The sequence below is a fragment of the Esox lucius genome, chromosome 5 (assembly GCF_011004845.1).
Source record: "Esox lucius isolate fEsoLuc1 chromosome 5, fEsoLuc1.pri, whole genome shotgun sequence".
NCBI lineage: Eukaryota > Metazoa > Chordata > Actinopteri > Esociformes > Esocidae > Esox > Esox lucius.
In genome coordinates this window covers 31,076,725-31,148,521 of record NC_047573.1, presented here as the reverse complement: position 1 = coordinate 31,148,521, position 71,797 = coordinate 31,076,725, and the positions used below count along the sequence as shown (strand labels likewise).

At 39.3% G+C, this 71,797-nt stretch overlaps 4 protein-coding genes across 16 annotated transcripts in view; 1 reads left to right on the top strand and 3 right to left on the bottom strand.

Annotated features, from left to right (window-relative positions):
- The window catches only part of acsl5 (acyl-CoA synthetase long chain family member 5), a 35,448-nt gene extending 823 nt beyond the window's left edge, over positions 1-34,625 (top strand). For 2 of the 5 annotated variants that reach the window (XM_010864065.4, XM_020046272.2), the window contains exons 2-21: positions 1,358-1,516; positions 2,660-2,768; positions 2,974-3,038; positions 3,225-3,326; positions 8,042-8,141; positions 8,481-8,659; positions 13,690-13,722; positions 13,822-13,873; positions 13,975-14,048; positions 14,276-14,353; positions 14,669-14,803; positions 14,983-15,117; positions 15,264-15,359; positions 15,874-15,946; positions 18,609-18,697; positions 19,623-19,739; positions 29,076-29,219; positions 29,335-29,436; positions 30,495-30,566; positions 34,065-34,625. In XM_010864065.4, coding sequence (XP_010862367.2) covers positions 1,361-1,516; positions 2,660-2,768; positions 2,974-3,038; positions 3,225-3,326; positions 8,042-8,141; positions 8,481-8,659; positions 13,690-13,722; positions 13,822-13,873; positions 13,975-14,048; positions 14,276-14,353; positions 14,669-14,803; positions 14,983-15,117; positions 15,264-15,359; positions 15,874-15,946; positions 18,609-18,697; positions 19,623-19,739; positions 29,076-29,219; positions 29,335-29,436; positions 30,495-30,566; positions 34,065-34,202 — 2,049 coding nt within the window. In that variant the 5' untranslated portion in view covers positions 1,358-1,360 and the 3' untranslated portion in view covers positions 34,203-34,625. Of the gene's footprint in view, positions 1-1,352; positions 1,517-2,659; positions 2,769-2,973; positions 3,039-3,224; positions 3,327-8,041; positions 8,142-8,480; positions 8,660-13,689; positions 13,723-13,821; positions 13,874-13,974; positions 14,049-14,275; positions 14,354-14,668; positions 14,804-14,982; positions 15,118-15,263; positions 15,360-15,873; positions 15,947-18,608; positions 18,698-19,622; positions 19,740-29,075; positions 29,220-29,334; positions 29,437-30,494; positions 30,567-34,064 lie in introns of all 5 variants that reach the window. The other 3 variants (XM_010864063.3, XM_020046273.2, XM_013133727.2) reach the window with 2 other exon arrangements.
- Positions 34,626-42,433: 7,808 nt separating this feature from the next.
- Positions 42,434-52,462, bottom strand: zdhhc6 (zinc finger DHHC-type palmitoyltransferase 6). Of its 3 annotated transcripts, none has more exons than XM_020046942.2 (11): positions 52,445-52,462; positions 51,045-51,596; positions 50,476-50,567; positions 50,108-50,267; positions 49,422-49,580; positions 49,160-49,213; positions 48,298-48,465; positions 46,762-46,803; positions 45,371-45,519; positions 43,959-44,005; positions 42,434-43,224 (listed from the first exon to the last, which is right to left on the bottom strand). In XM_020046942.2, the coding sequence occupies exons 2-11, from the start codon at positions 51,309-51,311 to the stop codon at positions 43,106-43,108; spliced, it is 1,257 nt and encodes a 418-aa protein (XP_019902501.1). In that variant the 5' UTR covers positions 51,312-51,596; positions 52,445-52,462; the 3' UTR covers positions 42,434-43,105. The 3 variants fall into 3 exon arrangements, with proteins under 3 accessions (XP_019902501.1, XP_010862363.1, XP_010862364.1); XM_010864061.4 differs by lacking the exon at positions 52,445-52,462 and adding an exon at positions 52,314-52,435; XM_010864062.4 differs by lacking the exon at positions 52,445-52,462 and having other exon boundaries at positions 45,371-45,516; positions 51,045-52,435.
- Positions 52,463-53,554: 1,092 nt separating this feature from the next.
- LOC105005853 (protein FAM171A2) lies at positions 53,555-64,813 on the bottom strand. The gene is made up of 8 exons (XM_010864059.4): positions 64,556-64,813; positions 62,697-62,924; positions 62,267-62,359; positions 61,326-61,484; positions 60,311-60,490; positions 59,622-59,735; positions 58,495-58,624; positions 53,555-58,254 (listed from the first exon to the last, which is right to left on the bottom strand). The coding sequence occupies exons 1-8, from the start codon at positions 64,650-64,652 to the stop codon at positions 56,778-56,780; spliced, it is 2,478 nt and encodes an 825-aa protein (XP_010862361.2). The 5' UTR covers positions 64,653-64,813; the 3' UTR covers positions 53,555-56,777.
- Positions 64,814-69,735: 4,922 nt separating this feature from the next.
- LOC105005857 (basement membrane-specific heparan sulfate proteoglycan core protein-like) overlaps positions 69,736-71,797 on the bottom strand; it is a 9,210-nt gene continuing 7,148 nt past the window's right edge. For 6 of the 7 annotated variants that reach the window (XM_010864066.5, XM_029119706.2, XM_029119703.2 and 3 more), the window contains 3 exons: positions 71,748-71,797; positions 71,564-71,638; positions 69,736-70,371 (listed from right to left, as the gene is read on the bottom strand). The exon at positions 71,748-71,797 is cut by the window's right edge and continues 13 nt beyond it. In XM_010864066.5, the coding sequence (XP_010862368.4) occupies positions 70,310-70,371; positions 71,564-71,638; positions 71,748-71,797 (187 nt within the window). In that variant the 3' untranslated portion in view covers positions 69,736-70,309. The remainder of the gene's footprint in view (positions 70,372-71,563; positions 71,639-71,747) is intronic. The other variant, XM_029119704.2, reaches the window with a different exon arrangement.

Genomic DNA, 71,797 nt, shown 5'->3' with positions numbered 1-71,797 from the left:
TTTGGTCTATGAGTGTTTCATAAAACGTTTGAGAGCTAAATCTAGCTCCTAAATCTGGGAAAAGTTAGGAATAGAAAAGAGGACTCCTAAGTCACTAAGACCAAATCACAAACAATCCTAAAAGGGCTGCTGCCAGGAATCCACCTTGTAATCAGGTCCACATTTTAGAAACATTTCAGTGACACTAGATTTGTATTTAATATCTTTATTTCAATATGACTCCTAGACCTCCTAGTGATAAGATTACATGTTTTGAGAATACAGACCCTGATCTGTAGGATCATTAACACGTGCTGAAATAACTAAAAAATTTTAATAAGCAAGTCTTAGTTGCACATAAGCTTCATTTATAGCCACAGGCACAGCATTATGGTTTTGTTTACAGCCGTTGGCAAAACTTCACCGAAATCATCACTTTGTCCAGTGAACCAAGAAGAATGTTTCGGTTTTGATGTTGATAATTCTTTAGGATACTCTCACTTGGTAAATAATTCATGATGTGGTCAAATTGGTGACTTTTAGATTTCATACAAAAGGATATATAATATTTATTATACACCTACGGTACATTCACATTTTTTATATTAAAACCTCTCTTCTGAACCCCAAAATAATTTTATCCACATGATGACTTAGCCTATTCCTTTGTCTCATATTTCAGAACAGTGGAAATACAAAAAAATTGCAGACTCCAACACACTGTCCACATTGAATGAAATCTGACTGAGGCAATTCAAAACTAGGGATGATTAGTTGGCCATTATAATATGAGGACTAGATTGGATTTATCCCAGACTCAAGGTTTAACATCCCTGCTCTTAAAAGAAGTACCATGAGTATTATGGCAGGTGTCATATATTTATGAGTCTTTAAGGACAAACCTCCCAAGTGCCCTTGAATTTCTGACTTTGGACTGTAGATGACAATGTGGTCTTATCAACGTGTTTTACAGTTCCCCATGCTGACATGTCAGAGGACCAATCAGTCAGCATACTTTCATTTATTTGTCATTCTTTTTTTGTTTTGCTGAAAATACTCAAATAAAGATTATAGACACACAGATATGCACACATACGCAAACACACACGCAAGTTCACTTAAACACACTTAGTCAAATATATATTAATTAATCTAGGTAAAAAGACAATTGACAAAGTAGTCACTAATGAGGCAATAATCTGGAGGGAGCACATTTATGTTAATACATGATATATGTATACAGTATGTAGCATTCACACAACCAAAGTCAGATTTGAAAGAAATTACTTTACATTACAAATAGTACATTCTGTTCTGTTGTTTGGCAGTATGAATTTGATGCGCTGTTTACATCACTTCCTATTTCTGGTCAGATTAGAAAATGGACTTCCTCCTCAATTTCCTGTTCAGCCCACTGCCCACCTCAGCCATTGTCTTCTTGTTTGCTCTGATGGGGGCTGTATTGGCATACCTAAACACCAGGCCAAAACCACTCACCATACATGCTGACCTCAACTGTCAGACTGTAGGAGTCAAGGTAAGGACACTTTCTGTCTGAATTACATATTGAACCCTTACCTCTTACTTACCTCTATGTTTCAATAATTTTATGGAAGCCAGATTGGAAATTGTTAACCATATAAACATTTCATATAATTAAAAGTTGTTAAAAGTACATTAGGTGTGTGGAGAGTGATTGTGCATCAAAAGTAATCTAACAGTTCTCCATACATTTTATTTTTAAAACACATATTTATTATATTTCATAAGATATAATCAAATATTTAATGCTGAGTGTGCATGAGTGTGCAAGTCACACCTCTTACTGTTTCAAGTCCCCCTCTTTCCATACTGGTTTCAGGGCTTCCCTTTTTCCCGGTCTCCTGCCAATTAAGCACACCATTTGTCCATTGTCAATTATGTTATCTGCTTAAGTTTATTGGTTGCTTGGGTTCATTGTCTAGTCTTGTTTTTGAATGCGATGTGACACTGCGGAGCTCAGCTCTCTTCAGTTCATGTCTGTTTTGGTTGGTTATGAATCTCTCTTTTTCTTAATTATTAAACCTTTTTTGCATTTACATCCAAGTCTCCTGAGTATTCTCTCAGTCATATTGTTACAGAGCAAAGATGTGGTCACGTTGAAGAATCAAAACTATAAATGTATTTAGATTGTTTAGCATTTTTTGAATTAATGTGTGATTCTAAGTGTTATTTCATAGTTTTGGTTTCTTCACTGTTATCTTACAATGTGGAAAATTATAAAGATGAAGAAATACTCTTGAATGCATAGGTGTGTCCAAACCTATGATTAGTACTGTATATATTGTTTGTATATTGTATATACACAAAATATATATATTTTTTCCAATGAAAAACTGATTTATCCCTGCCCTGTGGTGTCAAAAGTCCATTCAAATGATTAAAGATAAATAAAAACTGCTACTCCTGCCAATGCATTTTTGCTGGATAAATATTGAATAATGCTGACAGCATTACATTTGCTCAGTGCATCATGAAATTCCAACCCGGTCTCAGGGGGCATATGTAAACTATTTTGCATAAATCTTTGACGGACAAATTCGTAAGATATATTACGTTATGTCTGATAACGTTAGAGTAAAGGTCGAAACAATCCAATTTCAGCTCTCCTCTTTGCTTTTCAATGTGCCCTCATATACAGGATGGCGCAAGGAAGAGTGTCCTGCAGGAAGATGACAACCTGGTGTCGTATTACAATGATGACGCCAGAACACTGTACGAAGTCTTTCAGAGGGGACTACAAGTGTCAGGTCAACCACTTTTAACATACAATACATCTAAATTCTGCAATAACAATAAAATAGTGGTTTTGTTCATCTTGGTTCCTGCTACTGGTTGTTAGTTAATAAGAGGTTTCTTATTCCAGTTGTTCTTGTTCACATCTGACTGAGCATGGCCAAGTCTCAGTTTGTGAGTTGATGATATGAGGCAATAACACCCATGTCATCCTGACAGGTAATGGACCATGTCTAGGCTACAGGAAAACAGGGAAACCATATCAGTGGCTAAAATACAAACAGGTATGAGACCAACAATGTTCTTAACAAAAAGGATTAAGCAAATTACTTTTTGTAAGTGGCCTCTTCAGGCATAGAACTTTTGTTGAATAAACGGGTCACTAGTTCTTTATGGACTTGATCGAGCTCTGCATGTACAGAGATTCTAAATTCCTTGACCTTAGATCTTTGGTGTGTCTTCTGCTTCAGGTGTCGGACAGAGCTAAGCACCTTGGGTCAGGACTAATCCACAGAGGCCTAAAGCCAAAACCTGATACCTTCATTGGTATTTTTGCTCAGAACAGACCAGAGGTGAGACATTAATTCCAGATTGAGTACATTTAACATTTCACAGTCATTTTGATGCATATTGCAGTCACAGTTATTTTATGGAGATTGAACAGTGCCACTATATTTGTGAATACTGCCACGATATTTGTATTCACAGCGTGCAGTCCACAAAGGTGAACTATGATCCTTAAATTCACAGAATACTACTGACAAATGCTAATTATGTCAGTAAAAATATAGCATGAAATTCACACATGAGCCATAATCCGTAAATACACACCAACTCACAAATGCATATCCTAAAATGCAAAACAAAATGCAAATTTAATTCACTATCAACAAACAAACACTGCTTTACTTGCATTTGTAAATCAATATTTGTATTAATACAAAAACATTTGCAGTTAAGCACTTTCACATTGAAGCACTTTACACTCAGCTAATTCTTTCAGGGTCAATTTCAGCCAACTTTGAGAATGTCAAAATGTTAGCAAGTGAATTTCCACTGTTAGTCCGCTACTATTAATCAATCAAACAATCAAATGTTTTGTAAAGCCATTTTTACATCAGCAGTTGTCACTAAGTGCTTTTCCAAAAGACCCAGCCTGAATCCCCAAAGTGCAAAAAACAAGTGTTGAATTTCAGTGGCTAGGAAAAACTCCCTAAGAACGGCTGAAATGTAGTAAGAAACCTAGCAAGGAACCAGGCTCAGAGGGGTGACCAGTCCTGAGATACCAGGACACTGGCCAGAGCTGGTCAGGGCAGTAGAAGGGCATCAACCCAGCAGCAGAACCAGTATCTTCTCCTTTGTGCGATTATGAACAGGAGGAGCACTTCCAGGGCCCTACAAAATGACCTCCAGCAGGCAGCAGAAATAGACTCCATGAGGGTGGCATGAGGGCCTGACATCCTCTATTGGGACCTTGGCTCACAGCCCAGCTCCATGGAGCTCGATTGGCAATTGCCAGAGAACACCAGAATTGGCCGGTCCGCAATTGGTGCCCCGTTCACTTCACATATGAGAGCAGGTTAACACTGAACACGTGACAGATGTGAAAATGCTTCATTACAAATCTTTCTGTATTCATTCAGATTTATACAAATATTGGTTTACAAACACAAATCAAGCAAGATTTCCTAGTGGTTACGGAATTACATACAGTTGTGCTCATAAGTTTGCATACCCTGGCAGAAATTGTGAAATTTTTGCATTGATTTTGAAAATATGACTGATCTTGCAAATCTTTTTTATTTTATTTAAGGATATTGATCATATGAAACCATTTATTATCACATAGTTTTTTGGCTCCTTTTTAAATAATTATGATAGCAGAAATCACCCAAATGGCCCTGATAAAAATTTTACATACCCTTGAATGTTTGGCCTTGCTACAGACACACAAGGTGACACACACAGGTGTTAATGGCGATTAAAGGTGAATTTCCCACATCTGTGGCTTTTTGTAACTGCAATTAGTGTCTGTGTATAAATAGTCAATGAGTCTCTTAGCTCTCAGGAGGATGCACTGAGCAGGCTAGATAGTGAGCCATGGGGAGCAGAAAAGAACTGTCAAAAGACCTGCGTAACAATGTAATGGAACTATATATAGATGGAAAAGGATATGAAAATATATCCAAAGCCATGCAAATGCCAGTCAGTACTGTTCAATCACTTATTAAGAAGTGGAAAATTCAGGGATCTCTTGACACCAAGCCAAGCCAAGGCCAAAACTGCCAGAAGAATTGTTTGGGATACAAAGAAAACCCCACAGGTAACCTCAGGAGAAATTCAGGTTGCTCTGGAAGAAGACAGTGTGGTTGTTTCAAGGAGCACAATATGATGATACTTTAACAAAAATGAGCTGCATGGTCAGGCTGCCAGAAAGAAGCATTTACTGAACCAATGCCACAAAAAAGCCTCACAGCTTCAGGTAACCTGTAATGTGGAGTGAGTGTGGAGTGTAATGTGGTCACAACCATAAGCGCTATGTTTGGAGTGGGGTCAACAAGGCCTATAGTGAACAGAATACCATCCCCACTGTGAAGTATGGTGGTGGCTCATTGATGTTTTGGGGGTGTGTGAGCTCTAAAGGCACAGGGAATCTTGTGATAATTGATGGCAAGATGAATGCAGCATGTTATCAGAAAATATTGGCAGACAATTTGCATTGTTCTGCACAAAAGCTGCGCCAATGGGATACTTTTGGACTTTCCAGCATGACAATGACCCTAAGCACAAGGCCAAGTTGACCCTCCAGTGGTTACAGCAGAAAAAGTTGAAGGTTCTGGAGTGGCCTCACAGTCTCCTGTCCTTTATACCATTGAGCCACTCTGGGGAGATCTCAAACGTGTGGTTCATGCAGGACGACCAAAGACTTTGCATTACCTGGAGGCATTTTGCCAAGATGAATGGGCAGCTATACCACCTGCAAGAATTCAAGGCCTCAAAGACAACTATTACAAAAGACTGCACGCTGTCATTGATGCTAAAGAGAGCAATACACAGTATTAAGAACTAAGGGTAAACAGACTTTTGAACAGGGGTCAGTTAATTTTTTTCTTTGTTGCAAGGTTTTGTTTTATGGTTGTGTTATTCTGTTATTACCTACAGATGAATGTGAATCCCATAAGAAATAAAAGACATATTTTTCCTGCTCGCTCATGTTTTCTTAACAAATGGTACATATATTACTAATATATTTACCAAGTTTTGAGCATAACTGTATGTGCATCATTTGTTTTCATTATGATACAGCCTGCAAGTTGGATGCAGTGTATTTCATGCTGTGTCTTTACTCATCAGTGAATTTACAGATCATGGTTTACCTTTGTGGATTTTATGCTGTGAATTCATTTTACACAGTATTCACAAACATAGTAGCACTTTTCCATCTCCATAGTTATTCAGATGTTTAATAAAGTAGAACAATATAGCATTGGTTGGCAGTCATGTGCACAGGTAAGGTTCAAACTGTGCTGAGCACATGCCCCTTTGCTAAATAGTGCTCTTTCCAGTTGACGTGCATCACGCACAGCGATGGAGATGCATCGTCTCTCTTTGTTACGTACTTCGCGCACTCTGACAAAGCGTCCGTCCATGTGAACAGACCACTCTGCAAATTGTTTCAGTTACAGCACATGCCTCTCGAAAGGTCTGTACGGCGCTGTACATTGGTTTGTTTGAAAATATAATTTTAACCCTTTATGCATAGCCCAATTGGCCTTTAAATATAAATTATTTGACAGTTCATTAGAAATCATGAGGCTTAACACAGTGGTGTACATCAGGCTTGCAAGTCACAATGTGTTGTCATGCGAAGTGATGCGTAAATCATCATATTGGAATCCAGGTAAATTTAGGATTAACACGAGGTATTATCTGTACATGCAACCTTCATTAATAAAGATCTTTAGAATGCAATACTTAATCATGTAAACTGGAACCACCATCTCAGTAATGGGTGAAAGACATTCAACTTCTTACATGCATTTGCTAACCTGTTTTTCAATTTGTATATACAATTAAGCGACCTGTCAATTTACGTGCAAAAATGAAAATATTTATAAAAAACAGAAAAGGACCCAAGCAAACTTGTTCAAATGGGATCATTAAATGGGATAATTGTTGTTTTCCTCACTGGACTCGAACCCGGATCTCCCACATGAGAGGCTGTGTCCTTACATCATGGTGCAAAACATTTACCCAGTATCGGTATAGCATCTCGACATTAGATAGCTTTATCGTGGATTTATATCACGCCAAGTTTGAATATTTCACTAGACACCATTAGGCATTGTGTTAAACTGACTAACGTTTATTAGGTTCACCTCCACCACAAATAGCATCTATAAAATATATAGCTTTCGCTACTGGCCGTTTTAACTGCTTATTAGCCAGTAATAGGCTTGCTACTTGGAATAGTCATAAGAATTGAGAAATTGCTAGTGTGACTGAAGATAAACTATACACTGCCAAAGATATTTCATTTCATGGCACAAAAACATTCGTTTTTCATTCATTTGTGAATTACATTGATACAATAACTATCAATACAGGTGACAATAACTGACTTTTTCATCAAGTGAAAAGACGGAAGAACCATAGAAACCCCTACCCTTTTACTTCCCAATTGGTTTTGATCTAGCCTATATTACCCCAAAAAGAATGCACGGATGCGTACTTCGAAAATCCACCAGAAATAGTCGCAATATAACCGTAAACAGTTTTAGTTTAGGCTTACTATAACATAGCTACTGAGGGTTGTATCCAGCTAAGTTTTTTTTAATCCAGAACAAATCCTAATGCATAATTGTTTTTATTGTGACGAGATTTGAACGTGTGATCTCTTGATTGCAGGTCCATGTCTCTATGGTATTTAACACTCAGTCAGTCAGTCAGTCAGAGACATTTGCTCTTCTTGGCTGGCTCCACTTACGTGGTATGGCAAAAATGATATATATATATAATATTTTTTATGTGTAGAATCCTTCTTGCTTTCCAAAATGGTTCTAAGGATTTGAATGGTTTTAGTACTTTTAAGTTGCCTTACATACAATACTTGTTTCCAAAAAAAAATATCAACATCAAAACAATTCTTGGTAAAAACGTATCTCTCCGCGAAGTACCCATTTTTTCTAAGAGGGTATTCTAAGAGTCAGACTCAAAAAAATTGTTGATTCACTGAAAATTGATCCAGTAACACTAATAATTACTCTCTGCTTGTTCCTTGGTCCAGTGGATTATCAGTGAGCAGGCCTGCTACACCTATTCCATGGTGGTGGTGCCCCTGTATGACACCCTGGGACCTGAGTCACTGACGTTCATTATTAAGAGAGGTAATTGGGCCTGCTTCTCCATGTACTTCACTTCATTAACAGTGTTAATAAGGCCAGGTTTAGGCCCGTTGTTCCCTTGGTGTTTCATAAGGCTTGATGCAGTGTCCACTATGTTTGACCTTTACTAATCTTATTTTTCTTCTCTCTTTTTTTACTCTACCTTACCTAACTGCTAGTAGAGAGCAAACCTCCATATAACATTTAAAAGGCTCACATAATGAAATGATTAATTGTCAATCTCATTTTGTTAATTTGGCAAAACCAGATGCATGGACCTGTTGCAAGACTGTATGAATACAATATCTGAGCTGCCACATTTGAAACTGTTTGTGGTTTTAGCGGATATCTCCACAGTGCTGTGTGACAAACAGAACAAAGCTGAGATATTGCTGGAAAACTGTGAAAAAGGGGAGACACCAGGGCTTAAAACCATCATTCTCATGGATGCCTTCGATACTGAGCTGATTGCCCGGGGCAAAAAGTGTAATGTGGACATCCTGTCCCTGCAAGAAGTGGAGGTACTGTTCTATATGTTCCATAGAGAAATGAATAAGAGAATAAGCATTTCAAATAAAATAAAAACTAAATTTTGCATAACCAACAGAAGTATACTGACATCAAATTGTGTTCATTGTGAACTAAATAGTTGCTGAGCCAAAACAACAGTATGCACTGCAATCTATGCTTCAAAGATTTCTCTTCATATAAAAGCCAGTTGCTTGCGAAGAGTTCCCCAAAGGTTTATGCTTAGTCCAAATGTATTTTTTAATGAGGTCCCAAGTGTAAAAGGTCAAAAAAGTTTTGTGATAATTGTTACTGAAATCCAATTATGTTCTGTTTGATAATTTATTTTAAAACACAGAAAATAATAAAAAATATTTTAAGTTGACATTGGTTTATGTTGGGAAATATTTGTAAGAAAAATTTCAACCATAAATATGTTGCTGTTATAAGTATTCAGCCCTTTGCGCTGTGGAAGCTCACAGTTTACACAGATTAAAGAAATTGCCCTGATGAGGACACCTTAACATTCAGGTGAGCTACGCACCTCGACAAACAATAGGTAGGAGGGGTGCTCAACAACCGTGACAGAAAATTGACAAAAATACTTGCCGTGGAAAACTACCCAGAAGGCCTAGTACAAGGCAAGGAGTAATTTGGAGCACTCTACAAAATATGGAGGAATCAATCTCTGTGACGATCCTTTAATCCATAAAAGTGTAAATATAAACAAAACTGACTGAAGTTTCTACGTCACTTTTGTTTATATTTATAGTATTACCTTACCATTGACCTCCAGTTGTGAACCATTAAATGTTTGTGATAAAACCCCACTCTTAAAGCATTCAACAGATGTTAGAGTTGAAATTCAAAACATAATGTGTTTTCAAAATTCAAAGCACAACATGTGTTATAAACCTAACATTGCCCATACTACAACACACACACCATCCCAACAATGAAGTTTCATTCCTTGGGGATGTTTGTCATTAGCAGGGACTGGGAATCTTGTTAAAACTGAAAGATGGTGCAAAACTGGGAAAACTGCAAGAGAACTTGCCTGCACATATGCTTCACCAAAGGTTTGTTTTAGCCAGGTGCAATAAAGGCCTGATAGGTGCTCCAGAGATAGTTGTTCTCCGGGGATTCTTCAATCTCAAAACAGAAACTCTGTCCGATTGCTCAGTTGAGTCGGGCGGCCAGCACTAGGCATAAAATGTAAAGATGGTGGGAAATACAGAGAAATTGTGCAACAGTATGTGCCTTTCGAAATCATGTCCAATCAATGGAATTCACCAAAGGGGGTCTTCAATCAAGTTGTCCAAACATCTCAAGGAGGATCAATAGAAACAGGAAACATACAAGCTCAATTTCTATTGTAATAGTGAATAATACTTACAGTGAGGGAACACATTATTTGATCCCCTGCTGATTTTGTTTGCCCACTGACAAAAAATGAGCAGTCTATAATTTTAATGGTAGGTTTATTTGAACAGTGAGAAACAGAATAACAACAAAATAACCCAGAAAAAAGCATGTCAAACATTTTGTAAATTGAATTGCATTTTAATGAGTGAAATAAGTATTTCATCCCCTCTCAATCAGAAAGATTTCTGGCTCCCAGGTGTCTTTTATACAGTGAGTGAGTAAACGCCTAAGTGAAAATGTCCAAATTGGGCCCAATTAGCCATTTTCCCTCCCGGTATCATGTGACTCGTTAGTTTTACAAGGCATCAGGTTTGAATGGGGAGCAGATGTGTTAAATTTGGTGTTATCGCTCTCACACTCCCTCATACTGCTTCCTGGAAGTTCAGCATGGCGCCTCATGGCAAAGAACTCTCTGAGGATCTGAAAAATAGAATTGTTGCTCTACATAAAGATGGTCTAGGCTCTAAGAAGATTGCCAAAACCATGAAACTGAGCTGCAGCACGGTGGCCATACAGACCATACAGCGGTTTAACAGGACAGGTTCCACTCAGAACAGGCCTCGCCATAGTCGACCAAAGAAGTTGAGTGCACATGCTCAGCATCATATCCAGAGATTGTCTTTGGGACAATCTCAGCCTGTCAGTGCCCAGACCATATACCGCACACTGCAACAAATTGGTCTGCATTGGCTGTTGTCCCAGAAGGAAGCCTCTTCTAAAGATGATGCACAAGAAAGCCCAGAAACAGTTTGCTGAAGACAAGCAGACTGAGGACATGGATTACTTGAACCATATCCTGTGGTCTGATGAGACCAAGATAACCTTATTTGGTTCAGATGGTGTCAAGCTTGTGTGGTGGCAACCAGGTGAGGACTACAAAGAGAAGTGTGTCTTGGTGGTGGGGGTGGTGGTGGGGGTGTCATGGTCTGAGGCTGCATGAGTGCTGCCGGCACCCGGGAGCTACAGTTCATTGAGGGAACCATGAATGCCAACATGTACTGTTACATACTGAAACAGAGCATGATCCCCTCCCTTCAGAGACTGAGCCGCAGGGCAGTATTCCAACATGATAACGACCCCAAACACACCTCCAAGATGACCACTGCCTTGTTAAAGAAGCTGAGGGTAATGGTGATGGACTGGACAAGCATGTCTCCAGACCTAAACCCTATTGATCTGTGGGGCATCCTCAAATGGAAGGTGAAGGAGCGCAAGGTCTCTTTTATCCACCAGCTCTGTGATGTCTCCATGGAGGAGTGGAAGAGGACTCCAGTGGCAACCTGTGAACTCTGATAAACTCCATGCCCAAGAGGGTTAAGGCAGTCCTGGAAAATAATGGTGGCCACACAAAATGTTGACACTTTGGGCACAATTTGGACATTTTCACTTAGGGGTGTACTCACTTTTGTTGCCAGCAGTTTAGACATTAATGGCTGTGTGTTGCATTATTTTGAGGGGACAGCAAATTTACACTGTTATACAAGATGTACACTCACTACTTTACATTGCAGCAAAATGTCATTTCTTCATTGTGGTCACATGATAAGATATAAAAAACGTGAGGGGTATACTCACTTTTGTGAGATACTGTATGTGCATACATGTATATGTACATGTATATACATACATGTGTATATGTACAAACCCGATTCCAAAAAAGTTGGGACACTGTACAATTGTGAACAAAAACAGAATGCAATGATGTGGAAGTTTCAAATTTCAATATTTTATTCAGAATACAACATAGATGACATATCAAATGTATCACTTTAAGGGAAAAATAAGTTGATTTTAAATTTCATGGCATCAACACTTCTCAAAAAAGTTGGGACAAGGCCATGTTTACCACTGTGTGGCATCCCCTCTTCTTTTTATAACAGACTGCAAACGTCTGGGGACTGAGGAGACAAGTTGCTCAAGTTTATCAATAGGAATGTTGCCCCATTCTTGTCCAATACAGGCTTCTAGTTGCTCAACTGTCTTAGGTCTTCTTTGTCGCACCTTCCTCTTTATGATGCGCCAAATGTTTTCTATGGGTGAAAGATCTGGACTGCAGGCTGGCCATTTCAGTAGCCGAGTCCTTCTTCTATGCAGCCATGACATTGTAATTGATGAAGTATGTGGTCTGGCATTGTCATGTTGGAAAATGCAAGGTCTGCCCTGAAAGAGACGACATCTGGTTGGGAGCATATGTTGTTCTAGAACTTGGATATAACTGTCAGCATTGATGTTGCCTTTGATGTGTAGGCTGCCCATGCCACATGCACTCATGCAACCCCATACCATCAGAGATGCAGGCTTCTGAACTGAGCGCTGATAACAACTTGGGTTGTCCTTGTCCTCTTTAGTCCAGATGACATGGTGTCCCAGTTTTCCAAAATGAACTTCAGATTTTGATTGGTCTGACCACAGAACACTTTTCCATTTTGCCACAGTCCATTTTAAATGATCCTTGGCCCAGAGAAAACGCCTGCGCTTCTGGATCCTGTTTAGATACAGCTTCTTTTTTGACCTATAGAGTTTTAGAATGCAAACGGCGAATGGCACGGTGGATTGTGTTCACCGACAATGTTTTCTGGAAGTATTCCTGAGCCCATGTTGTGATTTCCATTACAGTATCATTCCTGTATGTGATGCAGTGCCGTCTGAGGGCCCAAAGATCACGGGCATCCAGTATGGTTTTCCGGTCTTGACCCTTACGCACAGAGATTGTTCCAGATTCTCTGAATCTTTGGATGATATTATCCACTGCAGATGATGATAACTTCAAACTCTTTGCAATTTTTCTCTGAGAAACTCCTTTCTGATATTGCTCCACTATTTTTAGCTGCAGCATTGGGGGAATTGGTGATCCTCTGCCCATCTTGACTTCTGAGAGACACTGCCACTCTGAGAGGCTCTTTTTATACCCAATTGTGTTGCCAATTGACATAATAAGTTGCAAATTGGTCCTCCAGCTGTTCTTTATCTTTACATTTAACTTTTCCGGACTCTTATTGCTACCTGTCCCAACTTTTTTGGAATGTGTTGCTCTCATGAAATCCAAAATGAGCCAATATTTGGCATGACATTACAAAATGTCTCACTTTCAACCTTCAATATGTTATATATATTCTATTGTGAATTAAATATAAGTTTATGAGATTTGTGAATGATTCCATTCCTTTTTTACTCACAATTTGTACAGTGTCCCAACTTTTTTGGAATTGGGTTTGTATATACATACATTCATCTCCGGAAAAAATTAGGAGGCCACTGCACCTTTTTCTTTCCTTTCCAAAACATTGAAAAGGAAAGAAAGAATTGCAGCGTTCTATGATTTTTTTCCCGGAGCTGTATACACACACATATAATTATATCTAGGATTTTGAAATAAATGACAGTTAGTCCATGGCTCTGTCTGTGAATTTGAGGGTGGTTACACTTCATGTCCATTTCTGAGTGTTTCACCATAACAGAGGAAAAGTGACCACTAATGTCAAATAAAAACTCTAGCTGTAAACAAATTCTGGTCATGTGCATGTCAGTGGGTCTGCCCAATGAATAGCTAATGCTTTCCTCTTTTCAAACATTTACATAGATATGATAAATCAACTAAATCTAATAAATGTTTATCCAGGTGCTGGGGAAAAGCAATCTACACCAACCAGTTGTAAGTAAAGTCCGTTCTAAATGTTACTTCTATATTTTTATCTAGCAACAACTTATACAGGAACAATACAGTAAAATATATTTTATAATTCCCTTACAGCCACCAAAGCCAGAGGACCTCAGCATAATATGTTTCACCAGTGGAACTACAGGTTGACTATACTGTATTTTACTCCATACTGTCTTTTACTTGCTTGTGTGTGTGTATATGTTATCAAGTGAATACTATCCTATCATTACATATTGATTTTAGGTGACCCAAAAGGAGCCATGCTTACTCATGAGAATGTGGTCGCTGATGCAGCTGGTGTGATAAAAACCTTTGAGGTATGCATACACTCCTAGGATCTGCAATACTGACAGCGCTCAGCCTAGGCCTATGTTCAGCCATGTATAGATGTAGTCTTTACCGATTTCTTCATTTGCAGATGGAGTGGTCATTTCATGGGAGAAAGTGATAAAGAGAGAGCGAGATATTTTAATGAAAGAAAACAGAGGCAAGCATTACATGTGATTTTGGTTGTAATTATACAATCATAACCATTTCCTCACAGAGTTCCGTGGTTCCCAATATCCAGGATGTGTCCATCTCCTTCCTGCCACTGGCACACATGTTTGAGAGGGTTGTACAGGTTAGTTCAGTATGACTGCTGACTAATCTAATTCAACTAATCTTTGAATCTTAACTTTAAGAATGTCAAGCTAATATGACTGTTGAGCATGTACATATGAGACATTTAGTGGACATGAACATTACCAGATAATTACTAACAGATAATGAATAACTACTATCCAGGTTTCACCGAACATTATTAGAAGTGACATTTTTCTTAAATGTTCCACCACTTATCTCATACATTTCTCTGCTCTGGGAAAAGAGAAAAGTATGAGATAGGTTCAGTATTAAGAGTGATGGGCGCTAGTCATGACAAGTGTTGTATCCCCAGACAGTGATATACGGGGCTGGGGGCAAGGTTGGATTCTTTCAGGGAGACATCAAACTTCTACCAGATGACATGAAGAATCTGAAACCGACAATTTTCCCTGTGGTGCCGCGACTTCTGAACCGTGTGTATGACAAAGTGAGTAATTAGTCTTCTGTCCTGCTGCTGAAATTTGCATTTATATGGTGCTTAAACACTTTGTATCAACATTGTATCCATACATACCTACAACATCAGTGGTAAATTGTTAGTTCTATGACAGTTCGAAAATCCATAGACCTTTTTTCAATGTATTTCATTTACTTTCTCTGCTGTAGGTCCTAAGTGGAGCCCAAACCCCCTTCAAGAAGTGGCTGTTGAATTTAGCAATTGACAGGAAATATGCTGAAGTGAAACAGGGAATCGTCAGAAAAGACAGTATATGGGACAAGCTCATCTTCCACAAAGTTCAGGTATTGCACTCCAAATGTGAGTTGTCTTCTTTAAGGAAGTGAACATTGCTTGTGACAACTTTGCCTCAATTCCTACAAATAAACCATTCCCTGTGTGTAAAAACGCACCAGCTGAGAAAACTACCGAATATCGTGTTGCTCTGCAGGAGTCGCTGGGGGGACGAGTACGAGTGATGGTGACAGGGGCAGCACCCATTTCTCCCGCTGTTCTCAATTTCCTTCGGGCTTCTCTGGGTTGTCAGGTATTGTAGGAGTTTACCCATCCATTATCTCCCCATAGATTAACCTATCATCTACAGAACAATTTAGTTTTCCACCTTTTACATAGGGATTTGATCTAGCAATCCTTGGAATACTGGTCAAACTCTCTAATGGCTAGGCAGCTGGCTGCCCCTTTACTTATCTTCAGCAAAGGTATTTAGCACAGGCTAAGTGGTACCCAACTGTTAGTTCTGGGAGTAGGATATTCATATAACATTTAGAAAATTAAATGTTGCGTACTCTTTGCAATTAACTTTCATCAGAACCAACATTCTGACAGAAGGCTATCAAAGAGAGGAGCTGTGACTTCCATTTTTGGACATATATATTTCATCATTCAATGAAATACACACTGCACCTTAGGATCGAGCAACTGAAGTGCATGCTTTCCTCTAGAGAGCAGAGATTACAGCTTATGTATTTATCTGTCAGTGTTGTTATGACAACCAGGTCCTACAATCTCCACTAATCTCTCTATTCTGATTGGTTCTTCAGATTTTTGAAGCATATGGCCAAACAGAGTGTACTGCCGCCTGCTCCTTCACCATGCCGGGAGATGTCACCCCTGGTATGCCACAACAAATATGTACCCCTCTAAATGAAAGAGCTAGTTAACACAAGGGATATTGAAGAAGCTAACAAATTATTATAAATATTGATGTAAATGTGCATCATCATTATACAGTTAGGTCCGTAAATATTTGGACACTGACACAATTTTCATAATTTTGGCTCTGTAAGCCACTACAATGGATTTGAAATGTAACAACCAAGATGCAGTTGAAGTGAAGATTTTCAGCTTTAATTCAAGGGGTTAAAAAAAGTTTTTGGAATTGAAACCATTTTCATTTACAGTTCCCTTATTTCAGGGGCTCAAGTGTAATTGGACAAATTAACACAATCAGGTGTCTCAAGTTGTTGTTGGTTCGTGGGTCTCTCTGCCTTAAGTTTTGTCTTTAGCAAGTGAAATGTATGCTTGATCGGGTTGAGATCAGGTGATTGACTCGGCCATTGCAGAATATTTCACTTCTTTGCCTTAAAAAACTCCTGGGTTGCTTTGTTATGTTTTTGGTTATCGTCCATTTGTAAAGTGAAGTGCCGTCCAATCAACTTCGCTGAATTTGGCTGAATCTGAGCAGACATTATATCCCTATACACTTTCATCCAGCTCCTTCTGTCTTCATCATCAATAAACACTATTGACCCAGTGCTACTGGAAGAAGCCATGCATGCCCATGCAATCACACTTCCTCCACAGTGTTTTACAGATAATGGTACAAGTTGATCTTAGTTTCAACTGTCCAAATAATGCTGTTCCAGAACTGGGCTGTGTTTTTTAGATGTTTTTTGGCGAAATCTGGCCTTTCTATTCTTGAGGTTTATGAATGGTTTGCACCTTGTGGTGAACCCTCTGTATTTGATCTCATGAAGTCTTCTCTTTATGGTAGACTTGGATAATGATATACTGTATCTCACAAGTAAGTACACCCCTCACATTTTTGTAAATATCTGAGTTTATCTTGTCATATGACAATACTGAATAAATTACACTTTGCTACAATGTAAATTAGTTAGTGTACAGCTTGTATAACAGTGTAAATTGGCTGTCCCCTCAAAATAACTCAACACACAGCCATTAATGTCTTAACGGCTGGCAACAAAAGTGAGTACTGTTTTGGTAAGCATATACACTCACCTAAAGGATTATTAGCAACACCTGTTCAATTTCTTATTAATGTAATTATCTAATCAACCAATCACATGGCAGTTACAAATAGGAAAAAGAGGCTACAATTTGCACGAGCTCACCAAAATTGGACAGTTGAAGACTGGAAGAATGTTGCCTGGTCTGATGAGTCTCGATTCGGATGGTAGAGTCAGAATTTGGCGTAAACAGAATGAGAACATGGATCCATCATGCCTTGTTACCACTGTGCAGCCTGGTGGTGGTGGTGTAATGGTGTGGGGGATGTTTTCTTGGCACACTTTAGGCCCCTTATTGCCAATTGGGCATTGTTTAAATGCCACAGCCTACCTGAGCATTTTTTCTGACCATGTCCATCCCTTTATGACCACCATCTGCCCATCCTCTAAAGGCTATTTCCAGCAGGATAATGCACCATGTCACAAAGCTCGAATCACTTCAAGAACCACCATGCACAGACGTAAGCAAGTCATGGGTTTCAGCTGTTGCATTCCTTGTGTCAAGCCACTCTTGAACAAGCCACAGCGTCAGAAGCGTCTCGCCTGGGCTAAAGACAATATTCTGTGCCTCACCTCTCTTCCTTCAGCCTCTGGGACCTTGATTTCCAAAGGAAATGCAAAATTTACTTTCATCAGAGAACATAACTCAGCAGCAATCCAGTCCTTTTTGTCTTTAGCCCAGGCGAGACGCTTCTGACGCTGTGTTTTGTTCAAGAGTGGCTTGACACAAGGAATGGGACAGCTGAAACCCATGTCTTGCATACGTCTGTGCATGGTGGTTCTTGAAGCACTGACTCCAACTGCAGTCCACTCTTTGTGAATCTCCCCCACATTTTTGAATGGGTTTTGTTTCACAATCCTCTCCAGGGTGTGGTTATCACTATTGCTTGTACAATTTTTTCAACCACATCTTTTCCTTCCCTTCGTCTCTCTATTAATATGCTTTGACACAGAGTTCTGTGAACAGCCAGCCTCTTTAGCTATGACCTTTTGTGTCTTGCCCTCCTTGTGCAAGGTGTCAATGGTCGTCTTTTGGACAGCTGTCAAGTCAGCAGTCTTCCTTATGATTGTGTTGCCTACAAAACTAGACTGAGAGACTATTTAAAGGCCTTTGCAGGTGTTTTGGGTTAATTTGCTGATTAGAGTGTTGCACCAGGTGTCTTCAATATTGAACCTTTTCACAATATTCAAATTTTCTTAGATACTGAATTTCGGGTTTTCATTAGTTGTCAGTTATAATCATCAAAATTAAAAGAAATAAACACTTGAAATATATCAGTCTGTGTGGAAGGAATGTATACATTATACAAGTTTCACTTTTTGAAGGGAATTACTGAAATAAATCAACTTTTTGATGATATTCTAATTTTATGACCAGCACCTGTATATAACATATATATATATATATATATATATATATATATACTATAATGTATGTAGGAAAACAAAAAGGGCAGGGAAAACAAAAACAACCCCTCCTCTCTCTCCCATAATTCATTAAAAAAAACAGGTGTTTCTTTCCTCAGGACATGTTGGAGCTCCTGTAACGTGTAATATTGTAAAACTGGTCGACGTTGAGGAGATGAACTACTTTTCTTCCAATGGCGAAGGAGAGGTATGTGGATATAATAACTGAGCATGCTGCAAAGCATACTTCTGTCATATTGTAAAAATCCTTTAACTGTTGTTCTAAAGCATGGAATGAGTTCCTCCAGTAACTGCCATTTCCCATGCTTTTGAATTTGTCGGAAATATGCTTAGTCACAACTAGTTGGTGGGTGACCCCAAAAAAATTCACGCAGACTTGTTATTAAACCACTGTCATTCTTATTAAAGGAAGGCCTGTTAGGATTGCAGTAGATCTGCTCAATGTGTGATTGTGTATCCTTTCTACAGTATGCTTACAAGTTCTGGATTTTGGCAGTGAAGCACTTTTATTTACTTTCTTAGAGACAGATGAAAGTGTGGAAACCATGTGTCCAGTACAAAGGAAGCTTAACATATTTTGGTTCATGTATAAACATTCTGGATGGGCCTAAATGCCCGTTATTTTGGCTTTCCCAGCCAGTAAAACAGGTATTGGTGACTTTGAAATAGATGTTATAGGTTTGGCATGTGTGGCAGAAGCTTTAGTGATGAAGAATACTCAATTTCCTGTTTCACAATATTCCATGACCATCTCAGTCACCGGAATCCAACCCAAGTTAATACTTAAGGGATATTCCAGACTTAAGCAGTGCTTAATGGTAGAAAAAGCTAACAAAACACCAAATGTTGCAATTCTGACATTTATTTAATTAAAATAGACACTGCTTTTCTGTAACAAACATTTTAGGAATGTTTTGACATTTCTGGAATCAGGCAATTGTGGCAAACTTTAACTTAACAAAGCAATGAATTGGTCTCAAATGATTTGTTTATCTTATAGTAAGCACGTTGTATTTGTCCCGGTGAGGTCAAATGTTCAGTAAATTACCTAGCCTTCAGTTCAAAGCAAAGAAAAATGTTCCATATTGATACCTACTTTTCTATTCTTCCAGGTTTGCATCAAGGGTAAAAATGTGTTTGTAGGCTATCTGAAAGACCCAGAGAAGACAGCAGAGGCCTTGGACAAAGATGGCTGGCTACACACTGGAGATATTGGCAAATGGCTACCGGTGAGATTCTCATATATACACAAACAATAACCTTGGAAACATCTGAATAATTAATCACAGCATACAAACGATCTGACATCAGTTTTCATAAAAGCAACTGAGCAGTTAAATAAAACTCTGGAAAAAATTAAGAGACCACTGCACCTTTTTCTTTCCTTTCCAAAAAGGACAAAAAGGAAGGTTTTGAGTGAGGAATTAGGGTTCAAATTAAGAGACCAAGGGTTCAAATTAAGAGACCACTGCAAATTATGTATGACGACAAAACAGTTGATCATTCAACTCACAACCAGATTAGCAGTCAATGAGATGAAGTGCTTGGGTTGGGTGTTATGTCATATTGGGTGTCTCCTTCATGATGCTCATCCCTTAACCATTATCTCATGCAGGATAAAGGGCAGTGCTACATTACCAGTGGTAAATTCACTTAAATTAAATAGCTGATTCAAGATCTCACTATTTCTTAACAGGGCTAATTATTATATTCAGACCAATGTCTGTCTAAATGCAAGTGTATGAGAAAACTACACTGCACAAGTTTAAAGGTCATGAACCACAATGTAGACTTGAACTTATACAGTGGATATAAAAAGTCTACACATCCCTGTTTAAATGTTTTTGCAATGTAAAATAATGAGACAAAGATAAATAATGTCAGAACTTTTTCCACTTTTAATGTGACCTATAATGTGAACAATTCAATTGAAAAACAAACTGAAATCTTCGAGGGTGAAAAATGAAAAATAAAAACCTTACAATAACCTGGTTGCATTAGTGTGCTCCCTCTTATAACTGGGGATGTGGCTGTGTTCAGAATTAACCAATCACATTCAAACTCAGGTTAAATAGAAGTCATTACACACCTGCCATCATTTAAAGTGACTCTGATTAATCACAAATAATGTTCAGCTGTTCTAGTAGGATTTTCCTGACATTTTCTTAGTTGCATCTCAGATAAAAAGCCATGGTCCGCAGAGAGCTTCCAAAGCATTGGAGGGATCTCATTGTTTAAAGATATCAGTCAGGAGAAGGGTACATAAGAATTTCCAAAGCATTAGTTACACCATGGAACACAGTGAATACAGTCATCATCAAGTGGAGAAAATATGGCACAACAGAGACATTACCAAGAACTGGACGTCCCACCAAAATTGATGAAAAGACGAGAAGAAAACTGGTCAGGGAGGTTTCCAAGAGGCCTACAGCAACATTAAAGGAACTGCAGGAATGTCTGGCAAGTACTGGCGGTGTGCTACATGTGACAAAAATCTCCTGTATTCTTCATATGAATGGGCTATGGGGTAGGGTGGCAAGATGGAAGCCTTTTATTACAAAGAAAAACATCAAAGCCCGGCTGAAGTTTGCAAAAACAAACATCAAGTCCCCCAAAAGCACATGGGAAAATGTGTTATGGTCTGATGAAACCAAAGTTTAATTCCAAAAAGTATGTTCTGCTCAAAAACAACACTGCACATCACCTAAAGAACACCATACCCACTGTGAAGCATGGTGGTGGCAGCATCATGCTTTGGGCTGTTTTTCTTCAGTTGGAACCGGGGGCTTAGTCAGGTTGGAGGGAATTATGAACAGTTCCAAATACCAGGCAATTGTGGCACAAAACCTTCTGGTGTCTGTTAGACAGGTGAAGATGAAGAGGAAGTTCACCTTTCAGCAGGACAACGACCCAAAGCACACATCCAAATCCACAAAAGCATGGCTTCACCAGAAGATTAACGTTTTGGAATGGCCCAGCCAGAGCCCAGACCTGAATCCAATTAAACATCTGTGGGGTGATCTGAAGAGGGCTGTGCACAGGAGATGTCCTCACAATCTGACAGATTTGGAGCGCTTTTGCAAAGAAGAGTGAGAAGAGCAAATTATGCCACGTCCAGATGAGCCATGCTAATAGACTCCTACCCAAAAAGACTGAGTGCTGTATTAAAATCAAAAGGTGCTTCAACAAAGTAACTGTTTAAGGGTGTGCACACTTATGCAACCAGGTTATTGTGAGTTTTGTTTTTGTTTTTCCCTCAAAGATTTCAGTTTGTTTTTCAATTTAATTGTTCACGTAATTGGTCAAATTAATGGTGGAAAAAGTTCTGACATGATTTACCTTTTCTTATTATTTTACCTCACAAAAACCTGCCATTTTAACAGGGGTGTGTAGACTTTTTATATCCACTGTACATACACACAACTGTTGGGACAAATCCCTCTGTAAGAACATTGCATGAGACACTAGAACTCCTCACAGTTGCTACCTCTTTAATTGATGCCATTCCTTAGCTTTAGCTGTACGGTAAAATATGTATGTTGTATGTTGAGGGGTCAATGTGTATTAGTATGCTGTCAAGGCGATTATGCAGTTTAATACATCCAGAATGGTATTCGATTTTATTTCTCGTAAAATAATTTATTTATTTTATTTAATTTATTTTCCAACATAGCATAGCACTATCAATTCAAAATGTGTCATTTTTCATATATGTTTAATAGATTTTTATTTCTTTAAATTGTGTATTATTATTTTGAAGTTAAGAGATGCTAGGAACCCTCTATTGTGGCTCTAGGCTATTTTGGCTAGCTTCTTGTAGGTCTGATATTTACCTCTGCATGCTTTGATCTCACCAGATTGAGGGATGTTCATTATCTAGACAGAAAGACGGAGGAAAGAAGGGAGAATGAGTGAGAGAGAGAAGTGAGAACAAGGGCTATAATTGAGATAATTGACTCAGTCATTTTTTCGGTCCATTTTTAATTTCTCCAGGGGACTCGTTGTATAAGGACCTGTCTAAGCTTACAGTAATGAATGGAACTGCACACACACACATGCACATACACTCTAAAAGACCTTACTCTAAAAGACCTGTTAAAGGGGCATTTCACCTTAGCACTACTAAAAGTACTACTACTAAAAATTACTACTGTCAACAATGATATATCATCAAAACACAAGATCTCCTCAAAACAATCTTGTACTGATTACATTCACCTTTGTCACTGAGCCTATTTAGGTTTCTCTTTTCCTAGTGTCTTTTCTGTCTTTGTTTGGTTTTCATACCACAGTAACGTTGCTCAGTTCTCATTTCAGTTTTGTTATGTTTTAGTCCTTTTTATTAAATGTCCTCTGTTCTCCCTGGGCATGTGTCCTATCTCCATGCAACAATGTTACGGTACATGAAATATTATAAGTTTCAGAATTAATTGCAAACCTAAATTTCTCCCTCATTAACAAAATGGATAATAATAAAGAAGACAACATAGTTGTTTTTGAAACACTAACGTTGATCATGCTCATGTGATGTTATATGTCTGTAGAAATTACCAGCCAAGACAGAAAAACGCTCTTTTGTCTTTCTTTTTGTTGGTGCCACTGCCGGTAAAGCAGTCATAAGTAACTACAACAGATCTCACTGTTAACCATCACTATTGTGTTTACCTCGCTTATATACTGTGTTGCTTGAAAATATGTAAACTTGCACGGTTACATATTTCTTTGTGTTCACCATGAAATCGTTGTTCTTTTTTTATCTGACCTAACAGGTTTACATTTACCCATTCCATGTTTGTTTAAATGAAATCCTTTGTAGTAGAAAAACACAATTACAAAGGAATTAGTTCAGGTGCCAAAATAAGAGAACCCCAAGTTGCATTGGTAGGTAAGTAGGGGAAAAGATCCCCAAGAGCCAGAAGAACAATAATAAATCAGATAAATGCCAACCCAATCATATGTTATTACATGCAGCATCTCAGGTTACAGTGGAAGTGTTAACAATAAGACCAACACTGAATCATAAGAACATACATGGGAGGGTTGCTAGGAAGAAGCCTCTGCTGTCAAAAAAGGACCAAACTGACCATCTTAATTTTGCCAGAGACCACCTGGACAAATGTGGAGGTTTCTGTAAATCTGTTCTAGAGAAGTTGAGAAAATAGTTTTTTGGTCACAATCAAAATCATTGTTTGGCAAAAATCCAACACTGCTTACCAGCACAAGAACCTTATCCCAACAGCCAAGCATGATGGTCGGAATGCCAAGATCTTGGCCTATTTTTCCTCCTCTGTATCTGGTTGACACTACATAATCAAAGGGACAATGAATTGTGCGGTATACCAGGAGATTCTTGAACAGGAAGTCAGGAAATCAGGAGCTGAGGATGCTAGGACGAAAATGGGTTGTCCAACAATAGAATGCCCCAAAGCATTCAAGCAAATCTAGCAAAGAACGTCTCTTCAGGAAAAATACGATTTGTGTTTTGGATTTGCCAAATTTGATCAAATTGTGATGCTGTGGCAGGACCTAAAGCTGCCAGTACATGCCAAATGCCCTTCAAACCTCACTCAACTGGCTGAGCTCTGTAAGAAGGACTGGACAAAAATCCCTAAAAACATATGTCAGAGACCAATCAGTGGCTATAGGAGATGTTTACTCCCAGTTATCACTGCTAATGGAGAAATGTAGTTCAATATATTTTTCTTATTTTTGTGTGATTGTTTATGTGTAATATTGAAATGTTATTCATGTTAATGAGGAATAAGTAGAGGTAAGGGGCAACAGCTGAAATGTCTGCAGAGGCAGAAAAGTGTCATGTAATTCAGCCAGGTTTCCCAAATCTTTAAGCATTTGTGATGTAAATGCAACAAGTTAATACATTCTTCAAACTCCATAACCAGTGATTACCTGCTAGAAATATACAAACTGAACGTATACAAAAAGATTGCATGTTATTATAAATTATAACTCTTGTTACTGGTGTGAAGTAATTACCATTGGCAGCAATTACAGGTGTTAAATCTATAAGGGAAACATATTGATTGTTTTTGTCAACATTTCTCAATCTCAGTAAACTTCAGACTATGTCTCCAATTTTAAAGCGAGGGGGAAAAATCAATCAATCAAATTGAAAAATAAAAACCTTACAATAACCTTGTTGCATAAGTGTGCACCCTCTTTTAACTGGGGATGTGGCTGTGTTCAGAATTAACCAATCACATTCAAACTCATTTTCCTACATCTCAGAGCAAAAGCCATGGTCCACAGAGAGCTTCCAAAGCATCAGAGGGATTTCATTGTTTAAAGATATCAGTCAGGAGAAAGGTAGAAAATAATTTCCAAATCATTAGATATACCATGGAATAAAGTGAAGACAGTCATCATGAAGTGAAGATAATATGGCACAACAGAGACATTACCAAGAACTGGACATCTCTCCAAAATGGATGAAAATACAAGAAGAAAACTGGTCAGGGAGGCTTCCAAGAGACCTACAGCAACATTAAAGGAACTGCAGGAATGTCTGGCAAGTACTGGCTGTGTGCTAAATGTGACAACACTCTCCTGTATACTTCCAAGCTGGTCTCAGGCACCTACGTAGACTATTTAACGAGAATCCATGGCACCCGATTTCGTATGATATGTGACGTTACGTTACATTACAACGCGCCACTAAAACGTATGATAAATTATATAATTATTAAAACGTAACATATCTTATAAACGCTATTACAACGTATCAAATGTTACGAGCGCTATTAAAACGTAAAATAACATACGCATGCCAGACAAACGTATGATATTTACGAACGCTAAGAAAGACGATTTTTTAACAAAATGTATGACCTGTGTTTGTAACCAGTAACGTTTGGATGAGAAGGCAAACCCACAGGCCATACCCACAGCCCCACACTTGACATGAGAATTTAGGATGAGTAACAGCAATAGCAAGGTCGCTAGAATATGTTATATTGTTAACATTATGTTAACGTTAGGTATCACAGCACTGGAGTTAGGGTTAAGGTTAGATCTTACAGGACCAGGGGTTAAGGTTAGGGTTAAGGTTTGGGCTATGGTTAGGAAACAAAACAGGTTAGGTTAACGTTTGGTTACGGTTATGTCTCAAAGCTCTGGGGTTCAGGTTAGGGTTTGGGTTAAGATTAGGTATCACAGCACTGGGGTTAAGGTTAGGGTTATGGTTTGGGTTAAGATTACAAAGAAAATCAAATTTTCATGTTGTGACAACACCACTCGCCAAGACTGGTTACAAATTCCTTACTGGAGCATTGAGTAGCGCGCCTGTCAATGATATGGAAGGTCGCTGTTTCGAACCCTGGTCACTGCTTTTTTTTTCTTTCTCAATTCTGGATCTAACATTATTTTACTGCATGTAATATATCTGCCTAAAATGTATGTAAAATAGTCTACGTCATTCTTCTGAAACCAGGTTGATTATTCAAATGAATGGGCTGTGGGGTAGGGTGGCAAGACGAAAGCATTTTCTTACAAAGAAGTTGAAGTTTGCAAAAACAATCATGAAGTCCCCCAAAAGCACGTGGGAAAATGTGTTATGGTCTGATGAAACCAAGGTTGAGCTTTTTTTTTTTTTAATCCAAAAGGTATGTTTGGCGCAAAAATAACAATGCACATCACCCAAAGAACACCATACCCACAGTGAAGCATGGTGGTGGCAGCATCATGCTTTGGGGCTGTTTTTCTTCAGCTGGAACCGGGCCTTAGTCAGGGTGGAGAGTATTTTGAACAGTTCCAAATACCAGGCAATTTTGGCACAAAACCTTCAGGCGTCTGTTAGGAAGATGAAGGGGAAGTTCACCTTTCAGCACGACAACGACCCAAAGCACACTTCTAAATCCACAAAAGCATGGCTTCACCAGAAGAAGATTAACATTTTGGAGTGGCCCACCCAGAGCCCAGACCTGAATCCAGTTAAACATCTGTAGGGTGATCTAAAGGGGGCTGTGCACAGGAGATGTCCTTGCAATCTGACAGATTTGGAGCACTTTTGCAAAGAAGAGTGGGCAATTAATGCCACGTCAAGATGAGCCATGCTAATAGACTCCCACCCAAAAGGACTGAGTGCTTTAATAAAATCAAAAGGTGCTTCAACAAATTATTAGTTTATGGGTATGCACACTTATGCAACCAGGTTATTGTGAGATTTTTATTTTTCCCCCTCAAAGATATAAGTTTGTTTTTCAATTGAATTGTTCATGTTATAGGTCACATTAAAGGTGAAAAAAGTTCTGACATGATTTATCTTTGTCTCATGGTTTTACATTACAAGAACATGGCATTTTAACAGGGGTGTGTAGACTTTTTATATCCACTGTATATCACCATAATCTAGTAGCGACATAAAAATTGCTTGCACAATATATTTTCCATGCTAATGTAACAGACATGATTTATTCCTATATAATTAACATATTTTAGTATTTCGCGTTTTTCGCCAGCTCTCTAAGATTTGTTTTCAAAGACGAATTGTCAGCTAAACAAATCTCAAGGTATTTGTAACAAGCAACAAGTTCCATAAAATAACATTTTAAGTTAGTCAATTTAATGTCATCTAAAGCTAGGTTCCGTGACCAAGAAAGTGGCATGTACTTATTGGCCAAACTAAAGATACATCATGAAGGAACCAAAACATTTTAAGTCCACAATTTAGTTACTAGTTAAATAAATTCTTTCTTTGTTAGTATTGGGATGTTTCTATGTTCTTGTATTCTGTCCTAGTATGTTGTCATTTGAATGTTTATGGTTAACAGATGTTTCTGTAAGGAGGGAATTCAGGGCCAAAAGGGTTACTTTTAATTCCCTAGCTTGCTTGATCCTTAAGATAACACCCGTGTCATTGGAAGAGCCCCAGTAAACACATCGGAGGATGTCACTGATAGAATAAGTGTCTATTTTATAGGACTGGTTTTGTTTTCCTTAGGTCAGTAAACCAACCCCCACTCATTTAGTTTTTAGGATATAAACCAGAGTGTAATTTGGGAAAGCTCTCTTGCATTTTCTTAACTCTGCATGCTTCTCTGATTCTGCAAACCTCAAATCTCCTGAGTAATTTTCTCTTTGATATGTGTACTGTAATTGTGCTACTCTCTCTATATATTAAATTCATTTGTTACATTAATTCATTGACAATGTGGAAATAATCAAAACCGAGACTGAATCACTTTTAGTAAACGTGGTGAAAAAATTTGACAAAATAAATAACTTCAATGTAATGTACTTTTCGAACCAGATACAAAGACATATATTTAATGCTACACATCTTCATTTTTCACTCTAACATTAGAACAGAAATATCTTCCAAATATACAGTACCTTTAGGAACCATAACAACACAATATATTGCTACTTCTAATAAACAACAGTAAAAACACAACAGCAGAATACACTCACCTTAAGGATTATTAGGAACACCTGTTCAATTTCTCATTATTGCAATTATTTAATCAACCAATCACATGGCAGTTGGTTCAATGCATTTAGGGGTGTGTTCCTGGTCAAGACAATCTCCTGAACTCCAAACTGAATGTCAGAATGGGAAAGAAAGGTGATTTAAGCAATTTTGAGCGTGGCATTGTTGTTGGTGCCAGACGGGCTGGTCTGAGTATTTCACAACCTGCTCAGTTACTGGGATTTTCACGCACAACCATTTCTAGGGTTTACAAAGAATGGTGTGAAAAGGGAAAAACATCAAATTGGTTTCTTGAACATGACAATGAGTTCACTGTACTGAAATGGCCCCCACAGTCACCAGATCTCAACCCAATAGAGCATCTTTGGGATGTGGTGGAACGGGAGCTTTGTGCCCTGGATGTGCATCCCACAAATCTCCATCAACTGCAAGATGCTATCCTATCAATATGGGCCAACATTTCTAAAGAATGCTTTCAGCACCTTGTTGAATCAATGCCACGTAGGATTAAGGCAGTACTGAAGGCAAAAGGGGGTCAAACACAGTATTAGTATGGTGTTCCTAATAATCCTTTAGGTGAGTGTAGATTTTTATTATTGGTAATAATTCTAATACTTGTCAAATATCAAATAGTTTTAATACTTTTAATCTTACAGTTCTGACAATTAGTACTTCTAAAACAGAAATACTTCAAAGACATCTGTACCTTTAAAGAGTTCTGATAAATCAAAATAAATTTTAAATACTAATTTATGTCTTAATGAACTCGCCCAAAATGCCCCACTCATTGAAACAAGTCCCAGTAATTTTACTTGTAACGTTCCAATCTAGTTATGTTGAGATACTGGAATGCCTCATTAAGTAATAATGCAAAACAACATGGCACACAAATTGCAGTTTTGTCTAATATTTTTAAATGATTCTGGTTATATCCAAAACAACACATCATAGAGTGAAAGTAATGTAGCGGCAGCATCATGTTATGGGTATGCTTAAATGCTTAGGGACTGGGGAGCATGTCCTAATATAAAGGAATAGTTTCAGCAGGCACTGTTCTGTATGTTCCATGTATGAATCCATCACATGAAAATACAAACATGAAAAATCTAAATGCTTGCAGAGTGGAGTCCTAAAGATCATTGACCGAAAAAAGAACATCTTCAAGCTGGCTCAGGGAGAGTACATTGCCCCTGAGAAGATAGAAAACGTCTACATACGCAGTGCACCAGTAGCCCAGGTGTTTGTCCACGGAGACAGTCTTCAGGTACAAAACATACCCACACAATCATACAAAAACGCTAATAGACACACGCAAATCCACATATTTCTCACAGAATTATAAATGATGTATGTGTGTGTCCATGTGTGTGCATGTTTAGGCCAGCTTGGTAGCCATTGTGGTTCCTGATGCAGAAGTTATGCCCAGTTTTGCTGCCAAGCTAGGAGTCCAGGGGTCTATGGAGGAGCTGTGCAAAAGTCAAGTAAGTGCACAATCATAAATAACCGCTATGTAACACTTCACATTAGATTATTAGAAGAAACCAGTGTGAGGTGTATGTTAAATAGACACCAACAGGAAGAAAAAATAGGGAATATACAGAGTTGTTCAAAATGAAAGACATCTTAATATATGTGTATATTATTATTTAAGCAGGCAGGCCGAGTGAGAACAGATTCTCATTTGCAACAGCGACCTGGCCAAGATAAAGCATAATAGTTCAAAGACAACATAAAATTATACATAAAATACACTAAGTACAAAATGCAGAAAGCAATTAATAAAGACAATTATGTACAGTTTGTGCAAAAGAGGTCTGTGTAAAAACATTGTTAATATTTGTTTCCTAAATTATTTAAATCATTGTCAGTTATTTGCCTGAAGGAACATAACAATTATTCCGTATAGACAAAACACATTTGTCACAACATACAGTAGTAACTTAAATTGTATGCGGTTATATTGCGACTGTTTCTGGCATGGAAAAGTTAATCTTCAGTCTCGCTAGCAATTGCAACATGTTCATTCCTATTACTGGCTAATAAGCTGTTAAAACAGCCAGTGGCAAAAGCCATACAGTTCTTAGCGCTATGGCGGAGGTAAATGTAATAAGAAACGTTAGTCAGTTGAACACAATCCTCAATGGTGTCTAGTGACTGCTGAAATCGGTAAAGCCGTAGCGTAGTGGTTAAAGACAGTGCCTCTTATGTGGAAGACCTATGTTTGAATCTATTGAGAGCAACAACATCACAACATTCAAGAATTAAAGAAAAAAGTATGTTGTTATGCCATGAAAGAAAAAAATGTGTTCTTATGCCATGAAATGAAATCGTTTTGGCAGACTCGCTATCAATTGCTCAATTCTTATGACTATTCCAGTAAGTTAGTAGATACCGGTAAAGCTTAATACTGGCTAATACGCTGTTAAAAAGGCCAGTGGCCAAGTGCTAAAGAATTGTGTTTAAAATGCAGTCCTGAATAAAGCAGATTGCTTCTGTGTCACTGACCACTGGGTTTAATGTCTCCTGTCTTCCTGTGTAGGCAATTAAAAAGGCCATTCTTTCTGACATGGTCAAGCTGGGTCGGGAAGCAGGGCTGAAATCTTTCGAGCAGGTGAGTCTTTTTCATTAATGTTTTAACCAACCTATTAAGGCCTGTATTTGTATTCACAAACATAGAATATAACAGTTGTTCACGTCATGTTATTCATTGAGATGTAGAAGTTACCTTCACTCCAATTCTTAAAAGATGTTTTGCTGAGTCCAACCTGAGTTAAGTATGCCTAAATGTAACTTTATTTGAATTGTATTTACTTTATTCTGACCTTAACCTCAAGATTAAGGTAACATTTGTTTAAACTTCACCTCGATATATTTGTTCCTGGTACACCACATACAGTGGATATAAAAAGTCTACACACTCCTGTTAAAATGCCAGGTTCTTGTAATGTAAAAGAATGAGACAAAACACCTTTAATTTGACCTATAACGTGAACAATTCAATTGAAAAACAAACTGAAATCTTTGAGGGGGGGAAATTTGTGCACACCGTTATACTAATATTTGTTGAAGCACCTTTTGATTTTATTACAGCACTCTGGGTAGGAGTCTATTAGCATGGCTCATCTGGACGTGGCATAATTTGCTCTTCTCACTCTTCTTTGCAAAAGCGCTCCAAATCTATCAGATTGCGAGGACATCTCCTGTGCACAGCCCTCTTCAGATCACCCCACAGATGTTCAATTGGATTCAGGTCTGGGCTCTGGCTGGGCCATTCCAAAATGTTAATCTTCTGGTGAAGCCATGCTTTTGTAGATTTGGAATAATACATTTTGGAATCATGGCCAAAAAGTTCAACATTGGTTTTGTCAGACCATAACACTTTTTCCCCCATGCTTTTTGGGGGACTTGATATTTGTTTTTGCAAACTTCAGCTGGGCTTGGAAGTTTTTTTCTTTGTAAGAAAGGGCTTCCGTCTTGCCACCCTACTCCATAGCCCATTCATATGAAGAATACGGGAGATTGTTGTCACATTTAGCACACAGCGAGTACTTGCCAGACATTCCTGCAGTTCCTTTAATGTTGCTGTAGGTCTCTTGGAAGCCTCCCTGACCAGTTTTCTTCTCGTCTTTTCATACATTTTGGAGGGACATCCAGTTCTTGGTAATGTGTCTGTTGTACCATATTTTCTCCACTTGATGATGACTGTCTTCACTGTGTTCCATGGTATATCTAATGCTTTGGAAATTCTTATGTACCCTTCTCCTGACTGATATCTTTCAACAATGAGATCCCTCTGATGCTTTGGAGGCTCTCTGCGGACCATGGCTTTTGCTCTGAGATGCAACTAAGAAAATGTCAGGAAAACCCTACTAGAACAGCTGAACTTTATTTGTGATTAATCAGAGTCCCTTTAAATGATGGCAGGTGTGTAAGGACTTCTATTTAACATGAGTTTGAATGTGATTGGTTTATTCTGAACACAGCCACATCCCCAGCTATAAGAGGGTGTGAACACTTATGCAACCAGGTTATTGTAAGGTTTTTATTTTTAATTTTTCCCCGTCAAAGATTTCAGTTTGTTTTTCAATTGAATTGTTCATAGGTCACATTAAAAGTGGAAAAAGTTCAGACATTTATCTTTGTCTCATTCTTTTACAGTGGGGAGAACAAGTATTTGATACTCTGCCGATTTTGCAGGTTTTCCTACTTACAAAGCATGTAGAGGTCTGTAATTTTTATCATAGGTAAACTGTGAGGGATCTAAAACAAAAATCCAGAAAATCCCATTGTATGATTTTTCAATTATTAATTAGCATTTTATTTGAGTATTTGATCACCTACCAACCAGTAAGAATTCCGGCTCTCACAGACCTGTTAGTTTTTCTTTCAATCTCCCTCGGACTGGGGCTCCATGCAAGATCTCACCTTGTGGGGCATCAATGATCATGAGGAAGGTGAGGGATCAGCCCAGAACTACACGGCAGGACCTGGTCAATGACCTGAAGAGAGCTGGGACCACAGTCTCAAAGAAAACCATAAGTAACACACTATGCCATCATGGATTAAAATCCTGCAGCGCACGCAAGGTCCCCCTGCTCAAGCAAGCGCATGTCCAGGCCCGTCTGAAGTTTGCCAATGACCATCTGGATGATCCAGAGGAGGAATGGGAGAAGGTCATGTGGTCTGATGAGACAAAAATAGACCTAAACTCCACTCGCCATGTTTGGAGGAAGAAGAAGGATGAGTACAACCCCAAGAACACCATCCCAATAATGAAGCATGGAGGTGGAAACATCATTCTTTGGGGATGCTATTCTGCAAAGGAGACAGGATGACTGCATCGTATTGGGGGGAGGATGGATGGGGCCATGTATCGCAAGATCTTGGCCAACAACCTCCTTCCCTCAGTAAGAGCATTGAAGATGGGTCGTGGCTGGGTCTTTCAGCATGACAACGACCCGAAACACACAGCCAGGGCAACTAAGGAGTGGCTCCGTAAGAAGCATCTCAAGGTCCTGGAGTGGCCTAGCCAGTCTCCTGACCTGAAACCAATAGAAAATCTTTGGAGGGAGCTGAAAGTCCACATTGCCCAGCGACAGCCCCAAAACCTGAAGGATCTGGAGAAGGTCTGTATGGAGGAGTGGGCCAGAATCCCTGCTGCAGTGTGTGCAAACCTGGTCAAGAACTACAGGAAACGTAAGATCTCTGTAATTGCAAACAAAGGTTTCAGTACCAAATATTAATTACTGCTTTTCTGATGTATCAAATACTTATGTCATGCAATAAAATGTAAATTAATTACTTAAAAATCATACAATGTGATTTTCTAGATTCCGTCACTCACAGTTGAAGAGTACATATGATAAAAATGACAGACTTCTACATGCTTTGTAAGTGGGAAAACCTGCAAAATCGGCAGTGTATCAAATACTTGTTCTCCCCACTGTACATCACAGAAACCTGGCATTTTAGCAGGGGTGTGTAGACTTTTTATATCCACTGTATTGTACTTTTTTTTTTTCAAACATTGTGTAATGTAAAGTACAAATTGATAATTCATCAGGTTAATGAGTAATATTTGTTCTTCCAATTATAACTAAGTACAGTAATCTTCTTACATTACCATAGGTTTAAGACATTCAAAATTAAACAAACCATATTTTTGTGTGTAAAGGCACTCCAAACAATTTAATTTTAAATATTATTATTGTTATACATAAAACTTAAATAATTTCCTAACTTAAAATATTACACAAGATTACGGTTAGGTGATGGTAAGAAGATGAATATGCATGTATTTAGACCGCTTTCTTTGATTTATTGCTAATTACCTGAACCTGTTCTCCATTAAGTTAATTATGTTAGACTATATTATATTCTTTCATATTTTGTTGGCAAGTGTAGGAGAAGTCTATATTGTCATTCTTACACAATGACAAGTCTTTCTTTCTTGGTGGTAATGGCTATAAAATGACAACACCACATGGGTTATGTTTATTTGGCACCGAACAGAGTAAATTGATTGAAATGTAGAACTTTCGGTTCCAAGATGCTTCAAATGTTTCCCATGCAACCACGTGCTCAAATGCTGTTTATTTGTGTTTTGCAGGTGAAAGACTTGTATTTGCACCCAGAGCAGTTCACCATAGAGAATGGCCTTCTCACTCCTACTTTGAAGGCAAAGAGAGCCGAACTGAAGATGCTTTTCCAGCTGCAGATTGACAGCCTCTATACTAACTTGCAGTGACTGGTCTTGAGGGGGTCACTCCTGTTTCACTTTGGGGATATCTTATTCGACAGTTCTGTGAATAAATACATTTTACTGTAACTATTTGGAAATTACATTGGGAAAATTAAAATTACAAAGTAATAACATTTGTTTATTTTGGATTAAAAAAGCACCAACACTATCAGAGTAACTGTAGTTACCACATAACAGTTTGTGATACTATCAAATAATATGTAACCAATTTGATTGTTTCAAAATGATATTCACATGACTGTGGAATTATGTTCAGTTTTTTTCATTAGTCGATGATATAACTGTGCACTGTATACTCCTGAAAGACAGGTTGTACACCTCTAGAAATAGATTTCCTAGAAAGAGAATGTTTCTATGAGTCTTTCAATTAGCCATTTACCAACAATAAATTTCAAGTTTAACTGATAACTGATATGTCATTGTGTTCTTTATTATTAGGAAGTACTGAGGAACTATATAGGTGCATCTCAAATAATTAGAATATTGTGGACATTTTCATTTTTTCCCGTAATTCAAATAAGAAAGTGACACCCTTTATATATTCTAGATTCACTACACATAAAGTAAAAGATTTCAAGCCTTTTTTGTTTAATTCGTGATGATTACGGCTTACAGCTCATGGAAATGGAAATAAAAAATAGAAATAAAAAATCCAGTATCTCAAAATATTGTAAAAAATATACAATACAGAAATGCCAACCTGAGAAGAGTTGTAATCAGCTAATTAACTCCCTGAGCCTTCAGTACACACAACCACAATCATGGGGAAGACTGCTGACTTGACAGTTGTCCAGAAGACACTCATTGACACCCTCCACGAGGAGGGTGAGGTGTGAGGAAAAGCGAGTGTGAGATGCGAGGAAAGCGAAAGTGTAAAAGGTGAGGCAAAAAGGAATTAAACAAACTGATAAAAACTTTAGGTCAAATATGATTGAGTGGATTGAGTGGAGGAGGCCAGATAAAGTATAAAAAAAGTATAAAATGATTCAGTCCTTCTTCACACACACGTCATCAAGCAAGTGACAAACTGAAGAGAATTCAACAATAATGTGTAATGTGTTAAAAAAAAATGAAGATAGTAGTGCAATTAATAATATATTTCAATGTTTTTAATTGTGTATTCTTTCCTCCTTATTGTGCTTTTATAAAACAATGCTTTTTGGGAGGGATTAACTTTATTTTCATATGAATCATTACAATGTTCAAGTTCAGGTAAGTCTCTTTTTCAATAACTGGGCAAAATATAATAATTTGACTACCTATATAAATGCAATATATATATATATTCAATATATAAAATGTGTTCTTGGACTGATCAGAGTTGTAATATGAGTTGAGCTTTGTTGTGTTGACCCATGCAGCCCAATTCAGATTGTTCAATTCAGATTTGTTCAATTATTAATCTGATTGGTCAAAGAATTTATAAACTGGCAATAGATCAGAAAATAGAGCCTTAAAGAACAGATTGCTGTTTTTTTGTTGATCTCCATTTTAACCTCATGAGCACAATCAGTGTTCTTGATTTGCTAATTAGTTCATTAGTCATTTCTCAGTTCACGAGTGAGGGAAGGAAGGAACGACAGATTGACAGACGGATCGGTGCAGCTTCTGCAGTAATGCGGTTTTTGTATCGGTCTGTCGTGGTGAAGAAAGAGCTGAGCCGCAAGGCGAAGCTCTCGATTTACCGGTCAATCTACGTTCCTACTCTCACCTATGGTCATGAGCTTTGGGTCATGACCGAAAGGACAAGATCCCGGATACAGGTGGCCGAAATGAGCTTTCTCTGCAGGGTGGCTGGGCGATCCCTTAGAGATAGGGTGAGAAGCTCGGTCACCCGGGAGGAGCTCAGAGTAGAGCCGCTGCTCCTCCACATCGAGAGGGGTCAGCTGAGGTGGCTTGGGCATCTGTTTCGGATGCCTCCGGAACGCCTTCCTGGGAAGGTGTTCCGGTCCCGTCCCACCGGGAGGAGACCCCGGGGAAGACCTAGGACACGCTGGAGGGACTATGTCTCCCGGCTGGCCTGGGAACGCCTCGGTGTCCCCCCGGAAGAGCTGGAGGAAGTGTCTGGGGAGAGGGAAGTCTGGGCATCCCTGCTTAGATTGCTGCCCCCGCGACCCGGCCCCGGATAAGCGGAAGAAGATGGTATGGTCATTTCTCAGTGCTTTCACACATAATGTCAATGCTTAGTACATGTTTGCAACATAGTAAACACAACTCTCTAATAAAAACGTATAACTTAGTTAAGCTACTCCACCACAATGCATTTGAAACCCTTTTCCTTACCCTTGCTTGGTCCATTCTTGCAAAATAGCATCCCATAGGTGAAATATGTTTCACATTCAAGGGAGTAGTTTGCAACAGCTGTAACCAAATGTTTTCATTTTGTTTGACATGCTTTACTTAAAGTGGGAAAATAAACAGCCCATACTGTTACATTGTATGTTTACTTGCCTCAATTATTTTTGCCATTGTCTTATGAACTCTAAAGAGGGGCTAGTACACTAACGACAATAAAACTTGATTGTATAAATATTTCATTGGATTTCTGTCCTGTCTCCACTTTTCAATAATAATGCAATCACTTGGAATTTAACAGTGAAAGGTTCTTTGAATTCTTTAAACAAGATTCTGAATGCCTCAATTGACATACCATCAAAGCCAGGAGATTTGTCAGTTAGCAAATAATTCATTGCAATTAGTAGCTCATCCTTGGCAATTTAACCCTCACAAAATGCTTTTTGTATTTCTGAAAACTAGTTATCATACTGCAGGTCCAGAGTTGTGATGTAGAGGTAAACAAATCTCACATACTGTTTCCCTGGGGTTCAATCCCAGTGCTCAGTTCCTGTTGTTTCTTTCCTACTGGCCTGGTTTGCTTTCTGATTTCCTCACGGTCTTAGCTGTGAAGTCGGCAAACTAGTTTCATGTTTTATCGCGTTTCTTCTGATTTCGTTCATATAAAAAACTGCAATAGCTAACTAGACAACTAATTTTCCAGTTGAGGTCATATGTCAGACTACAGAAAATGTGTCTGGCCACAAATGTTTTCCACTTGTGAGGCAACGAGCTGTCACTTTCACTAGCTAGCCAAGATTGGAGCCAGTTATGTTGTGCTTTGCTGACAACATTGTCAGTTGATGACAATCATGTCCTGAATCTGCCGCCACATACTTTGAATGTCTTGAGATGTGTGTGCCTTATGCTTACTTCACAATCACGTTAGTTGTGCCTACCTCAAATGATTGTTTGCTCAATCTTGCCCAAAAAGTCACTGGTGAAACCACTGGATGGGCAAGGGGTGGCAGCTGCCACCCTATAAAAATGTATTGCCACTCAACTCGCCATCTCAGTTGTCAGGAGTGTCTGCTATAATAGATGCATATCTAATTTTAACAACGGTGTGTGACGTCACTTGGTATGTTTTCCTAATATGTAAAACTGTATGAACAGAATGTTAGCTTTAAACCTTTTGTATAGCTCCAAAGGTTGGAATAGAGTCAAGGGCGATAACGAGTGTTGCGAAGCAGAAGGCCGCAGGTCCGCGCCCAGTGTGCACCCCACAATGGGAACAAACCGACAGCGGAGGAAGCATAACTGTTAAGCAGCACCACGTTGCCCACGAGCTATACCAAAGGTACCCTTAGATGGCAATTGTGCATAAACATTTGGAAGGTTGTCATAAAGGCATTCATGTGTGTTACGAAGCAGAGGACCGTGAGCTTGAGTCTGTTGTGGCACCGGCGAAACCCCCGGGGTGGCAGCTAAAAAAGATATCTTTCCTTTCTACCCCAGTGGTCGGGAGTGTCTGCTGTAATATATTCATATTTTATTGAGTAGTATTGTATTAAAAAAAAAATTATAATCTACATTAATTCTCAATCACTTCCCCGTAAAATGGTCTGCCTGCTCTAGACTAGCTTAGCAGTAATGAAAGAAGTACTGCTGCACATGTTTAATAAATATACGATACAAAATGTTATTATCTTGCATTAGCAGCAGCCATTTATTATCATTTAGATATGTCTGGTATCGTTTACTAGCTAATGTAAAACAATCGTCAATATTATTGGTAAAGTTCGCGAGCTAGCAAATTTGCAGAGGAAGTAGCTTGCCATCATTGCCATGTAATGTTTGTCCTATAATCTAGCAAAGGGACATTGAGGGATGTTGATAGCTTGCGATGGATAATTAAATGGTTAATTTCATCTGTGGAGAAAGTTAAGGTTTATCTACACTCATTCTAAATTAGACATTTCTGGACATCTAATATAACATCAACAAAATCGGATGTGTGTGGTCATATGTGATCATTAAAATGTTGTTAGTGTATTAAATTGCTACCCTTTAACCTCAGTAGCCTATATTTTTTGTTTATACCGATCAGTCATAGAATCAACCACAACTGCTTGCTGAAGTATTTTACTATCTGGTTAATCTATCAGACTATTAGAGAAATTGTGTAGGTGAAAATGGGTGCTGTGCTCACAGAGGGAGAGGAGCAGGAAGAGTGAGAGGTCGATTTTTTGTCTAATTATTTATATGGATGTGGTGTCAAATTCAAGATGATGTGGTCTTTTAAAACAAAGTAAACTTGTAATTATTATTTGTTCTTCGTATGTGCTATATCACTGTTTGAAATATTATTTATTTTGAGAATTCTCAGTAATCTAGCAGCATTCTAGAATTCTATTGTGGTCTAAAGGGTTAAGGTGTTTACTTCTGTTAACAGGGATGGATGCTTCTTAAAATTGACCTCTTCACTTGAACATTTTAGCTTGAACAAAGTTCCAGATATTTTGACAGCATTCAGTTATCACAGCACAATAGTTGTCTACAGTGTTTGATGTGTACATGGTGTTTATACTGACATTATGCCTCCTACTTCAATAGTAGTGCAACCAATGCTTCAATAGATCAACCTCTTTAACAGTTGAAGTGGATGGTGAATGGTTTGTTGATTTCTGTTAACTAGATTCTGAATGCCTCAATTGAGGTACCATCAAAACCCAAAGATTTGTCAAATAGAAAATAGCTCATTCCAATTAGTAGTTCATTTTAAGCAATGAAATCCTCACAGGATGTTTTTTGTATTTCTGTTGACAAGATAACATAGTGCTGCCATAGAGCTGAGGTGTAGTGGTAAATGAGTCACACATACAGTTTCTCCCTAGAGACTGGGGTTCAATCCCAGTGCTCTGTTCCTACTGTTCCTGTCATACTGGCATGGTTAGTCCTGCAAAACACACACGCACACATAATTACCCAAAGAAAGATATTATTCATCTTCTGGTAACAGGGTTAGATGTCTCTCAAAAGAAACATGCTTGGATTATTGTCTTTTTGGATTTAACAGTTTTAAACTATTGCCCTTTGCCGAAGAGTTTAACCTCAGTCCAATTGCCAGGATATTTCCTGTACAGAGCCCTCTTAAGGTAAATTCACAGATCTCTATTGAATTGAGTCCTGGGCCATTCCAAGAAAATTTACTTTTTCTTAATTCCTTGGTAGAGTTGGCGGTGTGCTTCTGTTTGCTGTCATGTTGAAAAGTGAAAGCTTTTACTTAGGCATTCTGGCAGAGGCTTTCGGCAGGGTTCATGCCAAAACTTCTTCATACTTGGAGCAATTCCTTATCACTCCTATCCTGACCAGAGCCACTGTACCCACTGGTGCATACAGCCATAATGATGCTGCAACCACCACAGTTGATACAAGATATTGTGTCATTTTCTTGTTGGCTAAGCGCCAAATATATCTTCTGGAATTAGGACCAAAAAGGTACAAAGGACTTAAAGAGGGGTCCAGAAGGGGAGGGAAGAGTAAACTATCAAGGTGATACCGTTAGTATCTACAATATGGTAAGCCTGAAATAAAACAGGTTGCGGTTATATTGCGACTGTTTCTGGTGGATTTTCAAGGTACGCATTCGTGCATGCATTTTGGGTCAGGATAGGCACAATGCATTTGCTGGCTTAACAACATAGTTACAATATCTTAAGCCTTAACTGAAACTGTATATGGTTATATTGCAACTGTTTCTGGCATGGAATAGTTCATCTTCAGTCTCGCTAGCAATTGCTCAGTTCTTATGATTATTCCTAGGAAGTTAGTAGATACTAGTAAGCCTATTTAACACAATCCTCAATGGAGTCTAAAGACTGCTGAAACTTGTAATGCTGTGGTCGAGTGGTTTACGACAGTGTCTCTCATATGGAAAACCAACGTTAGAATCTATTGAGAGCAACGACATTTATCATTTCTGGTAGAGTCCAGGATTCTCTTGTATTTTCACTTGATGAAAAAGTTAGTTATCGTCGCCTTTATTGATAGTTATTGTGTAAATGTCATTCACGAATAAAAGAAAAAAGTATGTTGTTTTGCCATTAAAGAAAAAATTACGTTCCTATACTATGAAATGAAATAGCTTTGGCAGACTCACTAGCAATTGCTCAATTCTTATGACTGTTCCAATAAGTTAGTAGATACCAGTAAAGCTTATTACTGGCTAATACGCTGTTAAAACGGCCAGTGGCAAACGCAATACATTGCCGCTATTTGTGGTAGAGGTAAACTTTAGTTTAAACATTAGTTTAACTGTATCAATTTCATTCATGAATGGCCAATTAACTATTACAATAGCCAGTGGAAAAAGAGGATTTGTTCAGGATAGAGACAAGAGGCATTAGCAGCAGTTTGAATCTCGAGATAGCAACACTTCGGTCGTTCCAACTCTTCCCGTGGTGAATCTTTGCTTCCCTGAACTGCCTAAGACTAAGCAAATGATAGGCTACACATCGCTATTCAAATAGCACAACATGCAGTGTTTTCACAGCACGTAATGTGTCAACCTGCAAACCCTGCCCTATGTCCTGATGTCTGGGGCCATGTTGAAAACTGAAAGCATTTACTTAAGATTACTAATTGACGGCAGCAGGGTTCATGCCAAAATATCTTGATACACGGACTATTCATTATCTCTTCTATCCTGACCAGAGGCACTTACATGAAGCAACCCCACAACATGATGCTGCCACTTCCGCAGTTGACAGGTATTCGTAGAGTGCGGTTTAGCTGATTAGAGCTCTTCTCTAATTTCTTTATTATAAATATTTTATTCTAATATTTTGAAATACTGGATATTTGATTTCCATGAGCTGTAATCCATAATAAACATTGAAACAAAAGGCTTAAAATGTTTCACTTTATGTGTCATTAATCTAGACTATATAAAGGTGTCACTTTGATCTGAATTATGGGAAAATGAACTTTTCCACAATATAAACTTTTTGGGCGATACACCTGTATTTTGGAGGGATGGTCTGATCTTTTCAATGTGTATAGTGGTGCCATCTTGTCTCCACTTCTTAATGACGGTCTTCAGTGTTCTAAATTATTTCATATCTCCTGTCACAATCCAGGCTCTTAGACAACGACAATCAAGAGTCCACACATTGACAATCAAGGTGAAACAAAATAGTTCATTAAATAATTAACAAAGTATACCACTACAAAATAACTATTGAGTGGATGTAGACACGAGTGTAAAGGAAGTGCATGGATGTATACTTTTTGTGGGATCCTTAATCCACAAACCTAATTAAACAGCACAAAAACCAAAATGGTGCTCATGCAAAGAGGGAGAGGCAGGTATCTTTTAGTCTAGGTAACTTGTCCCCTAATGGCCCAATCAGCAAACAACGACATGCAGACGGAGAAAATGCCTGACTGGTATCTTTCAACAAGATCCCATCCATCTTTTGTTGGCCCCAAGGATGCCCCAAGTATACTTATATTGACTACATCTGCAGTATTGGTTAACCTCAAATTAACCAATTTTTTGCAATAGCACTGGAGTCTGACGATTTGCTGTAGTGTTACCTGCCAGAAAATGGGTTTGTGCAATCAAGATTCACAAAGCAACGCCGTCCATGGCTCTGGTTGGGTTGCGAAAGGTCGGACTGTTGAGCAACATCAAAGTTCATGTTCTCTTGATTAGACTGTTCAATAATAAAGTATGTTATCTTGATATAAGTAAAGAATAATTAATGAAAATGATTATATGAACAGATAATTGTATATCTTTCTCCCTACAATGAAACCCTGTGGAAATAGGGTAACTGAAGGTTTGCAAAGCAAGCACTTATATACAGTAGATCTTAAAGGTAAAACATAGATAACTGACACAGTGCCGTGGAAATGGAAAGGAAATGTTTAATTATTTCATTTAATTTACTTTTTAGGGTGAATGTGTTTTACAAAAAATAAACAATAAAAAATACAATAAACGTTCATTTCGGCTTTACAAAGAATACCTTGGACAAATTGCATGATGAAAGCCCTGGTTTAAAGCTGGGCAGAGGCATTTGCATAATCAGCAAAGAACATCAGAAAATAAACCAAATAGCGGATTCAAGTAAAAGGTTCAGCCCCTAAATAAACTAAGTCCCTATCATCTAAGATCCTTTCAGTGGCAGCAGTATAAACCTTTACTCCTGAAGGTCAGTAAAGCAAGCAGGTTTGTGTGGTATCCTTTTAACTAGTATAAAATTGATACCGAGGAAATCCGGAGTATATCTTAATATTTTAATGGTTCGTTCTCGCCTTAACTGCTTGTCAGCATATGCGCTATGATTTCGACAGATTAAATAAAAAATTCATTAGGATCTTCCATATTTATCCCATTCCTCCTACAATTAAACCAGTACAGGTGAAGAAAAGAACGGAGAAACCCATTTTAGCATGAGACATCTCCCAAATCAATTACTGGAGATGAGATTCAATTGCATTTCCTAGCATGGTCAACCGGCCAAAAAATGCCCCCAATGAAAGACACAAAAGAATTAAGGGTTTATACCACTGCCTGTTCTGCTTCAAATCGTAATTACAATATATTAATTTACTTTCTTGTTCTCGCTGCTAGTCTCATTGGTCACTGCGCTATTCACAGCTGTGTCATAATGGCACTTCTCCACACACTGGCGGGGAAACCAACCCCTTAGGCGAACACCAGCTGAAAGAAAGCAAAAAATATGCCATTAGAAAACATTAACCAGAAATTTTTTTAGTCAGCATTTTGTGTTCAGGGCTGGATTCACTTTCTTCACCCTCCCATCCCCCATCAGGAAGTAAACACAATAGTTACTGGGGTTCCGTAACTCCAGTTCTATGAGTGGAGCGGTGGGCTCCTATTGGTTTACCCAGGATGGTTCTCTTCCGCGTCCGGATCAGAATTGTCGCCCTCAGACTGGTAATCCATAGGGGCAATGGAATCCGACGCGCTAATGAAGAGGGAGCCTGCCTGGGCAGGAGACCTCCAGAAAAAAAGTGCCACTACAGGGAGGAAGGCGAAGTTGGCGCAAACCCAAGTGTCACCAAGCGAAAGGTGGGATTGCCTTCCAAATCTATACACTGCTGCACTCTCATTGCCTGATGCTGAGTGTGTACATTCAAATTCTCAGGATGGCTGACCCTAGTGCAGCATGGGTAAACGTATAGGAGAAGAGCTCCCCCTATGGGGCGGAGCCCCGCAAAATAGAACCTGATATGGGGTCAATATAGAACCACATGGTCCAGGACAGTCAAGTGGTCTGGATCGCTGTTGCCGCTGTGCATGTACCATGGGTTCGAATCCTGCTCTTTCAGAAAAAAGTCCATCTTTCCAGACTGTCTATATCAAATAGTGCACATACAAAATGTCATTTTTTATGTTATTAATTCAACCGCACAATTTGCACTGAGTCATACCTTTTGTCTGCTCCTCATCCAGCACTTTGTCGCCATACATCCACCATCTAAAGAAACAAACAGAAAATAAGTGATAATTCAGAAAAAGTGAAAAATACACATTGTGAGACTCTGGTGGTTTGCTTATGATAATTTATCAACTGTACAGCCTGGCAAGCAAGCAGGGAAGCACTCAGCTGACAACAAGATGGTCCAGAACAGCTCAAACATGACACAAGGCAGCATACAGAGTCTAATCGACATAAAGAGAACAAAATGGTGGGGACATGCGAAAATCCCCACAGAGATGGATGAATATGACATTTTCTGTAACGAGGCACTCAGGACATTTACTAATGGTACTATCAATATGGCGATACCATGACTACGACAAAGATCCAAAAAAGTTGGTCAGAATCCACAGAGGCCTTCATTCCAAGAGTTAAGCTAAAGGTCTAGGCTTATGATAGGGTTAAAACAGGAACAATTAAAGGGTTACATTTTGGCACTTATTCCAACTGGTTAAGGACTAATGTTAAGGGCAAAACCAGAGGTCTACTGCCTAACACTGGGACCCGCAATCCTCTGAACAGGAGCATGAATTTTCCGTTTGCCTGGCATTGTCACTGGAAAACAACAACATACATGTCTACTTTTTTTAATGCCTATACCAGAAAAACTATTACAATTAAAATAAATGCCTGTTTTAATGTTAAACAAATGGTCTATTACACATTACCAAAGAGAAAAAGACGGAGACTGTTGACCTCCTGAAATTGAGCTTTATATTGCTGCCTACTCTGGTAAATCTTAACGACAAAAAGCTTCTGTTCCTCCCTCAAAACTTTCCTTTCAACTTTTTTGGAAAGGAAAGAAAAAGGTACAGTGGTCTTTTAATTTTTTCCAGAGCTGTATGTTAATTCTTCTCAACACCTGGTCTCACTGGTAAACACTATGTATTGCTGCGATCTGAATTACACCAATGGACTCAAAGCGTTTATGACCATATGCCACCAAACTGTAACAAAGCTGTGAACCTACTTGACGATAACATTTCTAACTGCTGCCCTCAGTGGCTAGTAATAAAGGCATAGCCTGTTTTTCATGGGTTATATGGATATCAGCTATCAAATAGGCAAAGAAAAACAGATTAATAGAAATGGATTCCCCATTCAAGTGAATGACTTGTTCTCTGTACTCTCTCTACACAAGTAATCTCAATCAATAGGCAAATCACAGACAGGCAACTGCCGAAAACATAGGCCAGAGGGGAACATTGTAGTCTATCTACACAGTGTAATCTCACTGAATTGTTGGTCAGGTTTTACCAGTTTCGAGAAGACGTGGATATCAACATGAAGGTCATGACGGACTCCCCTAGAGATTGGTTCCCTCTGGAACACACAGGTTGGTTCACCCAGAAAGAGACTCACTTGGTGCCCCGGGTGGCGAGGATGGTCTCCCCTCTGCGGAGGCCAATTCTGGGCTCCTCAGTGCAGGGTGTCCTGAAGAAGGTGTTGAGACCTTTGCTCAGTGGACAGCAGGCCCCGTTGTAGTCCTCCACTACCCCGTACTGAATCTGCTGGCCGAGGAAAACAACACAGTATTGTTATTATACCGTACTGACTTGAACGCAAACCTGTCCAACTAACAGGCGTGCCTTGTTAAAAGTTAACTTCTTTCCATCTTAAAGCTTCAGGGTGGGTATATAGAGGGTGACAAGGTAGGGTGGGTATACAGAAGACCATCACTGTCTGTACTGTAGTAGTCCATTTTATGAAGAACAGTTCAAATAAGCCAAGTGATACGACAAGCCATCATTACTCTAAGACATGGTGAGTCAAATTTCCAGGCAATCCAGAAAGTTTAAAAAACATGGGAAGTACAGTCCCAAAAACCATCAAGTGCTTCAATGAAACTGTCTCTCATGAGGACAACCACAGAAAGGAAGACCCAGAGTTACCTCTGCTGCAGAGGATCAGTTCATTAGGGTTACCAGCCTCAGAAACCTTCAATGAACTGCACCTCAGATTGCAGCCCACATAAATGCTAGTAGCAGACATCTCAACAACTGTTCAGAGAAGGCCTTAATGGATGACCTGGCCTCCACAATCACCTGACCTCTGCCCAATTGAGATGGTTTGGAATTAATTGGATTGCAAAATCAAGGTAAATCAGCAAACAAGCTCAGCACATTGGCTGAACTCCAAGACATTTGGAAAAGCATTCCAGGGGAGTACCTCAAGATGCTGGTTATGAGAATGCAAAGTGTGTAAATCTGTCATCAAGGCAAAGTGTGGCTTTAAAATATCTAAAATAAAAATGCATTTTCACTTTTAAAACACTTTTTGGTTTAATACATGATCCCATGTGTAATTTCATAGTTTAAGTCTACACTATTATTCTACTATGTGGAAAATAGTAATAAAGAAATACCCTTGAATGAATAGGAGTGTACAATCCTTTGATTAGTTTCAGCTTTCAGAAATGTTTATTAATTATGAGGAAACCCTAAATGCCTCACTAAAATGAACATAATTCACCTCAACTGATTGACTGACAGCCCAGTACAAATATAATGCAGACATGACTTTTCAATGGAATGCCAGTGTCCTAGGACTTTATAAGCCATTCAGACATATTTTCTTCAGAATTAATGTGTAAATAGACATATTTTCTAATATACTGGAAACACAGCAAACAAACATTAACCTAACTAGACAAGGTTGCTAACATTTCACCATCCATCAAAACCCACAAGACCAGGCGTCAATGAACCAACACCACTCCCTGCTGTACAAATAGAAAAATGGCAGCTACTTACACTTCTCACCCTCTTATCAGCTTTTTGTTTCAGTTGCTCAATCTAGAAAGTGAATGGATACAAGAGAATGAGTAAAGTATCTCAAAGTCGGACACTTTCAGTTAGAGCATGCAATACCAGAATAAAGGATTTGATTACCGGTAATTTTCTATAAATTGGCACAAATCTCAAAAAATTACTTATGGGGAATTGTGTGTATTTTTATGAACTATAAATTCAGTCTAGCGCAACAAAATGGAGAAATTAAAAGGGTCAGAATACTTTCCAAAGCCACTGTTCATATTTTGCAATATCAAAATGTTTTATGCCAACATCATGTTTCAATAATGTTGGGACAGGGACATGTTTACCTCCATGTTGCATCACCTCTTCTTTTAACAATACTCCCAAATGCTCAGTTTCCAAACTGTAAGCGTTTGGGAACTGAGGAGACCAACTGCTGTAGTTATGAAAGTGATATGTTTTCTTTTTTGCATGGTAGAGTTTTAACTTGTATTTGTGGACATACTGCATTCACAGACAATGGTTTTCAGAAGTGTGCCTGAGCCCATGCAATGATTTCCACTACAGAATCATGGCTGGTTTTAATGCAGTGCCGCCTGTGGGCCTGAAGATCATGGCCATCCAAAATTGGTTTTCAGCCTTGTCCCTTGTGTACAGAGATTTCTCTGGATTCTCAGAATCTTTTAATTATATTTTGTACCATAGATGATGAGATCCCCAAACTCTTTGCAATTTTACGTTGAGAAATGTTATTTTTTGAATTGTTGTACTATTTTCCCGCACAGTTTTCACAAAATGGTGAACCCCTCACAATCTTTTCTTCTGAAAGACATCTTCTCTGGGATGCTCTTTTAATACCCAATCACATTACTGACCTGGTGCCAGTTAACCTAATTAGTTATGAGATGTTCCACCAGGTTTTCTTTTGCATTAGACAACATTTCCAGTCTTTTGCTGCCTCTGTCCCAGCGTTTTTGAAACGTGCTGCAGGTATCAAATTCACACATTTCATACATTGTCGACTCTTTGTAATATTTTCTATTGAATATAGGGTTTAAAGGATTTCCACATCATTGCACTCTGTTTTAATATTTTACACAGCATCACAACTTCTTTGAAAACTGGGTTGTAAATCAGCCGATTCAATTAATCTAAGGCAGGGGTGTCCAAAAAGTTCCACAGAGGGCAGAGTGTCTGCAGGTTTTTTCTCTCACCGTGTACTTGATTGACTAATTAGGTTATTAATTGGTTAGTTTCTACCCTCACCTGGTTGTTAAGGTGTGAATTGGGAACCAATTTAAGGGAAAAACCAAAAACCTGCAGCCACTCGGCCCTCCGTAGAACTGTTTGGACACCCCTGGTCTAAGGCTTCACATTCGATAACTGAATTAGGTGTGCCAGTTAAGGATTACAACAAACATTTGAAAACTGGGTAGGCCTGATGTGGAGAGGATTAGGAAACCCAGACGGGAAGGGCAAGTCAACTTTTGCTTAAAGCGTTTGCTAATTGACCATAATTGCACAATCACATACGGTCAAGGTGTGCTGGTGACACTTTGCGTGGATGGTCCACTGGATACCGTCGCCCACCGGGCTCCCTGACCAGGTGAACACCTGTCTGAAGTTGTCCCAGCGCCGGCCCAGGTCGTACGGGAAAATAAACTCCTCCCCCGTCTGGTAGTACTGGATTCTGTCTTTGGCCTTGGGATGGAAGGGGAGAACAGAGAGAAGGTAGTTAAGACAAGATATGGTGAGTGAGAGGATAAGCAAGATAAATAACAGAGACGGGGTAGATTAAGAAAAAGAAGGTTACAGGAAAGGAAAGAGGAAAGAGGAAGAGAATCAATGAGTGACTGGGAAAGAGGGAGAAGACAGGAAAAGAAATGGGAGACATACAGAAAGAGACAGAGGACATGCACATGGTTGATTCCAGCTCTGATGTCTCTCTCTCGGATTGAGATGCCGTCCTAATGTCACACAGCTATGCTCTGGTGTACTAAGCCCTTGACAGGCTGTGAGGCCACTTGAGCTGCTTGGACCCCTAGTCTATTAGATTAGCTACTGGATAAGCCTGCGCTTTGGGCCTCAGTGATCATGGCGGTTAGGGAACGAAAAGTAAGCCGCTTATCACCAGTGGTTAATGCAAGTTAAGGCACTTTCCAAACACTGTCCATGGTGTTTAAAGAGTTGCAATAGTGTCAAGTGGTTTTCTATGTTTGCGTCTGCACCAGCCGTTATGGCCTCGCAGGTGAAGAAATATACTCTCCTCAAAACCTACCCTGAAGAAAATGAAGATAAGCCATATTGACAAAGGTTGACACAAAGAAACTCGCTTAGCTTGTCTTGTGGTTGTAGGCAACCTAACCAAAGCACTTATTCCATAACTAACTCTCACCTTTTCCTCGATCCATGCCTCAATTGAGGTCTTGTTTCGAAGGATGACTTTCATCTTTGGCAGAGGGGGAGGAAAAAGAAATTTCATGACAATTCTTTGAACAAAGTAACCGGATCTCTCACATTTCCTATTACTATTAGCATGTGCAAAGCATCACCTACTAGAGGTGAATTCACTAAACTAGGCATAAACACAGGACTGCGTGGTTCCACTAACAGTTGAATGTGGGTAGTAGTCCTGTTAGTCTTGTATGTTCCATTACCTGTATGACGAACAACATGCCAACGGCAATGGTGGTGCCCAGCGCCAGCCCTAAGGCAAAGAGTGTGGCGGCAAAGGCGGGCACACTGAACGGCATGATGGGCTGAAAGCGCCTCACGGCGCTCATGTCGATCTTCACGGTGCTCCAACCAAAAGATATCTGTAATTGCAGGTGATGATGAATGAGAATGCATTGATACTGAGCTCTTAGATTGCTAGGCAAAAATGTGCTCTCAATGAAGTAGCTTACATTGAGAATGCTTTTTACCGCAATAACACGGTTGAGTCAAGTCAAATTGAACTGCGCCGACATATAAAAGTAAACAGTGCGGTTTGGCTCTACATGATAGTGGGTATGAGGTCTGGAAAACCAGTCAACGATGATTTAGTGCTTAGTGCTACACTTTTGTAACTTTTCATTTAGTGGACACTAATGAGCAAATATGCAATATTAGTCACTTACTGCATAAATCTATCAAGAGCGAATTACAGTAACGAGTGAATACACCATTTTATTAATTTACCTTACATTCCTTTCAATGACAAAATGTGGTAAATTGCCCACATCTCTAACTATTTCATACTGGCCCATTTCTGGGAATCAAATAGATGACCCTGTTTGAGTTTTCAACCGCCACGCTCTGTCAAATGATTGGCAGGAGGCGGTGTGAGTCCCTAAACACTCACCCTCTCGTAGAGCTGTGTGTACATGGTCATGATGAAGATGAAGGCGGCATGCGAGCAGCCCAGTGGTGCCAGCAGCAAAAAGCTGGTAAAGTAGGCATGGTTCTGGTGACCACAGCAGTTGTTGATCCATGGGCAGTGGTGGTCCATCTTCATCACACACCTGTGGAGGGGGAACGGTACACGCTGACGATAAATCTATAACAGAAAATCTAGCTGATAAAAATCAATCTAGCACGTCAGTTAGTCACATACTGCTTCATGTTCCAAATGTGCCTTCAGACAAAAAGTCTATAAGCGTGCTTGGCTAAGGACTCCATTCAAAGCAGTGACAAGCTACATTAGAAGTCGTGGATGTCACTCCAGGTTACCTGTTGCACTTGCGGCAGTGGTGGGATCTTGGGGCCTTGTATCCCTGACACATTCTGCAAAACTGTAGGTACTTAGTGTCTTCTACTTTCTCCTGTTTGAGAGGTGAAAATAAAGGTTAATGGCCAGACAAATTCCAAGGCTCAATCCCAAATGAATCCTAAACCTTACACACTGACAGAGTTTGACAGATGAAAGCAGTCTGATTATAGCTCCACCCAACCACTGGATACGCTATAATGTTCTCCACAAGTGCATAGGGGTGTAGGGACTATGGGTCAATTAAGGATTGGACCAATGTTTAAGCTTCATGTATTCAAAGGTAGGGAATAGTGGTCACTAACTGCGGTCCGGAAAGTTTCTGTTCTAACCCAACACCAACACTGTAATTCAACCAGTTTAGTTGTTGTGCTGGGCTGGAATGCCTGTTTGAGCACAACTGGCTCTTGAGAAGAACAAGGCTATGTAAACACTCAATAGTTACACACGTTGTTTAGAACAAATGTGAGAACTTCCTTGGACTCTGGTTAGTTAATTGAAAAAATATGCATTTTACAGTTTTGCTTCTTACTGGTTTCCAGCCGAGAGGGATGTACCCGGGGCCCACAAACATGGCATTGAAGTAGTTGTAGAGAATGAGCACCGACCAGTTGATGAGCATGATGAAGTTGACGCTCCCTCCGGTGGTATCCAATGGCCAGTACCAGATAATAGAGTCTATAATGGCCATCGAGGTACACACAGCGATGACAGTCAGGGCTATCACGGGACCCCAGTGACACAACCTCCGGACCTCATGGAGGTTCTCGAAGGTCACGAGGGTAGTAAAGAAGTTCATTGTTTTTTGGTTGTGAGTTGTGTTTAGGTCTTAAAGGCTTTGGGGTAATGGTGTTTGTCAAGCACAGCAGAGCTTAGATGCACTGCTTCACTTTACTATCTGGTACAGACAATGAAGACAACAGGCATTTTTTCTCTCGTCTTCTGAACACCCAGCAACCTGCCGGGTTGCAAATAACCGAGTCAGTCCGTGTACTAGAGTTCCTTGCTGTCCTGGTGAAGAGCGGCATCCTTTCTGAGAACTCACGATACTGCACTATCCCTGTAAGAGATTAAAGTTCTCCATCTGCGAGAGAACAGGTTGTGAGTGACACTGATAAGAAATTGACAACGTATAACGTTTGGTACAGGCTTTTAGCTGAACAGCAATAAACCAAGTCAGTTAGTTGAAATGAGTACACCTAGCATACTTTAGGCATCTATCACATTAAAACAATTATTCACACATTCGCACGTCCCTACCACAACGTCCATATGTTGTCATACAATACTATATACCTGGGTACCTGCCTTTGTTTCGTTCGATATTACATTGTGGGGACATATTAAGAGAATAACCAGGTAGATAGTGAACCGACTGGTTTTCAGTAATTTAATTAGCCTACTAGCTACATGAAGTTAGCTGGCTTATTTGGCCAGACAACAAGTTGGCTAGCTAGCTGACGCGTCGTCATATCATAAAGCGCATCCCTTTCCAGCATTACCATAACTGGTTTAAGAACCAGGTAAAAAATAACACAGCCATTCAGTTTCACAAATACGAACCATACGGACATGAAAATACAGTTAACTAAATTCCCAAAGCAATTTCAGTCACGGCTAGTTAGTAGCTACGCTAGTCCGTTTCCTGCGCTGTGTGGGTTTTATGACCTGCTGCTGGGTTGTTTTCCCAAAACCAGATAGTTAGCGTTAGCTAGCAATGCTACATTACACTAGCTCATCATAGACGAGATTTCAAATACATTGTTTGGGAGCACAAATAATAATGTGACATGAAACATACAATTCCAAATTGAAGGCAGTTTGAGACAACGTGAATATAAAATTTTCCTAGAAAATCGTATTATTAATAATTATTGACAAATTCTCTATTTGAATGAGTCAAGTAAAAAGCGGTCTCTTTAAATTACCCACCTCGCTACTTCCTTGAGTTTAAGTAATGTAATAAGTCTCTCGCGAGATTACTGTGGGACTAGCGTCTATGTTTTCTATGAATTTCAAAATAAAAGCGTTCTCGTAATTCAAAAATACATGCGGAACAAAAATACAAATGCAACATGTAAAAACTTTTAAGATGTTACTGATTATTAGTTAATCGGTCAATTGCAATAAAGTAATTAAGTTATAATCTATGGATTTCGCAAAAGCTTTGTCAATTATAGAACATTTCTGGGATATTTTATTCCTATGGACATGGCTTAACAGTATTCAAGTTACAGAAGTATGCTTTGCAGCATGCCTAGTTATTATATGCACAATCATACCTATCCTTCGCTGTTGAAAGCAAAGTAGTTAATCTCTTCAACGTCGGCCAGTTTCACAGTATTACCAGTGCCAGGAGCTCCAACATGTCCTGAGGAAAGAAACACCTGAATTTAGGGAGAGAGAGGAGGGGTTGTTTTTGGTATCTGTACTCTGCCCTTTTTGTTTTCCTATATACATTATAGTGTAATATATATATATATATATATATATATATACAGTTAGGTCCGGAAATAATTGGACACTGACACAAGTTTAGTTATTTTGGCTGTTTACTAAAATATATTAAAGTTACCGTTAAATAATGAATATAGGCTTAAGGGGCGGTCTTGTAGGTTTAATTTGAGGGTATTCACAGGAGGTAGGCATATCATTATCCAAGTCTACCATAAAGAGAGGGTACAGAGGGTGCACCACAAGGTGCAAACCATTCATAAGCTTTAAGAATAGAAAGGCCAGATTAGACTTAAAAAATAATCAGTCACTGTCCAAATATTTCCAGACCTACCTGTATATCACATCCTGTCCCAAGTTCAGGGATAGTTACTGACACTAAGCGCCATACCCTAATTACAGCCGTTATGCATGTGTGTATACAACGTGTTGCTTCTCAATACAATACATGTTTTTAACAAAAAGAAAAGAGCCTTAAGATAACGAAAACTCATTAGAAGTGGACACATGGCCTGTTAAAGGAAGTAACAGTGAATGAATGGAAAGAAAACAAAGGTACACAAACTCAAGTCAAAAATTCAATTGCTAGATGGTGTGAACATGTTTATTTTTATCTTGTCAATTTACAGTTTACAAATGACTATGTTTATTTAGAAATGATTGCTTTTTCCATTCAGAACAATATACAAGCTGTTGTGTCCTTGACTTTTCTTCCCTTTCCATAAGTATTTTTAATGTACAGCAGCCTTATATCAAATACAGTGACATTAAAGTGGCTTATGGCTGCTAAAACCGGGAAGGCTGTGTGATACACTGAACCAGAGAAAGAGGTGCAATAGTAAAATGCACCAAATATACAACATTTAGAGAACTTCTCCAGGTTTATTTAGAAATACATAAATATACAACCTTTTGCGTCCTCAGACAGGTTTTTATTATACAGCTGCTCTTCATACCCTAGAGTGCTTGATGATTGTGTTATTGTGTAGTATCATAATATAAAATAAATACGTGGGTAAAATCTTAAATTAGGTCTAAAGCATTCAGAATGTATTTTGTCATTCCTGGCCTGGTTATATGTCCAGCAAAATGTAGAGAGATTTCTTGAACATTTATTATTGTAACCAACCAACCACATTACATTATCATAATGTGAAAATATAATTATAACGTGGACAAACATGTAGACAATTATTTGGGCAGGGATGACCCAAAGCCCCATTGGAATAAGCCTACACATTATAACCATATAATACATTAGGTCAAGATTATTTAGAACAACTTTGAAATTAGAAATCAACAATGAATATAAGTGTCAATATAAACTAAACATTTCAAAATGTACTGGAACACAATAATGATGTTTTATAGAGAATTGTCATAAGATTGTGTATTTTAAATTGTAATAACTTTTGTCAAACTTTAAATTCTCTTTCAATCGTATTACATCCATGTTGAGATTTACTGTGCCAACTCTTAGTGACTATTGTAGCAACATTGTTTATTCATTTAAGTCTGTAAGAAATTTAACTACAGCTGTTAAGCTTATAGGCAATGGTAATGCAAGCTACAGTGATAGCATAATTGGCCAGTGTGTTGTACTTGTAAACATTTAAGACTGGAAGTGAATTTGTAAGAGTAGAGCAAAATTCAGTATATCTCCATCTAAAATGTGTGTACATTTGGCAACACAATTTGGTATACTTAATGTGTGCCAGCAACCTCCTTGATATTATCAAAAAACGTTTCATTAAAAACACTCTACTCTACACATTACATGCACACATAGGACATTTACACAAAACATCTCATATAGTTTTCTGAATCTGTCATTTGTCAAACTTGTACAGTAAATCACTAGCACTTACCAGTTCGGTTGAAAAGGATATATACAAGAAACAATGATGAACAGAAGGACATGTTGAACACAAAATGTATCAGTGATCAATTTGGGCAGCCATGCTCTCCCCCAATGGAAGATGTTTCTTCCTAAAAAATTGCTTTTGCTTTTGTGTTTAGCCATTGGGCCAGCTTTTATTTTGAAAAGGCCGTCCATGCCAGTTACCTTACCTAAGTAAAAGAAGGCACTTACAATAGAAGTGGTACAGATTAGCATGGCCTTTTGTGGTGCCTTCTATTTATTTAAAAAAATGCATGCAACCTTTAATCAAAGGGTCTCAAAGCTAAATATTATTTACAGTAAGCAAATAAAGTTGTTGAAATTACAGTAACACCCAAATGGCACACAAAAAAAGTTTTACTCATGTACACAAATAAATTAGGACCCTGGATTTAAAGGGAGGGTTGTGCATCATGACTGACTTTTCAAAATATTATAATCATCATTGATATATATTAAAACAGCTATAATGTATTCAATACATTTATCTTTGAGTACTTCAAACACATAATTTTTCACTCAATAACCCCACCTGCAAAGCACACATTCATGCTGCTAAATAGCTATTTGCATCTTCCCGTTTATTAAAAATGTGGTTATTTTGCTCACAGCCATTTTAGTCGACCTTTCCAACTTCTTTCTCTTTTTACCTCTGTCTCCCCTTGTAATTTAAATAAAGGTTTGAAATTAATTTAATTAGGCTACTTCTGTCAAATGGGGTGCTTATATTTATCCTGTTTCACACATATATACGGGTGTAACTTGTACATGTGTTGGTGTGAAATGGACATTTGTTTTTGCATATCCCAACTCCCCCGAGACACTCAGAGACTGGGGTCAGGGCCAGTGATCAGCAAACATTGATGGCAACCCTAGAATTGGTGGCAAAGATGACTGTCCTGCCCTACACAAAGTGCTGTAAATATTATTGAATTGCCATGTTTATTTGCCATGTTCAATCACTGAACATTATTGTAATAATTTTACCGTTTCAAAACTGCCCAAGAAATGTTCAGATCATATTGACCGTGGCACTCCAAACACCCAAACAATGAAAAACAACACAAAACAGAGCAGGATATTAAGTGGCCAGAATCTGGTAACAGTACGACACACTACTGTTGAGCTTGAAATGTCACAAATTGTTGCAACATTATGGAAGGAGAGCCCCTTCAATTATGATGCTTACTTCATTAAAATAATTACAACACAAAGATTTATGGAAATACTTCCCTGAAGAAGTAACAAACATTTCACATTAAATGTATATAATTGAGCGCACTACCAATTCAAATATTTTACCTTATTATTATTTCATAAAAAATCCTCCAAATAGAAAATGATAAAAAAAGAAAAAGATTCTCTCCACACATTATGCTTTGGGATAAGACATGCTAATCTAATAAGTGAAAACAGTATCCTCTTCTTATGGTGGAGGATGACCGCAATTACAGGATTAGCACAACTAAACTCTATATCAGGTTTTGGTTGATCTTTTTTATTTATTCAGCAAATTCTGGACAAACAGAAATTGAAAATGTCTGTTTGCTTCCTATGTTAACTGAACTAAAATGGATTGACCTTGGTCTTCATAAATGTGTAGTGAAAGGCCAGAAGAGTAGAGGGTTGGGCCTTGACTTTCACAATACTGGGATAATTTTTTCAGTTCTTCCCAAACATAACCAGAACCATAGTGATCTCCACAATGGATTCAGAAAGACAATGATACAACTCACTGGGGAAAAATAGGAAATAGGAGTATTAAAATTGGCTGTCAATAAAATAGTACCATTTGACGGATTATCAAGCAGGTTTGTGCTTTTCTAGGATCTTCTTTCGGTCAAATGCTACTTCTCCCCCTTACTGATGGACCTACTCATGTTTCAAAGGAGTGGGGCCTGAGATGGTGGCCTACAACTTTTTAGGGGGAAAAACCATTAGAGGCCGGTCCTCTATTTTCTGCCACGGGCTCTTCTTGTTCTCCTCCTTGCTGTCGTCCTCTGGGCTAGTCATGGAGTCGCGACGGTTCTCGCTGTTGCTGCTGCGCGCACTGTTCATGCGGCTACGGCCCCTCCTGGGGATGGTGGAACCACGCGACGAGGGACCCTCATCCAGCAGCGGGGTGAGGGAGTTCTCCTCGGGTGACACCGGGCGGCCGTCGCTGCTGCTGAGCTGGCTGTGGTCCTGGTAGGCCAGCTTGGACATGCCCTTACTGCCGCCACCTTTCCGTCCGCCGGTTCCCCAACGCTCGTCCTTGCCTTTCCGGATTGCCGCGGCCTTGCGTTCTTGGGCACTGTCCATGGGTCCTTCGAGGTTTGCCTCTCGGATTGTGCTGCAGCTGGGGCTCCCACTTCCCCCGCCGATTCCTCCGCCCGCACTGAGGTCGTTGCTCACGTCGATGTACGAGTGGCGCACGTGGTTGGCGCGGCCGTCCATCGAGATGAACCAGGCACGCGGGTGCTGCTTGATGCCCAGCTCCAGGAGCTTCTTCTCGGTTAGACCCTGGAGCTCGCCATTCATCTGTGCCATGGTGGAGTCGTTGAAAAGCACAGGGATCCGGACGGGGCCTTGGGATGGGTCCGAGTTCCACGTTTGGCCCTCAGAGTCGTCTCCTTGCAAGGCGCTCTGCTGCTGGTGCTGCTGCTGGTGCTGACTCTGTAGCTGGGGGTGGTGTGACTGCTGGCCGGCGCCCATTTGCATCCCGCCGTCCTTATCCTGCTCCTTCGCAGAGAAATCAGAAGACATGCGCATGTAGTGGGCTGGTATGACCAAGGTGGGTACCATGCTCCGGTACATGTTCTCCTTCATCTGGTCCATGGAGTGGCAGAAGATGATCTGGCCCGGCTGAGTGTTGAGCGACGTAGGGCGGGCCAGGTGATCGGCGGCCGCCGCAGAGTACTCCGGAGGCTTGTCCGACTTGTCCGTTAGGAATCTCGGCGGGGAGCCTCCGTCCGAGGTGTAACCACGGTTGTCGTTAGCGTTGTTGCAGCGTATGTGGTAGTCAGAGTTCTTGTCTTCCTCCATTATGGGGCTGTAATTCCGCGAGTAGTCATCTTGCAGTAGCAGGGGGTTGTCTAAATTGTTGGTGTCTGTGGCACGGGTTACCTTCATGGGGAAGCTCTCTCCCCTCTGGGGTCCGGAGGATCCTTTTCCTTTTGAGTGCCGCAGTTTGTGTGCGGGGACGTGCTTGGCGAACTCCTCCCGTGAGCTCTGGTAATCCCGCGAAGGGGATGGGTCAGATTTGCCGGCATCATTGGATGGGCCAGATTCAACATGGCCTCCACAGATGAGGTTGAGGCGGGAGGTGGAGGTGCCCTGGTCGCGCTTAGAGCCATTCATAGCTGCGTGCGGTTTGCCCTGCTGTCGCCGTGGTTTCAGGCATTTCCGTCTAGAAAAAACAATGAAAAAGTCAGAAATAAGCAAACACAACCTCTGGCTAAAACAAATGAAAGGTCAGACAAAACAAACAAAACAATAAAAGACAAAACAAAAATATCCTAAGACATAAAAAACGGACAAAACAAACAAAACCCCAGACAAAAAAAAAACTTTGCTTATTTTGTTAGTTGTTCCTATTACATGTTTACAGAAGGCCATTTGAAGTGAGACCTGTCTACATGCTCCACACCTGCAGTAGTAGAGAAGCACACAGAGAAGAATGAGCACCAGCAAGGCCAACGAGCCCAGGATGGAGAGCAGGAACAGGGTGTGGTAGGTGGTTATGTCCCTCAAGCCCGTGTGACCCCCCATACCCACGCCTGCATGGAAGACAAAGTCCATAGGAGTAGACCTGGGTTAGATACAGGAGCCGTGCTGGATTTTGCTTGCCTGTTACCAGTGAGGTCTTATAAATGCAATCTCAGTGGTAAATGAAGGGCACTCAAACATCAAACCCATATCCAAGTGGAGCAGACCTGGGGCAAACACATTCAAATGCTGCAAATTCTCCTAATTTGCTCTGTATCAGGAAGAAGTGGAATAAAAATGTGATGTTTGTGCAGTATGTGAAATAAACAGTTAATTCTCAGAAACCTTCAATATTAGCAGCATTAATGGAAAAGTAGGCCATTATGCTTACACATCAATGAAAGACTAATGAACAACTACAGGAAGTGGTTGATGGCATTCACTGCACACAACTTGGTATTAAGTATAAAGACAAAATACATTTTCCATTCGGGGGCATTGCATGTTGCAAAATGTTTTAATTTTTTATTTATCATAAAGGTTCCCTTTATTAAATAATAGGTTTTGGTTGAAGATCTAAAAACATTCCTTTACTTTGATGTACATGTGAAAGGGTGACCCCAGGTCTTATAAGCATGGTAAATACTCTAGCTGAATTGGAGCTGTACATGTTGTTTAGCGCAGTGTAGTCCTGGAGAGCTACGGTCCTTTAGGTTTTCTCTTCAACACCAGTTGCGAGTAAACTCATTGACTAGAATCGGAATTACTAAAATCTGGTTTGTTAAATTAGGGTTGTAGGGAAAGCTTACAGGACATTATCTCTCCAGGAACAGGCTTGAGCAGCACTGTTGTAAGAGAACAATAATTTGACACAGTATTTCGAGTATTATCAAAGTACAAATAGGGTTTATGTACTTCATGGAATGCCATGCTTTTGGAGCTTAACATTTTCAAGGTACTGGACAGTTGTTGCAGAATTTGTAGGTACAAGCAACATCGATTCAAAACAGACTAAACGAAAGCTAAGAAATGCTCTTGATGAAGCACAAGATAATCCAGTTACACTACCTGCCGATGAAGGAAAAGCTGCAACCCAATAACCCAACTGTGGAATCACCACGTTCCAGATGAGTTGTGTGCCCTCTTTCTTAATGTAGCCAGTTCCATTTCGGACCCACAAGCCTGAAATACAAAATTAACACCCAACATTCTGAAGAGTTTGTAGACAAAACGATAAAAGTAAAAATCATAATTTGAGGTTTTGCTGTTTATTCATTTTCAATGACACATTCTCAAAACATTAGTCAGGCCATAAGTATTAACCCCCTAAAGAGATAATCCACTGTTTTAATTATTTAAGTTGTTATTCCAGTCCCTACATTATCACCTGAAAGGTATTTCAGAGCAAAATATGCACTGGCCACTCCTCAGAGTCCTGCTCCTCTCTAGGTTTTTTCCTAGGTTCCAACACTATAGTTTTTCCTAGCTACTGTCATTCAATATTTAGTTGAGTATTTGTAAAAGCACTTTGTGAAAACTGTTGATGTAAAAAGGGATTTATAAAAAAAATATATATAATTTTGAAAAGTTAACCTTCCAATGGTTTATAAAGCATGCCCAATGCAGGCCAGAAATAGAGTTAGGGGGTTATCCCAAATGACATGGGTCTCATGGTAAATCCTAGAAATATAACACAGACGGGTGGATGAATATGGGACTTTCAGAGCATACTTATGATCCCAATAGCTTTCCCATACCTGTCTTGGGCTGGTACATCCAGGCAGGAATGCTGGTGGCGATCCTGGTGCGGGTATCAGAGGGCAGCGGAACCGAGACGTGGACCGGGTCGGACACCTGGATGGCAGTCCCGTCACGGTCATAGAGCTGAACACTGACCACCGCCAGCGCAGTCAAGTCTGTCCATCCCCTCTCTGCCCCTGTTGTGTACATGATCCACAGTTGATAATGTGTCAACCATACACAAAACCATACAATAATTACTAGAACCAAAGCCACCTTCCTGCAGACTATTCTACCGATGTGTTACAACAGGGTAGGAGCAAAAGCCTGCATTCACACTCCGTCACTCTACAGGAGGAGAATTGGCCATTCCTGATTTTGAGGTTATTGTCGTGACAGACCCCCATGCATTTTTACTTTGACAGTAAAGCTACATTTGGCACAACACTCTCACTTAGAATATGAGATCACACATTTCACATAAGGTGACAGTATAACGTCACCTTTCATTTCTTGCATTTTATGCATCGAAGATTCACTGTTAGAAAATGAATGCACTTAATGTAACTAGTATCTAGTCCACCATTTGACAACTTAAGATAATCATAAGTATTTCAACAGACTCAAAATCGTTGTATTTGTTCCTGTATTCCTGGCACACAATGACTACATCAAGCTTGTGATTACATACTTGTCACAACATACGGTTGGAAGCATTTGCAATTTGTTTTGGGTGTTTTACCCTCAATAATGGTGAATAATTTAAGGTTTCCTAATAACAGATCATATAAATCAATCATATGTAATTCATAAACAAATTCTGAGTTGTACAATTATAGATAGTATATTATACATATGACATTCTGTACTATTGCCGTGTTATCTCAAATATGGAGAATTGAGAAAAGTGTACAAATTCACTGTCCAAATAAATATGGAGGAGAATGTATGTAGACATCTTACCTGGTTTAATTAACAGTTATTGTGTTATTTTAATAACTCTGATGTGTTTGTGCTTTCACCCACGCCAACCTGTGCTATTAGTTTCCAGACCCAGGAGGTATGGGAAGCCCCCGATCTCATACTGGCTCCTGGCAGTAGTCAGCACAGCTGACAGTGACGTGTAGTTGGACTCAGCAGGCAACTGAAGGGACTTTCTCTGGAGCTGGACCAATGGCTGGTTCCGCGCACCTACACAGGAGGAAACAGCCAATGCCCACCCAGCCAATCTTTAGACAGTTTATGGTTCATTAGGCCATGCAACATAAATTGTTTTAAAAAACGTTGGGATATATATCTTTCTTTTTTTGGACAAATTCTGATATCAGTCCCTTTTCCTCTCTCTGATGCATAATGAAAAACAAGTTTTTGTACCACTGCAATGGCACTCTTCTGTCAGTGACCATTTTAACATACAACCCATAGTGGAATATACCACACCACTATTACCACAATAGCTGACACAAAACACAATGGCACTGTAGGTTTGAGCCAGGAGCCGTGCAGTCTTGAATTTGGAAAACTGAGCAGTACAAAACTGTAGCACTGCAGCTGTTGCTATGGCGACAGCAGAAGGAAATAGAGTGTCGTCATGTGAGAACTTCTGGAGGTCGTTGAGTGCAAGAACAGAGACGAGCCAGGTGAGAATTGCACCTCCACTATCACCCACTAGAGAGGAGATTCGGTATATAAATATTTGTTATTGGCCTCAGTGTCATTAAAATAAGCCTGATCAGATTTCCAACAGAGCGTTGAACCGGAATTACCACATCCACATTTCCCAATCTGTATGAGTCTGAACTGTCTTGACCATTATGAGAAAGTAATGCGGTGAGCTGAGAAGGAAGCAATCTTTCCCCGCCCAACGGACGATGTAGATCCCTAGATGTTCCATTGCGGCCAATTGATTTACCGTGCCAAGTAAAATACTATAGAGGGAGATTAAGCCACACCCTCTTGTTGTTGTAGCCTACCTGGGGATCCATGCAGCACCTGGATGACATCCTCGTAGAGAATGAGTGTGCCCGGCCTCTGGACCAGGAGGTACAGGCTGACCGACGCGTACACTGAAAGAGGATTAATACCCATGTTAACCCATGACTCGGTCAGGCCTACTGCCTACCCAGTGATTTCAGATCTAGGAGAGTTCCTCTGGCTGTCTTGGGAAAACAGCACAACAAAAAGGTAGTATCAAAGCCAGGTAGGTTTGGATTTTGAGATACAAAATAATTCAAGGAATCTAATAATTGCTATCCTGTTTTTAATTGCTATCCTGTTTTTAAGATACATCAATTCTTCTGCCGTTCTTCTACAGAGCTACACGTGCACCGGAGGCAGTGGTTTGGACTGGCTGACAACCCCAGGACATACATCTGTGGGGTTATTATGGGTATTCTCACTTACGGGGGATGCGGCTGGCATGCCAAGGCACAGAGTTGGTGACATAGTCGTGTTTCGATGCCGAGATGATGACCCAGGTTCCCGGGCGGTACCGGAAGGTCACCCTAAGAATGCCATCGCTACCCGCCTTGCTGGACGCCAACACAGACTGGTTCCCGTGAACCTCTATGACGGCGTCAGCCAAAGGTGAGAGGTCGCTGTTGTCAAACACCTGAACTCTGATCTGGACCTCTACAAGAGAGTGAAAATAATCCACATTTTGAAGGGATCAGCATAATGATGATGACATAATCAGTAATGATGTGGCATGTAGTGTGATTTGTAACTTGCATTATAAGACTACAAGCAGATACAAACCGTGGTGCTGTCATATGAAAATGATTTCGGGTTCAGTTTGCAATATGGTGTCATTATGCATTTTAAAGATGACTCTAGGTGTGGTATGGCATCCTATTGACACTGTTAACTTGCAGGGGTAAATGTGTTTGCTGCCAGTAAAATTGTTAGTCAAAGTATAATATTTAAATGGCATATATTGTAATGCAAGGAACACAAGCAATAGATAAAATGAGTCATGCCATCTGTTCTGGGCCTAAATTGAATGTAGGTTATGTATAGCTTCACAGCCAAGTAGACATTTTGGGAACACCCCCCTCCCTCTCTTAACATTCCATACTGTATTTTGTTTGGCTATGTCATCTCCTCTTACTCATCATTTCCCCTGAGAACATTTTGTTTCTCATCTTATTTCTCTAATGCCAAACATATGGGTCATGCTGGGGAGGTTTCCATGGATACGAGTTTCCTCACCAGCACTGAGAGCTTGTTGTGTACTATCAATGTACATTAAATGTTGGGTAATACAAGATGGCATGGGTCTGTTATATTATGAGACAATATGAGTCTTATGAGAATTTTACTGTAAATTTAAAAAAAGAAAGTAATGACACAATACAAGAAAGTACGAGATGGTATGAGATAATATTATACAATGTATGACTGTATGAGGCAATTTGAGACAGTAAAAGACCCGGGCCTACTGGATACACTACCAATTGTTAATTGACTATCTGATGGTTCTATCAATTCTGTCTAATAGTAGACTACATGTATGCACATGTTCCCTTCTGAAATACATGCCTCATTACAGCCCTATTGTTTCAACACAATTCTTAAATTTCTCAGGTTTTTGTTGGGAACACTGGATGGAATCTATAATTGCTGGGGTTGTGTTTATACCACAACAGAATGATATGAAATGAAAAGCTGAATACCACAGGCCCATGTCTTTCCCTGTATACAGTATGCATTGTTATATTTATTTTTGCCTGGTTACTTGGCTTCTGATACATTCATTAGTATTAAACCCTGGTTTAATTAGGTATAATAGTTGTGATTATTTGCTAAAGTGAAAGGTAGGATGTGACTATAAGAAGAACAACTATATAAATGCCAAGGCCTATGATGTATTTTCATCACAGGGCTAGTTCATCACTGGACTGGCTTGCTCGGCTTTACAGAGACAGCGACACATTTACATGATGAGCGCTGAATATAGAGCATTGAGTCGTAACATTTTGATGCGTTTAAAAATAGATTTGACATACATTCAACAAGATGATTAATTAAATATTTTATTGAACGTGTATAATCATTTGTGCTTGATTGTGATGTTACACAGGTCAATTTTGACGCAAAAAATGCACATAAAAAAATACATACACAAGAAAAACCGTGATTAGTACGACTAGAATCCCATTAAATCAAGAGCCACTCTAAACCAACGTCTGTCAACAAAAGCCATAAAAAAGCAACCACTCCCATCCTCCACCACCATGCAGCATCTCATGGCGCAAGCTTACCAAATGTTCCATGATCTGCAAGAGATTTGGCTCGCGCTTCCAAGACCGCAGAGATAGAAATAAAGAGGAACAAACGAGAGATGTAGATGGGTGGCATCCTTCAATGTACATCGCTATTCCATGTGCCGCGGCCATACATCCATATTTATCTCGGGGATGGTTGCTAGGTTATTGACAATAGTAATTTTTCGCTCATTCAATAAAGATGCAGCTACTGAGGATAACCGCCGCCTGTCAGCCCTCAGTTGTTTTTGTCTGTTGCGGGTGATAGGGTTCTACACCACCCTCTAGTGGCATCAATTAAACTGCTAAAAATTTCGAGTAGCCTTGGTATTCCGGGTGGCCATGACGAAGTTACAGGGAGAAACAGTTACACTTTATTACACACTGTATTTCCGGATTAATTTAATTGATTCATTAATATCAAAGAAAATGTGAACGAGATTCTCCATTAGTTACTGTTGTGTGCTTACTGAGTAAAAAGACTGAGTGCTGAGTGAAAAGGAACGATATTTTGGCATGTTTCATTAGTCCACCTTTGATACAGCCCCAAAATGTTTTCATGTCAGCAATAACCTTTTCAATATACAGAACAGTAATAAAATGTCACATTATTCTTTTTGCACTTACAGTGTCGCCTAGGCCAACTTCACTGCATTTGATAAAGTCTTAATAACATTGCCCATTAAACATGAACTTATTGGTCACAAACATTGCTTGCATAAATGTAGCACATATTAGAAAATACAGTATGAGCTACCAAGACAATGCTACTTTTGACTGTGTTCCCTATTCCTAGGGTATTAGTTGCTTGACAGTTTTTTCCAGGCATTGTTATGCTTCATTTAATATAAAAGTTTTTAAAGATTTGTGGCCCTGCTCCAGAAATGTTGCAGCAGCTTTGACCGCAGGACCACTCTAGACTGCAGCTATCCAAATCTTGAACAAAATTCACTGATATTCACTGTCTGCTATCTAGGCAATTCAACTTTTATTTTGAAATATTCATAATTTTTCTCTTAGGAGATATACAATGGACACTAAGATTATTTGGAAATTCTGTACAAAGTGCTTCCATTTTCAAGTTCTTTTGTTACTCAGATAGCTCCCTTTTTATATGCTCTACTTTATAATCATAATTTAAAGTGTTTGTATAGACAACATGTTACTGCTCATGCCATTTAGTAGGCTAAGATACTACTTAATAAATAATGTGCTACAATCAAACGCCACTCTTCCTTTTCTTTCTTTTGTTGCTGTGTATATCCTTTCCTTAGGGAAAGATATTCTAGGTGTACACTCACCTAAAGGATTATTAGGAACACCATACTAATACTGTGTTTGACCCCCTTTCGCCTTCAGAACTGCCTTAATTCTACGTGGCATTGATTCAAAAAGGTGCTGAAAGCATTCTTTAGAAATGTTGGCACAAATTGATAAGATAGCATCTTGCAGTTGATGGAGATTTGTGGGATGCACATCCAAGGCACGAAGCTCCCGTTCCACCACATCCCAAAGATGCTCTATTGGGTTGAGATCTGGTGACTGTGGGGGCCATTTCAGTACAGTTTCACTGTCATGTTCAAGAATCCAATTTGAAATGATTCGAGCTTTGTGACATGGTGGATTATCCTGCTGGAAGTAGCCATCAGAGAATGGGTACATGGTGGTCATAAAGGGATGGACATGGTCAGAAACAATGCTTAGGTAGGCCGTTGGCATTTAAACGATGCCCAATTGGCACTAAGGGGCCTAAAGTGTGCCAAGAAAACATCCCCCCACCATTACACCACCACCACCAGCCTGCACCGTGGTAACAAGGCATGATGGATCCATGTTCTTATTCTGTTTACGCCAAATTCTGACTCTACCATCTGAATGTCTCAACAGAAATCGAGACTCATCAGACCAGGCAACATTCTTCTAGTCTTCAACTGTCCAATTTTGGTGAGCTTGTGCAAAATGTAGCCTCTTTTTCCTATTTGTAGTGGAGATGAGTGGTACCCGGTGGGGTCTTCTGCTGTTGTAGCCCATCCGCCTCAAGGTTGTGCGTGTTGTGGCTTCACAAATGCTTTGCTGCATACCTCGGTTGTAACGAGTGGTTATTTCAGTCAAAGTTGCTTTTCTATCAGCTTGAATCAGTCGGCCCATTCTCCTCTGACCTCTAGCATCAACAAGGCATTTTCGCCCACAGGACTGCCGCATACTGGATGTTTTTACCTTTTCACACCATTCTTTGTAAACCCTAGAAATGGTTGTGCGTGAAAATCCCAGTAACTGAGCAGATTGTGAAATACTCAGATCGGCCTGTCTGGCACCAACAACCATGCCACGCTCAAAATTGCTTAAATCACCTTTCTTTCCCATTCTGACATTCAGTTTGGAGTTCAGGAGATTGTCTTGACCAGGACCACACCCCTAAATGCATTGAAGCAACTGCCATGTGATTGGTTGATTAGATAATTGCATTCATGAGAAATTGAACAGGTATTCCTAATAATCCTTTAGGTGAGTGTATATCTATTTCAGATGTTCATGTCATTCTCTAAACACTAGTGGGCGCTAACAGATAGCCTACCAGTACAATTTTGTGTTTTCATGAAAACTATCAATGTGGTGTGCCAGACACTTGCACTATGTGTTTGGAAGTTTAATCTTGAACAGTATTTATTTGATGCTAGAACTATTATCTGGTGGATATCAGCCTAGACAATACCGAAACAAGTCTGAGACTTCATCAACATTGAAAAAACACCTGTTTTGTGGACAAACTACAAATAAAGCATAAATTGCCTCATGATGTCTTCAGTTTTTTCAGATGTGCCAAGTACTATCTATTTCCTTCTAAATCCCAAATGAGCCCCTTTGTCCTCAGTCTTCCATTTGCTTGTAGCATGCGTCCCACCAATGGTGGAAGTGATAGCGTGCAAATGGGCCAATAAGACCCTCCATTAGTCACTTCCAGTGAGTGTGCAACGATGAGTAAGCTTGAGTAAACTGGAGTCCCAGAGGGCACAATGGTAATTCTGAGGTTGTGTAATTTCACATGAAATGATTGTTGGGCAATATTTGCTTATATCTGATTTAGAGACATGAGAAGATTTGTGTAGAGGTACTGCACTGTGCTCTCCAAACCATCAAGAAATGCAGTGTTGAAGTGTTAAAACCCCTGAAATGTCTGTTACTTGCTTAACAACATTAACCAATAAATCCTACATGATCAAACCGTCTGTGTTGCAGCCCTGGCATTTAATTACATCTGACCCTACACTAAACCAGTTGTTTAAAGATCCCTAGCTTCATTCTCATGAACAACCTCCATAAAGAATTGTTCTTGGTTGTCTTCTCCCTTTTTGTGCCACTCAGGGATGGCGATGTTCCTTGTGCCAACGGCCACTATGACCTCCTGGGGGTACTTGGACTATGCCTCTACACAGGTTGCTTGAAAAAACCCATGATACCATGGGCTGAATAGTAAAATGACAGTGAGGGGGTATTTCAAGGCTACTCTGAAATAATGTAGGACAAATTCAATGTGGTACAGTAACTCAAAAAGGTTGGGAACAACTGCTCTACTCCACACTGCATGCAGAGAAGAGAGTAAAGAGAGAGCAGAGACATATTTTGATGAGGACTGCAGTTCTGTGTTGTGTATTCCTGCTGTTCTATATTCTGTTGAAGAGGAAGTGACCCCATGCAGTTTCTCTCTAAAGATATCTCATCATTCAGCATGAGAGCTTGATGTTTAATTGAAGGATGGGAGTCTGTTTGGTGTCACTTGGTCAATGTGGTGGTGGTTTTGGAGTGGGTGTTTCCAAGCTACTGTGTGGTTAATTGTAATGTTGTTTCACTGAAAAACCTGTGTGGCTTACATTGAAAGAAAGGTTCTTGCAACACTATACTCTTAGGTTTTTATGACAACAAGGGTAAATGTAACAATGCTACAGAAGGGCAAAAAAAGTTACAAAATATGTCCTCACTACAGTACGTCACTCGGGGTAAGAGCCTTTGCTAAATTATAAAAGTGTAAAATGCGAAAGAGGAACATACATGGGTATAGAAAGTATAATAGTATAATGATAGGGTGTGTCCATTTTCAAGTTTATTTTAAGGGACACAAATTGCTTACACGTGTGTTCCTTTTCCAATTGGAAAAGACAATATGCTGAACCATACAATGTCATGGAAAACCAAGTCCACAACGACTAAAACAAAAAGCACTTCAACTCAGGAACTTGTGAATCCAATAGACTTTAATGAAAATCGTAGGAGAGTGACAGACATTAAAGCCCTTCTGCAGATACACCCAAAATCTAAGTACAGGACCATGGCTTTTATACAAAATCTTCAAACATCACGCCATATGATCATCACCTTTGGAAGTCCCCTTTAAGGCGGGGTTTATCTCTTGCCCCTGTATCTTTATACCAAATCTTCAAATATCTCGCCATCTGACCAACCATCACGCCATCTGACCATCCTTCTTTGGAAGTTCCCCTGAGGGCGGAGTTTACCTCTTGCCCCTTATCACTTCCTGAGTGTCCTTAACTTAACTTAACTTGAAGATCTCATGGTTCATGTTGGGGTCACACTTTCAGTGAACCCAAGAAGCTGTACATTTCAAGGCCATAAATATCTGGACACAGGATGCTGTTCTGCTGAGTTGCACTATTACTGATAAACCCCTATGGAGTGTCAAGACCAATTGCCCCAATCTCAAGGCCATATGTTTTCTGAGGCCTTTCTGTCTGTGTGTGTGTGCGTGGGCTGCATCATCTAAGAACTCATAGTGTTTCTGGATCACTCGTTAATATGTTCCCTAAAACGTGTGATTATGCATGCATATTGATATATTCATAAAACGTGTGATTATATATGCAGTTTATAGAAAATTCCCTCACAACAACATCCATTGAATGTAAGAAAGGACTCATCTGTTAGATAAAGTAGTTTAAAAAAGATTGATAGCTCAGAAATATTGTGAATATACAGACCATTAGAAGACAACATTTACTGCCTAATACTTTGGTTTGGTGCAAGTCATTTGCAATTATAAAATTAAATAATCTAAATAATTAATCAAAGATGATATTTGAAATTGTTGCATGTCACATTTATTTTTGTTCAGTGTAAATAAAAGCAAAAGATTAAATGAAATATCTACAACACTAGATTCCTACTCTTTATAATACTTGTATTTTATTAAGTCATATGCAATTATTCAATCAATCATGATATGTTGAAAAATATTTACAAAACCGAAATACAATGATTAACAAAATGCAAATGCAGTTGCTGGGATAAGGCATCTTTGGGAATTGTGATATATGGCCAGAATACCACGCATTATGAACAGCTTATAGCCATGGTTTACTGGCCAAATACCACACCCCTTGTGCTTTATTGCTTACTGCTTACATATATATACACACACACAACGACACACACGCGCACACACACTGATAAAAATGAGTGGGCTGCCACAACATATATGATATACTGGACAATCAACAATGTAAAGCTAAATGTGACATGTTGGTCTCATGTTTTATGATCTGAAATAAAATAACCCAGAAATGTTACCCTATAAACCCTATCCCTCATGTGAAATCCACAGAATAAACCCTAATTAATACATTTTAATTGACTGATTTATTTAAACGAATTGTACTTCAGTAAAATTTAGATTTTTATAATTGTGTTCAGAATACATGCAGCATTAGATCCATACTTTGTCAGTGATTTCCTCTAAACTTAGGCTGTGTCTGGCTTTACTTGAGAGTAGACTGATTCTGGCTCTGGTTGGGTTCTTGATCCTGTAGGGGCGAGGATTAAGCAGAAGAATATAACAGGTATACTCTGAACAGTATACAGCTACTCAATATGTACAGTGGGGCAAAAAAGTATTTTGTCAGCCACCAATTGTGCAAGTTCTCCCACTTAAAAAGAAGATATGATGTAATTTTCATCATATGTACACTTCAACTATGAGAGACAAAATGAGGAAAAAAATCCAGAAAATCACATTGTGGCATTTTCTACCCCCATGCTTCACAGTAGGTTTGGTGTTCTTTGGATGCAACTCAGCATTCTTTCTCCTCCAAACACAACGAGTTGAGTTTTTACCAAAAAGTTCTATTTTGGTTTCATCTGACCATATGACATTCTCCCAATCCTCTTCTGGACCATCCAAATGCTCTCTAGCAAACCTCAGACGGGCCTGGACATGTACTGGCTTAAGCAGGGGGACACGTCTGGCACTGCAGGATTTGAGTCCCTGGTGGCGTTGTGTGTTACTGATGGTAGCCTTTGTTACTTTGGTCCCAGCTCTCTGCAGGTCATTCACTAGGTCTCCCTGTGTGGTTCTGGGATTTTTGCTCACCGTTCTTGTGATCATTTTGACCCACGGGGTGAGATCTTGCGTGGAGCCCTGGATTGAGGGAGATTATCAGTGGTCTTGTATGTTTTCCATTTTCTTATAATTGCTCCCACAGTTGATTTCTTCACACCAAGCTGCTTACCTATTGCAGATTCAGTTTTCCCAGCCTGTAGCAGGTCTACAATTTTGTTTCTGGTGTCCTTTGACAGCTCTTTGGTCTTGGCCATAGTGACGTTTGTAGTGTGACTGTTTGAGGTTGTGGACAGGTGTCTTTTATACTGATAACAAGTTCAAACAGGTGCCATTAATACAGACAACGAGTGGAGGACAGAGGAGCCTCTTAAAGAAGAAGTTACAGGTCTGTGAGAGCCAGAAATCTTGCTTGTTTGTAGGTGAGCAAATATTTATTTTACAGAGGAATTTACCAATAAATTCATTAAAAATCCTACATTGTGATTTCCTGGATTTTTCTCTCTCATTTTGTCTCTCATATTTGAAGTGTACCTATGATGCAAATTACTTTTTAAGTGGGAGAACTTGCACAATTGATGGCTGACTAAATACTTTTTAGTGTATTAGTGAGTGAGGAAATTACATGGTGATTTGAAGGAAGGGATTGACAGTCTTACCTTTCTTTTTCTTGATTTTGAGCTTATTTCTTAGGTAAATTTCAGCATAGGTCACATCAACAAGTCCAGCAGCTGCTAGACATTTAGTCCACAAATTAATGCATTAGCTCATGGCATATTTTGTCTCTACATCCAAATAACCCAAAATATAGATTTGACAATCAAATTGTAGAGTACATTTTACCTGTGGCTTTCCCGGTATTAACCTCAGAGTAGACTGAATCTTCTTTTAGA

Bases quoted from the DNA above. Each gene is read 5' to 3' on its own strand.
- zdhhc6 (XM_020046942.2), bottom strand. From the start codon at position 51,311: ATGAACTTCTTTACTACCCTCGTGACCTTCGAGAACCTCCATGAGGTC. The intron at 46,804-48,297 runs GTATGTGATTGT...TTCACTTTCTAG, and splicing joins GTCACCAGCACACCTTGACC to ATTGAGCAACTGAAACAAAA. The intron at 45,520-46,761 runs GTAAGTAGCTGC...TTCCTCGGCCAG, and splicing joins CTGATAAGAGGGTGAGAAGT to CAGATTCAGTACGGGGTAGT.
- LOC105005853 (XM_010864059.4), bottom strand. From the start codon at position 64,652: ATGCCACCCATCTACATCTCTCGTTTGTTCCTCTTTATTTCTATCTCT. The intron at 61,485-62,266 runs GTAGGCTACAAC...CCTCCTGTGTAG, and splicing joins GGTGCTGCATGGATCCCCAG to GTGCGCGGAACCAGCCATTG. The intron at 59,736-60,310 runs GTATGGGAAAGC...TTTGTATTTCAG, and splicing joins GATGTACCAGCCCAAGACAG to GCTTGTGGGTCCGAAATGGA.